Below are 72,089 nucleotides of genomic sequence, written 5' to 3' on the forward strand. Positions count from 1 at the left end.
GACTAAACCAACCAGGTGTCTGCTTTGAAGAAAAAAACTAAAACTAGAATCATATGTACATAAATTATAAGAAAATAGCAGAGAGCAAGTCTCGTGTAAAGGGAAGTGAAACTGTTAAATAATTTGAGACGCTGACTCAATGTTCGACATTCATGATTAAAAAAAAAAGAAAAAAAGTCGGTCCTGGGGTCAAGTGGCCCATGGGTCATGCAACTGACGATGCAGTTGTACCTCCTCTTTACATCGTTAAGTCACATGTCATACGTCTAGTTTATGACAGAGGACAGAGGTTGCTAATCCTTGTCAGATTCTCAAAAAACAAAAACAAAAGTAAAAACAAAACAAACAAAAAAAATTTATTATCCAGAATATTTGCTGGCCATCATCTGCAAGAATCCTTTGGAAGTTTCCTGTCTCTGTCACACTTTGTCTAAAATCTAAAAAGATCAATAAAATGAAAGCAAGGAGTAATGAAATTGGTTGCAGCAAGCACTTTTTTTAACTTCCCATTTTTTCATTACAAAAAATAACAAGAAAGGATGTGACAACACAAAAGGAAATGAGCTTTCCTTCTCTCGAGTGCATCAATCTGTAAATGCGAAAATAAAATGAGTCAAATAAGCTGATCTTGGGAAAACTATGGCAGTGGAATGATTTAACTTGAAAATGATTTAACTTGAAAATTACTCATTCACACTCATAGTGGTTGCCAGATTTTCTTTCTTTTGACTAGTCTTAAACCTGCAGCTCCTTCTACTGAAACCACTTTGAGTCAATGCTGAGGTGAAGACTCAAGCTGAAGCTAATTACTAATTATGACGAAAAGAAACATGCATGCCTTATCGTAACATTTACAGTTAGGGACATAACCTTTTGAACTCTGCATCACCAAAGTGGATACTATTACGCTGTAACTGAAGTGCAGGCTTTAGTTCTTTAATAAAAGTACTGCATCAAATGAAGATGCAGCTATTTTTTTTATATACAATCTGCCATTTTCAGAGGCCAAGTGAGGGCTGTTCCCTTTTATGTCATGGCTAATAAAGATCTGGAGTTGATTCCAAGTGTTAAAGATCCAAATGGTAGCTGAACGAAGTCCCAAGACATGACGGTGTAAATCATGGGAGCCATCAGTAAGCTAAAAAAAAAAAGAAGGAAAAAAAAGAAAAACAAATTTTACCTATCAGAGAGAAACAAAACAACAACAAAGAAACAAAAAACTTCAGGAGCGACAAAATCAATCATCTGCTTCATCCATAAAAAGAATAAATGCACTGGCCAACTCAGCAACTCTAAAGGACCTGAATAACCACTGAAGATCACTTAGTTTAGTGATCTTCAGTGGTTATTGAGTGATGGCAGAATTATTTCCTTGACAAGAAACCCCCCACAGCAAGTCAAAAACCCCCAAAAAACTAACTGTTGAGAAGGCAGCTGTATCATTGTCAAAGTCTGAAAGAAAAACAAATCACAAATGGAAATACGGAGGGTTCAGAATAACATGCAAACTTCTGGTTACACTGAAGAATACTTGAGAACAAGAAGGCCAGATTAGACAGAAAAAATCCAAATAAGCCTACACAGGTCTGGGAAAAAACCAAGATGAACATGAGCTAGAGTCATAGTAGAGGAAAATGTGCAGAACCAGGGAATGGTGAAGCAGCAGGATGATTTGTGAAGTGTACAGGGCTATACTCTGCTCAGATTCAGTCAAATGCTGCAAAACTGATCTTACAGCACTTCACAGTGAAAACTGATAATGACCTGAAACAAAAACTGAAAAAAGCAAAAACCAAGAGTTTCTCAAGGCAAAGAAATTGGATTTTCTTCAATGGCCAAGTCGCCTGATCTCAACCCAACAGAGTGTGCTTTTCAGTAACTCAAAAGAAAACTGGAAATAGAAACAAGCAGCAACTAAAGCTGTCTCCAGTAAAGGCCTGGCTGATCGTTTCGAGTGAAGGAACACAACATTTGATGATGTCTATTCGTTCTAGATTTCAAACAGTCAATGACTCCAAAAAAATATTTGTTCGAGTATTAAAAAAGATCTTTATGTTTGGAAATATGTTGCAATATGCAATATTTTTAACACTGTGAATTGAAGTTGAAACCCTTCATGTCGATCACATCATAGTTGCTCGATTACAAAAACTGCAGCATTGTGGAAATACTTGGATCTAACTATATAACATCCAGTATCTGTTCAGACAAGTCTATCCATGTTCCATAGAAATAAAATGTGTCTAAATTAGTAAGATCCCCTTTTTTTCCTTTCATTATCAATGAAACTTACATTCAGGGAAATTCAGTTCACTTTTCTTTTGCATTGGTTGTATTGGTTGTATGTGTAAAAAAGTCAAACTAGCAGTAATCTTTAAACAGAGGGGAATATCTGTTTTTGACTAATAATGTAATAGTGAGACTGCATCGACACTGAAATTCCAACATTACGGATCCTGTTCATTTTGATTGCCTCACAGTATACAGTATATGGTTGTATTGCCTTACAATAAACATAAAAGTAAGAGCTATGATTCTTTCTCTGCCTGTGAGTCGTGGCTTATTCACAGTAAATATGCCACAAATCTCATGGGTGTATTGGGACTAGTTCTAGCCCTCGAAAGTGCTCAGGAGATGAAAGAATCTAAATAAAAATATACAAAATACAGTTGTGGTCAAGTTTACGTGCACTCATCATGGGCATGAATGTTAAGGTAATTTGGAGCTGTTAACTCTTTGAACTGTGCTTTTTCCAGGGTTGAATGATTGTACACCATACATCTTTAATGACTTTCAAAAACAGGAATGGGGTGCACAAGACTGAAGTTTTATTAGGTAAAAAAGAAATTATACATGTAGGCTTAAATGTCTCTTAGGAATTTGCATCTCAAAAATATGCAATCAGCTGCCATAATTCTGCCTGGATATTTGACCAGTGTTCTTGGCATAATTGGCAGAATTTAGAGTTAATTCACATTGTTTGGTTTCATGGCATAGACCCAGGTTTTAAGGTTCACACTCCCTTGCTACCTACCAGAGTCCTCAAAGAGACAAAAGACTCTTCCTGTGGAGTTGTCTGCTTCCCCCAACTTCCTTACTACACCCCCACCATTTGTCTTACTGTATGAGTGTGAGACATGTTAAAATCCAGTGGCACCAAGGTATCATACAATAAAATAATGTGATTAAGCATAGCCCATACATTTTCAATAGGGTTGATGTCAATGCTTTTGCAAACCCAGTTTTGATGTGTGTTTTGGATCATTATCCTGTTGCAACATCTAGCTTTGTTCAAGTTTCAGTTTGCTAGCTGCTGATTTGAAGTTGAGTTATGAGATTTTGGAGTCCTCCTCCTTCATTATTCCATCCACTTTGTGCAGCGTACCAGTGCCACTGTCAGCAAAACTGCTCAAGAACATGATACTACCACCACCATGCTTGACATCTGGTACAGTGTTCTTAGGTTTGAAAGCTCCACCTTTACTCCTCTTGTCATTGTGGTCAAATATATTAGTCTTTGTCTTGTCCATTGACCATCATGTGAGCAGCTGGAAAATTCAGTCTAGTTTGAAGGTGTTGAATTTGGAGCAAAGAAGCAGGGAAGCACGAAGTAAAGGCTGAGCTATGCCAAATTGCACAAGAAATGCAAATCAGCGGCAGCAGGGCTTATGGAGTGTTGAATTCAGTTAGGAAATTGTTGGGTCAAATCATTATCAGTATTTACAACAGTCATAGATTGGCCTCCCTGGATCTCAACATTATTGAAGCATTGTGGGATTATCTATGCTGAGAACAGAGAAATGACAAGAAAGCTTGCCTCAAAGAGTTGAGACTGTTGTAGAATAAAGGTGGTCATACCAAATATTGTCCTTTAAGCTATTTAGAATTGTACAAACTATATTGATGCCTTATGTAATGATTGCACGTTTCAACAAATCACTGCACCTTTTCACCATTTTTGTTCTTTGTAGGTTGGCACTCTCTCAGACCATGGTCATGTACATCTGGCTTCCCTGTGGATAGTGATGCTAGTGTGCTTTTAACACTGTGTAGATTCCAGAAAATCCAAACAGTTTTTGTTCCTTAAAGTCACTAAAGATGCATGCTGTACAATTATTCCACGCCAACATTGTTATAAACACAGTAGGTGGGAACAGTATAAAGTAAACTCATCAAACCCTCCAAAGTTTGACCCAGGGCTCTAAGGAGATGAATTATTTATACAGACAAGTTCATTACAGCTGGCCGAATGTGGAAATTAAGATAACAGATGTAACTGACATTCAGTGGTTGTAATTACTAAGTAATTATTATCTAATGCAAATCATGAAAAGAACAAACAATTTGGTCTTGTCATGATTTATAACATAGCTATAAATGGTCATTTTTAATAAATACATTTTTTTTGTTGGTTTACATTTTCACGCTTTGACTGCAGTGTAGAAATGCAGCCTGAAGTATCCTGCTCTTAAAAGCTAGACATTATTACATGCATACCTCTCAGATAAAACATTCTGGGCACGATATGTGAGTCCTGGTCAGGGTCAGGGTTTATACAGTACAGTACATGATGGCTGAGCCTGTAAGACTGAACTCTTTACTGCAGTACACTGGGGCTGCTGCTAGATGGCAATCATGTGTAGCTCTAAGGATTCACGCTCTGATCAGCTCTCTCTTGAAAGCTGACTTTCCTGAGGCTGAAGGTATGCAACGGACTGTTTGTTTTGTTATTTGCCCACGCTAATACTGCAGCAATATATGACCAAGCTTGAAATTATGTATATGTGAATCTGTTGTACATGTGTTATGTGTACAATGCTTTCTGCTTCACTAAAATGTTCATGTAAGTGTTTCCTATGCATAAAACCATTCTAGTGTACATTACCTTTAGGAGATCTTGCTGTATTACTAAGTAGGATAATCTTGCCTCTCTAGATATTAACTACATAGTGCTTTGATATTTAAATTATAGAGATGGAGCCGACTAACTAAAAGGAGATCTGGGAATCTGTGGTCAGTTGTTGTTGTTGTTCTTTTTCTTCTTCTTCTTCTCCTTCTGCAAAGTGAAAGTCGAAGAATCTTCCATGGGGATCATACACAGTTTCAGAGCACCTGGATTGAATTCACTTTTACATTGATTAAAATTCTATTCCAAAAGAATGCATTTAATTTTAATATGATTTGTTTTATTGTAATTAATTAAGTTGGACAGTTCAAACATTGACAATTCACATAAGTGTTTCCTAGCATCAAAAAAATGCCCAATCACAATGTAGGATGAGGATGTTAGGTTGCTCAGTGACACGCCCCATTCTTGTAAAATTATATTGTTACGATATGGAGAAACATCTTTGTGTTTTCCTTTAAAATACTGCTTAAAATGACTTAAAATATTTTTTTTAATCTTTTGTTGTTAACCAAAAAAACCCTGAATTTACTCACTACTTGAAAATACCATTATTATTTGCTTCTCCTTTTCCTTATATCTTCAGCTATTATCATCTTGCTCTACTGCACATCACACTTTAAATTCAGTAAACTTATATGGTAAACTTTGGGAAATGCCACCGTAAGTTAACGGCTGTTTTATGAGGTTCTACCCAAACTTCAGGGGAAATCTGTCTCACAGTCTTTGAGCTGTTTCACTCAGTTAGGCAGCAGAGTCAGAATTCCTGTTACATCTGTCATGCTGTAAAGGTCAGTGCAGTAACCAGAATGAAAGAACCAGTCTTTCAGGGTCCAAGCTTTGCTTCTGTTCTTGTATACATGACCTTGTCTGTCATTTTGTGTTTAGCTCAATGTAACAGTTCTCCCCTCACTCTCCTTTCCTTTGTGATTCTGCTCCATCCTCCATCTTCTCCTTTCCTGTCATTTTTTTTGTAATCGCAACCTTGTTGGCTCTTCTCCCTTTTCCCACCTCTCATCCTTTCCTCTCTCCCTTCCTCTTCCCTTTGTGCCTTTTCCTCATGCCGCTCTGTTCTTCCTTTGACTTTTTCTTCTTCCCTGGACGGAGAGCTCCACGAGAGACAGCAGAAATTGTATCTCTGCTCAGTTCGCCACAGGCCCTCTTCAATATTTAATCAAGAGTGCATTTGTTTGAAGAGAGCTCTGAATATGTGTGTGAGTGAGTGATAAAGAGAGCTGTCTATCCAGTGTGTGTAGACACTGCATTTGTATGCATGGAAGGTGGAGTAGAGATAGAAGTTGTATATTTTTGTGTGGTGACAGAGTTGGAATGAAAGGTTTTCTCCGGTCTTGGAGTAATTGGTTTACTATCTCTCCCTGCTCTCTCCCCCTCTTTCTTTTCCCCATCTCCTCCTTTACTCACCTTCCCCTCCCCCTATAATCCATTCTCCCCCTACTGCATCATCACATTATCATGTGCTGTGTAGTACAGTATATACACTACTGTGTGTGTTTTTCTAACACTATATAATCATTTGTATTTGATTTTGCTGCGTGTGCATATATGACCGCGTGCATGCATCAGTGGCTGGTCCCGGTGGTGTCCCCGAGGACGACAGAGAAGCATATTTCATCAGTCTTACCACGAGAAATCCCAAAGTCCTCTTTTCTTCTTTTTGCTTCCTCAGCACATTGAGCAAGCACAGAGTGTTTTCCTTATTTCCTTTTTTGTTGTTGTTGTTGTTTTTGTTTTGTTTTTTTACTTTTAGAGGAGAGCACGCTGATTAGCATGCTGTCACTGTGAAACGTACACTGTGGGATGCCACTCTGCAGGAATTTTTTTTTGTTTTTTGTTGTGGAAGGTTTTGATTTGATTGAGCGCAGGCTATTTCTTCCTATCAACTGTAATATCATCTTCTCGGAAACTGTAGTTTCAGAGCCTCTGTTTCAGTGTCCACAAAATGTCAGAAGGCAGCTATCTGAACAATGATCTAAACATGACTGATGGCTTTTCAGTAATTCTGTTTCGCTCGGCTTCTCAGCTTTTGGCTCATTGTGGCGCTCACAAGGCCCCTGATGAGGCGTTTCTTCTTCATTTCGAATCAGCGTTCTTTGTCCACGGAGAAGGGGATTTTACTAACAGATGTCGAAGCTGCTTTCCATTTTCGAGCTGTACTGTATGTTTATCTACAGACGGCAGCCTCTCCACAGAGTTCTCATGCAGCAGCCATGTGTTTTATCAAGCCTGTGTGAAAACGTGATATAGAGACTCCATCCTGTTCCTCAGTTTTCCTCAGGTCAAAGGTAACGCTTGATGCTAAAATTATTGCAGGCACAGCAGATTGAGTCGCATTAAACTTCTGAATTAAACTTCTAATGGTGAGCTCATACATGAACATTTTCTGCCAGAACTGACTGTCCATAAAGTCTGACATTAATTCACATTAGTTTTTTTTTGCCATGTATTATTCTCATTACTTTATAGTGGAAAATTTCATTTAAAAAGACGATGTTCGTTTTCATGTATCCATTAGGATACCCTGTAAAAGAAGTGTGATGGTAAGTGTACTCTATCTGAGCATTCAAAGTGCTTTCTGCTATGAGACACATTCGCCCATTCACACACGCATTCATACAGCTCTTTATTCTATGCCCTAAAGCACTTTCTAACAGTCACAGACACACTAACAGTCTGATGGATGAATGGTGAGGGGGAAATTTAGGATTTGGTATTTTGTCCAGGACATGTGGACCAGAGGAGCCAGGGGCCGACTCAATGGGCTTTAAGTGCTACGTAGAAATAATGTGTCCTTTTCCATCCTTTGGCCCTGACATTATCACAGTAGCATGGTGGATATCATATACATGTCGTGATTATTTCTAGCAGGGTACAGGCCTATTGTCGTTATTAGTGTTCCTTGCTATTCCTACTGTTAAACACCTGCACTTGGGTCTATTGGTTTTAATTGACATGCAGTCATAAAGTAAAAGAAATTGTGACCAACATGCAAAAGTGAAAAGGTCTGTGTGGAGTTTACAGTTCATCATCTGCAAGTACGACGAGTGATGGAGACAGTTGATATACAGCATGTCATGACTGTGCGTCTGTAGGTTTGACATGTGAAGGACTGAAATGCTCCAGCGGGCTTTTGATCAAAAATAAAAATAGTTTTGATGTCTTTTTTTCTTTTTTCTCTGTGTGTGCTATTCAGCTGCCAAACATTATACACTGTCCCATTACCTCTAACAGCCATGGTGGTGGTATAATCTGAGTCCCAGAAAGGGGCCAATTATCCCAGATTACACGTTCTATCAAGAAGCAGCCTCAACATCTGAGTTGTACAACTGAAGCCGCAGCACTCGAGCTGAACTCTGCTTGGCTTTATGTCGTGTGGAGCATCGGGCTCAGATCCTCTCCTATCTGCTGTATTAATAAATTCATTCTCTTTCATGTCATGTTCAGTTGAATTTTTTAATCAGGTCATTGAACATTAAACAACTTCCCGAGAAGGCTGCACTTTTTAAATACATATAGTGAATTTACTCTTTTCCCCCATGACTCATAAACCCACAAAGAATATCCAGAAAGAAATGCATGGTGTGTAGTGCAAGTAGCAAAAACACATCCTTCTTATTATGATGCAAGTGGACAGCAAACAATATTTTACTGCTGGAATTATGAATAAGAAAAGCTTTATTGCCCCATATAATACCAATGAATTTTAAAATGTGTTGAATACATTACAGAGGGTATTACAGCCTTGTTGCTTAGGCCACTGCGCTCCTGTGCAGGCCAAGCCCCAGGCTTTGTTTCTCATGTGCATGCCACAGAGCCAAACATATTTTCTTCAGAGATTAATACGCCTTACAATTCATAGTCTATTACAGTACTAGAAGGTACTGTCACCTGCTTACTTATTTCCCAAGGGGTCACCACAGTGGATGGATCCGCATGACTGATTTGGCACAGGTTTTATGCCGGATGTCCTTCCTGATGCAACCATCCCCCAAGTTTGGGTTTGTGTCTCCTCCCAGTCGCGAACTGCCGATCTTTTCCTGATTGTAGATCATGTGTGTGTATTTATGTATGTATAAAAGAAAATAAATAAGCATAATAAAATGTTATAGAAACAAACAGAGCGAGAGATCTTTCATTCATTCCTTGGATCTGAAATCGTACTGTTCCAGCAGTTCCGGAAATGTGTCAAAATCCTGTTTAATCCAGAAGCAGGCCGGATATTTCTTTAATCTGGATTTTGGTAAGAGTCTGTGACCCTCAGAGCAGCAGCTAATGTTGCAACCTCCTGGGTTAGGTCATAGACTCAGTGTAGTGTGTAGTCTTGATTGGTGGATTGTTGAGCCCATTATTGTTACAATGGCATCCGGTTGATATAGGTCTACTGGCTCATGCTCTTTGTTTTTGGAGCCAAATGACACACAAAAAACTAACAAACAAACTGTAAAGAACAGTGATTATCATGTTCACATTTGAACGTATAACTCATTGGTGCTCTCTCCTGGTAAAACTATGTAATAACAAGCAGTAACTCATCGGGATAATATGGGGTGAGAGTCGCTACAGCTCACAATGTTTGTCTATTAAGACCTCAACAGTAAAACAGCCTCTGCACATCCATAATGTGAATTTTCCACAGTCACCAGATCTCAAGGATACTCTACTGTATTGAGATCTGGTGACTTCGGATGCCATTTGAGTACAATGAGTTCATTGTCATGTTCAAGATGATCTGAACTTTGTGGCATCACTTCAAAAGATGGGTACGCTGTGGTTATAAAGAGGTGGACATGGTCAGCAACAGTACTCAGTTAACACTGTGCCAGATGGGCGCAAGAAAATATCCCCCACACCATTACATCAGTATCACCAGCCTGAACCATTGACACAAAGCAGGACTGATCCATGCCTTCATGATGTTTACACCAAAATCTGATCCCACAATCTGAATGTTACAGCAGAAATCTGATCCGATTGACAATGTTTTTCCAGTCTTCTACTGTCCAGTTTATGTGCGCTCCTGTGAATTGTAGTCTCGGCTTCCTGTTTTTAGCTGACAGGATTGGCACCTGCTGTGCTCCTCTGGTGCTGTAGCCCATCTGCTTCAAGGTTCAACATGTTGTGCGTTCAGAGATGCTCTTTTGCATACCTTGGTTGTAACAAGAGATTATATGAGTTATTGTTGCCTTATCAGCTCAAAGCAGTCTGGCTATTCTCTGTTGACCTCTGGTATCAGAAAGACATCTTTTGCTGCTCACTGGCTATTTTTTCTTTTTCAGACTGTTCTCCGTAAACACTAGAGTTGGCTATGTGGGAAAATCCCAGCAGATCAGCAGTTTCTGAACACTCAGACCAGGCGGTCTAGCACTAACAACCATGCCACATTCAAAGTCACTTAAATCACCTTTCTTCCCCATTCTGATGTTTAGTTTGAACTTCAGCAGGTCACATTGACCAGATCTATATGACTAAATGCACTGAGTTGTTGACACGTGATTGATTTATTCATTGATTTCTTTTTTTTAAAATAGATTTTCATCAACGAGGTACTGACGGATGTACCTAATAAAGTGGCTGGTGAATGGAAGTTTTTGGGCATTTCTTTAGTGCTTTCTTCTTGAAATTTTCCATCAAACTCTTTTTTTTGTTCATTTAACAGAAATATACACACCACTTATGCAATATCACTTCAAAGCCAAATGAAAAACTAACTGCTTAGATTTAGTCCAACAGAAACACAAGCTCCGCAGCTGGAACTCAGAAGACTTTACAAATCTTTTATTCTTTTAAAAGAATAAAACTTTAGTTTACTTTTATTGTTGATGACATACTTAATTCTCCTTGGCTTGGAGGAGACCAGTTTTAAAATGTTCTACCACTATTTATTCAGCTTCTCTTTGTTTAGTGTCTCTGTATCTAACTTAAAAATGCCTTGAAGATTTTCTATTGGATGTTTCTCCTGTAATTCTATTGGTTTGTTTAAATCACTCTTATACTGCACCGTTCCTCTCCTATCAGACTTCTGGAGACTCTGGGTGCTATTATCACATGTCCATCTATAAATTGACATCTTTACCATTCATTTAGCGTCATATGATCAGACTCTATCTCTATGCTTTACAGTCAGGGCCATGCAATCGCTGTGGCACCCAGATTTGTGCCATATATGCGGGAACCTGTCTGAGCTGGATAAATTAATCCTGGGCTCAATTGGATCAAAGATTGAGTTTACAATAGCTAACTTTCCATTTGATTTAGCAATGTTTTTTGTGTGGCACTTGCTGACGAATAGTTTTTGATTGTTCACAAGATAATTTATAATGCTTGTCATGTATTATTCAAAAATAATAAGTGACATTATTAATGTGTTGCATGCTGTAATTAACGGTGATACACAAACACCATCTCGTTTTTCAGTCTAATAATTGCTATTATGGACTTCTATGGTAGGGCGAACCACATAAGAGACATCATGAGGCAAAAACTTACAACAAAGCTACATGGTGTACCCCTCTCGCACAGAGTGGTACACAGGTGCTTCTGAGAAAGGTTAAGCTGAAACGTTAGGTCAATAAAATATGGATTAAAATGAGGAAAATGCTCTCTTGAATGTCAGCTACCTCGAAAGGCACACCCACACAGGTTCGCTCTGTGGCGGCTCTTTGTTTACCTATGGAAATTTGAGCCAGGTAAAGTGGTGACGTAGCCCTACCGGGTGCCGTCTGCTTCTTCTTCTTCCCCCTCCCTTCCCCCAAACACTGCTGTCATTAGCTTTCAAGTTTTCAACTTCTAACAGAAATAAGCAGTGACACTATGGTGCCAGCTCCACCAGTCCCTGTGAATATTTCCCCCGGTGTAGACAGGCTGGTGGAGGATGAGAGGTGAAAGTGATGCAATGTTCGTTTGCACCTGTGACACCCCCTCCCGCGGACAACACAGACACACACAGACACACACACACGAACCTGGCAGCAGCCTACCGAAGAGTAGGACGCTCGAGCCATTGGGTGGAGCAGCGGCGTCGCGTGCTGCGGAATACATTGAGTAGGTCGTTAAGGCTGCGCGCGGTTCGGCTGCAGATGCAGGTCGCTGAGTGGGAGCGCGAGGCGGGGGGAAATGGCGAACAGGCGCGGGCGGCGGTGCACCTTTTGAGGATATAGTAGGCACCGGGAGCGCAGGCAGGCAGAGAGGCGGCTCGAGGACAGAGAGAAGTAGAGGAACCATGGAGGACTCGGAGCCCGCAGAGGACGGCTTACTTGCGGGCTTGCGGTGGAACAGGAGCGCAAGAGACCAAGCTCAGCTGAAACACAAAATCCGGGATCTGCCGGGACTACTGAAGCACGGGCTTCACCTGCGGAAGAAAAGCGTGAGTACTTCAAACCGACCGCTGTCTGACTGTCCGTCCTTCCGTGTTTGATGTCTGGTGAAAGGTGGACGGGTTTTATTTTTTTTAACAGTCCCGACATCTCGCCGTGAAGGCTCTGAAGCCGTTTCGTAAGCCTGTCACGACTCAGGTGTTTGTATTTTGCTGTGAACAGCGCTGTCGCAGAGGCACCCAGTGTGTGTACGTGTGTGCGCGCGCGTGCGTATGCACGCTACATCCATAATAACCAGAACTGCTGTTGGACACCATACCTTCACACTCTGGTAGTCAAGGCAACACCACCTCCACCATATTGACTAGATACACCTACTTACATACACTAAAAATTAGACACGTTTATAGATGTGTATATATATATATATATATATATATATATATATATATATATATATATATATATATATATATGTATACACATATATAAAGGAATGTGCGTAGGTTCACTGCTACATAACACAGTTATTTTGATTGCACAGTAATGTTCCGTAAGTGTAGTTTTTGTTTTTCAGTAGAGAAATAAAATAAATAATTATGACGAAATGACCATCACAAGTTCTGAGTCCACTGTGATGTATTCATATGATTTTTTCTGTTTAACTGTGTGCCTGCTCACCCAGAAATCAGAGATAACAGCATCAGACAGAGAAAGCATTCATGGGAGGACATAAAAAGAAGTCTGGACTAGCACCTACTTGCATTTTTGTTTGTGTAAATAACTTTAACGATGTATTGGTTATCAAACTAATGTCAAACGATTAAACATCTGATTGAGTCAGGTCTGTTCTTTGACGAATAAGCTATCCTAATATTTATATATCAAATCAGAATTTCCATCTGATGTATCTTTGAATTGTTTTTTTTCCATGATTGGCCAGCTAAGCAGTAACTGTGACTTGACGTGCCCAACTGTGGCACTAACACACCTGACAAGCCAAATGGCTGCTCAAAGTGTCAGTTCTGCTCATCTTCATCATCAGTGGCACCCAGGAGGGGAAAAAGGGAAAAAATATGTCTCTGAGTTCCCTCCTTAGAGATCAGAGACTTGTGTGCCACTCCTTCCAGTCCCACTGGAGAAAGACGTGTTAAAAATATGCAACATTTGTAGTTTAAAGCCACATAGGACCAAAGAGATAAACACTTTGTCATGTTCCATCTGGTCATTTTAACTGATGTTTGAATGACCCACTGATCGGGGCCACTCAGTCTCCTGTTACCTGTTTGTATGATCCCGTTTTCCAGTCAAAATAAATCAGCAGCTGTACACGACAACTAAAGTGAGTCCACTCAAGAATGTTATTATAAAACCACCAGAGAACGGCTGCATTAGAGGGTGGATTTACCTCCTTTTGTGAATTAACCATGCTTTTTGTGCAGTACCCATGAAGGCGAACATAATGGCAGGCTTGAGTAGATGAAGAATCTTTCATTCTCTTCTGATATCTTGGTGTGAGCATTCTATGTTTGTGCGGGTGAGTGTGATGAAGCATAGGTAAGTAGTGTAAAGGTATGGGTGTTTTGCACAGACTGGTCCTCACCAGGCTCTTTTCAGTCGCCTCTGCTTCACCTGGCATACCCACAATACACTTTATTTTTATGTGCACAAAAAAAAATCAAAAAGTTGTTGGATGGGAGGTTCCTGGGATTGTTTTGCATTGCACTGCACCAGCACCTGAGGCACTTGTCTAAAGATGCAACAACATATTTTGTGGCTCAGAGGTGGGTGATACATAGGAATAAGAATGATCTGACCACATACAGTAAAAAGAAAGCCCTTGCTGTCTTCGTTGATATAAATATATGCTTTTTCTTTAGTTCTGACTGTTTGCCCAACAAAAATCATGCTTAAGTAAACAATCTCCTTCCTGGGAACGCATCGGCTACTTTGCTGACTTAGTCTCTCGGAGTCACAGCCCATATATTTCAGTGCTTTGGTGTAGCCTGTGGATATATATTTTACATATAAGAGTTGTGGTTTTATCTGAGATTTTTAAAGTTAGCTTAACTGAGAGTTTTAAGATTGCTTTGCAGAGAATGCAACTGCTCATCTGGATTCAACAAAAGCTTGTTAATTGGTGATTGGTCATTAACACTGGAGAGTTTTCTGGTACCCTCCCACAAGATGCACATGTCTTGAGATATTTTACTTTTTAATACGTGTATCTGAAGGCATTCATAAGTCCTCAGTATCCTGCGTGAGTGTTTTTTTTTTTCACATTATCTGATTCTTTAATGTTTGGTGACAGCTCATAAAGTGAATTGAGCTTGTTGTCCTGTACGGAGGCATCTGTCGCCTAAAGTTGCAGCCTGCAGCAGCCTCACCTTGAAAAATCCTGTCCTGCATTGTAGTCTGTTGTGACTTGCTCTTGTATTCAATTATTACTCCTTTATTGGCTGCGATGTGACAGGTGCAGGGAGATTTGCTAACCCTTTAAGGGCAGTTGAAAAGTCAGTAACCACAGTGCATTGTAGTTTTTCAATAGAGTTTGGCGAGTGGCTAATTGCAATTTGGCAAGTCGATTGCCATTTAATTTTTGTCTTGGTCATGTTGAGTTTGTTTATCAAATGTAATAATCTGTGTTCTTTAGTAAAATATAATGAATGCTGCAATGATTTCTGCCTTTCACACAATCAAGCCTTCTGTAGTGTTTCAGGCATTCAACCCATGCTTAAAAGCAACATCGGTTCAAAAAGCATGGAACTAGACCAACAACTGCATGTGTGGTTCTGCACCCTGATCATTTAATAGCATGTATTGTCTCTGCTGACTTGTTCATGTAGAGTCTGCAGGCAGCGGCATCCGTTATCTGAAGCTACATTCACGTCCTTTGGCTTAACGTTTCTCCTGGTTTGAAACCAAAATAATCCCAATTAAGTGCTTCATATCCTTTTAACAACAGCCTCTTCCGTGATTGTATTTACTGAAAGTGGCATGTGGGGTGCTGGGACTCCCCCCGGCTCGTCCTCTGTGCGTGTTGAACATACCTAAAAGGCAATGCTGCCAACAGTAATAAGAAAAACTGTCAACTGTTAGTTTCCCTTGAGCCAGATTCTGTGTATTGATGTCAGTAATTTTGTACGGTAATATAGAATTTTCTGCCATAATTGAAGAGGTGCAGAGACTTTGCGTTACATTAGCAGGAGTGCTTTGTATTGCCTGATTCTTGCATTTCCATGTGTTTGCATTCTTAAAGACAGCCAAGGAATTATGCATGCTAACTCTTTACCCCCTTTGAAGGACTACTAGGAGTAACCCTTGAAGCTCTTTTCTGAACTGAGCGGTTTCTGTCATATTTCACGGAAACTTACAGAACAAAATGACTGAGTGTGCATGAGGAGTTAGTGAGCTTAGCCTCTGCCAATTTGAAGCTATGCTCGGAAAAACCCGTAAAATATTCTAATGGTCATCAAACCAAATTTGGGAGGTTGTTAGATGTTGTTTATGAGGAAAGAGTTAAAGATGGAGGAGGTGTTTTGAAAAAACAAATGTGGAGTGGCATATTTGGAGAAATAATCTTGTGCACTCTTGTGTTTTTTTTTTTTTTTGCTTTGTTCTGTGGTTTTGTGGTTGCAGCTTTTAGCCTCGCTGCTAATGAGTTTATGATAGACTACATGCTGGAAATTATACTGCTGCCCCCACACAATACCAAGTTTTCATATCTAAATGGTACTTATAAAGGTGTGTTTTATAATACAATTGCTATAACAACAATTTGAAAAGTTAAGCCTTTGTGTTGATTCAAACTTGAACTTAAACATTCAACATTTTCTTCTGCAAACTGAAGTCAAATATACAGCATTCTGCTTTAGGCGGTAAGATGAGATTATGAAACCTTAAGCACTCTTAATGCGAGCTATCTGACTTTATGATCACTGTCTTAGAGGAAAGCTGGTGATATTTCTCAGAGGATGATCTCATTTCTGCTTTAATATGCACAAAAATAGTGGCTTGTGTTGTGTTCTATGTCTTCCAGCCATATTTCCCTTCCATAAGGCATCCTACCTTAATGTAAGTAAGATGAAAGACAACCGAGGAGTAGAGAGGCTCTTAATGGCCACAAACTGAGAAACATACTAATGTTATATCCAACGTTTATGTTTTTTGTTACCACTTTTGGAGCATTTGACATAGAATTGTTAGGTGCAATGAACATATGTGATGTTACGCAAGGGGTATTTACCCCAAATAATGATTATGTTGACAAAACAAAGTACAAAAAATTGCAGCCCTGCAGCTCTGTTAATTTCCAAAATTATTTTGGGATTCAAATGTCACACAATACTTTCTTAATTCAGCAAAGTAATAGCTTTAATTTTTTTTAAAAAATGTTAGAAAACAGCAGTCTACATCACCAGATGGTCTGGTAATGGTTTCAGAGGGCTACATCAAATCCAGCTAGTATTCAGTTCCAGACTTTGCAGCCTCATGCTAAAAACTGAGTGAATTTAATTTTCTTCCATAAATCTATGTTCAAAACACTTTTACTGCAAGGTGAAGTAGATTTTGATATAACTGTGTATTTTAAAGAGAAAATGTCTGACAGTCCTTTAGGTATTTTTATGCAGACTCCATGCAGGTTTTTTCTACATGTTCCACTGTGGAGAGGCTGCTCTGCCATAAAGCTCAGACTGATTGATGGAGTGCAGCAGTGATTGTTGCCCTTCTGGACGTTTCTCCTCTATCCACACATGATCTCTGGAGCTCAGCCATGCTCCATCAGGGTATTGGTCATCTCTCTTACGAAAGCCCTTCTCCCCCGATTGCTCAGTTTGACCGTGAAAGGGTTCTGGTGTATCCACGTTTCTTGTATTTAAGAATTAGGGATGCCCTCGGACAGATCTGCGCTTCAACTCCTTCTTGTGTCTGAGCAGTCAGTTCTTTAAACCTCACGCCAATGTGACGCCTTTCTAAATCCATTAAAAGTGTAGAAACATCTCAGAGATTATGCACAGATACAGGGAAAACCTAAGTTATAAGAGTGTAAATACTCGCAGGAAACCTTCAAAATAAGAAGAAATTGGAGATTTTTGATCAGGCAACTAACTCAAGACTGTTTTATTTTCTGTTCTTAGATGACAGAAACAAATAAAGACTAACTGAATGCGTTTAAGCCAAAGGTCATGTGCCTGCAGAAGGGCGTGGGCTGTTGGATAGGTTTCTTAACAGATTAACTGTGCCTTTGTGTGCTTGGGTATTTATATGTGTCTATTGAGCTATAGCTTCTTTGATGTCTTTATTTTGACTTGCTTGTATGACAGATGTGTTGAGGAGTCGACAGGAGCTTAGTGTGTGTGTGTGTGTGTGTGAGAGAGAGAGAGAGGAGGGTTTGCCAAGCATACTGTGCTACAGCTCTTCACTGTGCTCAGCAATCTAATCTGAGCAATCCATTTCTTGCAGATAATGACCTCGCTCTCTCTCCTCTCTCTTGCTGTATACACACTTTGAAGTCATCACACAGATAAGCGTGTCAGCATGTGCTCTCTCTTTATAGCTTTCATTCATCTTCTCTTCTCTTCTCTGTTATAGGATACAACATGGCAACATATTGTGCTTGTTTGAAATACAAATTGAAGCACAGACAAAGAGACAAGAACATAGCAGGCAGTTTTCTTTTTGTGTGAAACAGTATGAATGAAACACCTCTGATGCTGGTATGTGTCTGAAGTATGTTTGTGAGAAGAGATGATGGTAGAAGAAACAAAGACTTCGTGAGAGATCTGTATTCACCAGATGAGGAGAAACAGAGATGGAGAGAGAAGATACAAGGACCAGGACAAAAGAAAGTCAGAACAAGATAGCTACAGAGACACAGAAACAATTTATTTTGTCTGTGCGCTTGGCTGGCTGGTGTGCTCTACTTGATCCCCAGTCCAAACAGTGCACAAATACAGGAAAGAAGCTCTGTTGCTTACTAATATAAAGGAATATATCCACAATGACCTGACATATTTCAGAGCAAACAACGTTTTACTGAAAATAATGACAGAGCAGATCAAACGAATACTCAAACCTCACATTTTATTTTGAAGGGGAAAAACTGCTTTTGGACCAGAGATCAGTATATTTGCATAAGGGGAGATAAAAAATGGACAAACCGATTAATGTGTAGACCTTTAAAGTGGTTTGCCATCTACCACTTCTAACGCGTAATGTGTGGCCTAAACTCGAAAAATATTTCATGACACAACTGAGACCTCCACAGGCAGCTAACTTGGTTAGCAAGATGAAGTAAAAACTCACTCTTAGGGTAAATGGGATGCAAATTTTGCCAAGTTTCCTTTTTAATAAAGCTTATAGTTAGGGCTGAATCAGTTGACCCTGAATCCACCCGTAGTTATGCTCCAATAGGTCTCGGCTGCTGGGGGCTTCCCATGATACATCGAATGTTTTTTTTCTACACTCACTTCTTTTCATCACTATGTGTTTATACGACACATCACCCCCAACTGGTCGCAGCAGATTGCTGCCCCTTCTTAAAGCCTGGTTCTGCTGGAGTTTTCTTCCTGTTAAAAGGATGTTTTTCCTTCCCGCTCTTGCGAAGTGCTTCCTCATAGAGTTTGTCTGATTTCTAGATACCAAAAGCATTTTTGGATCAGGGTTAAGTGTTTATGTTTCTGCTGTCAAATTGTGCAGCCGAACTGTACGAGCGGCACGCTATAGCTGACTTCCTTCATTTTTCTGTTAGTTCTTTTTCAACCCCTGAGGTTATGATTAATTTTCTGAACCCTGTCACCTTTAGAGAGATGCAAACTATGTATTTCCCCTGGTATCGTTTTTGGTCTTAGGTAATCCAACCAGCTTCTGGCTTTAGTTTTAAACTTAATGCCATGAGTAGGAGTGGTATTGATCTTCCCATCAGACTCTCATTAAATAAGCAAAGAAGCATATATCTCAGAAAGTGAATCTATTTCTATAATGAAAAGTAAGCAAGTGTTTTGTAACTTGCATTAAAAAGAAGTGCAGTCATACACTGTAGCCCTGAGTGTGTCTGTATGTGTGTGCGAGCCTGTGACATCACAGACAGTATCATCGCTCAAATGAGGATCTCACACACACACATACGCAGCTCCACATCTCACTAATCACCACTCTATTTCATTTTCTTGCAACTCAAAGCCACAGCCAAGCATTTCTCTCCCTCTCTGTCTTGCTCCCTCTACCACTCGTTCACGATTATAATTAAAACGATCTCTCCGTCTCTCACTGCCTCATCTCTTTTCCTCTCCATCTGTCATACTCTCATACTTTCAGAGACTGATGTCAATTGTTCAGCCTTCCTCTTTTCTTCCTCGTCTTGCACATCATCACATTTGTATTTCTTCATCTAGATCTGTCTGCCACAGTTAGGTGCTTTTCATTTGATCAGGTAATGTTTCTGAATCGCTCTGGTTTCATCTGGTGGTTTGGTATCGCCAGCCAGCGAGAAGCTAAGGGCAGCAACGACTGCCTGCAGTTGCTCAGTTCACTGCAGAGGTTTCTGCTGAGAGTCAAACCCACAACTCTGTCAGTGATCCTGCTTCACTGACTGAGCTCCCAGACCAGTTGCACTCATGTTTCAGAAGGTTCTTATCTGTCTCTTTTTAATGAATGATGGCAACGTGATTGTCATTCTAATACAACCCTGCAGTTTCTGTTTTATCTCGAGAGTACTACCAAAGCATTTTAAAAGCAAATACTAGTATGTGATATTTTCTTACCCCAGATCAACTGATAATGATGCTAAATTGTCCTATTTTTTTAAACCACTAGAAGAAAAATTGTTATTGTTAAATTTGAAAGAAAATCTTTATAAATTGTGTCTGGCAGCAACTATAATATTTATATGGGATGTGTCTCTATTCAGTTTTACTAACAGTGGAGATTAGGAGAGGGGTACCACAGTTGAGTGAAACTGAGGGAAGTGAATGCAGAAGAGTGCAGTCAGATTTTAATCCACCATGCAATTTCCTGATGGAAGAAATGCAATAACTAGCCAAATGAATTCTTCTCATCAAAACTGTTTAAGCTGGGTATTTTTGCATGACATGGTAATATAGTGACCACTTACAGGACCTTTGTGTACTGGAAAATAAGCTTTCAAAAATCCAACACAGACAGCAGGTTTTGCTTTAATGCTCTCCTGTATTTTTGCATTCATTTTGTCCTGTTACACAAGCACTGGATTTAACAGATGGCAACAGGTCATATAGGGTGACGAATTTGAAGTTTCTGGTTCAAATCATCTTAACTGTGTATGGAGGTGGTCAGGAGAGAGTTTGTGTCTACAGCCATCTGTAACAAGGGAGCTCTGCGATAGTTTAGAGCTGTGTTTTAGCCAGTGGTGGTGGGGATCGTGTCAAAATAGTTTGAGGTATGAAAGCAGAAAAGTGCCGTAAGGTTTTGCATACCTGGATAGAAAAGCACACAGTGCAACACAGAAATCAAAATCAGTTGTGGATTGGCCTCTCCGGAGCCTGAACAGTGCTGCTGAAGCAGTGTGGGATCATGTTGACAGAGAACAGAACAAAGGGCAGAAAAAATCCAAAGAGCAGCTTTGAATGTCTTTCTACTGAGCTATCCCTGAAGACTCAGGCTGTATTGAAGGATAAAGGTGGCCATACCAAATATTGATTTTTCAAGCTTGTTAGAACTGTAGTGTACTGTATTTCTCTGTATGCACACGTTTTGATAAATCACTGCATCTATTTCTGTCATGTATTTTTATCTAGCAAAATGTAAAGAAATGAGGGTAACTGAAGACTACACAGTACTTTACATAGTGCCCCTTCAGAGCAATAGTTACCTCGAGTTGCTTTTACACTATGACAAAGTCATGACTTAGTGGGACTTGAGTATAATGAAGGCATCATTCACATTATTAGTAACACCTTTGCTCTATATGAAGTGGCAAATACCTAATTTCTTCTGTCTGAGCTGAGTTATTTGAGATAAAAACGAATAAGACAGCCACTTCACCTGGCAGGTAGAAGCTTGTTTAAGCTAAAGTCTCTTACCACACCTTGTTTAGAGAGAGGTGATTTTTCTATAACTGAAGAGTTAACTTCGAAAAACCCCGGGCTACACCAGTGATGATTTAGGTGTGGCATTATAAAGTGGAGTTAATGTTTATGTAAATGGTCATCCTGTCCTTAGTATCTGTGCTTGAATGAGAAATATTTGTAGAGATTTTTCATTTTGACTTTATTTATTTTCTGCTGGTCACTGTTAACAAAGGTTTTTTGTTCTCTCAAGTGTTGAACAAGCTTTGTCAAAGACTGGGGGAGGTGAATAGTAACAGGTTATGGATAAAGTAACACGTTTTTTTACAATCATTGTAGCGAGGTGCTTTTGCAAAACTAATATTAAGTACTGGCTACATATCTGCAGTAAAGACTGCATTAGAGCAAATGTTTTCATAGTTGGTTTAGTCAGGTTGTACTACAAATGGGAGTTTACTGTTATACAGTAAAATGTAAAGCATATAGTAAAGCATTTTTTTGGATTAAGGTGGTAAATTACAGTTTTTTTAAATTATTATTCTACTGGTTGAATGTTATGCTTGATTAATTCCTGACTTCTCAAAGATGTCCAGTATGGGTATAAAACATTTTATCTTGGGGTTTTTTTGTAGCTTATTACAGGTGGTTTAATAAATTTATTAAATTAACCTCTGTACCTCATATACAAAGGGGTCTTTATTCTTTGAAAAGAAACATAAAAAATTACCAGTTGTTGTATTTTTAAACCATAAGGAGTCATTAACTGTTAAGACCCACTCAAATGGGGCTCTTAGGAAGCAAGACAAGGAGTTAGGAAATGACATCATACTGTACACACTAGAGTGGAACAGAAACTGTGGTCTCTATGAAGTTCGTTTGCGGTCTACTTGATCTAACAATTACTATCAATTTTAATCTATTTTAGGGCTAGTGTGTCAACACGGTCTCAACACTGTTATCTTCCTTCCCTGGCGCCATAATAATCCATAAAGATTAACAGCTTATTTTCTGATTAGGGAAGTAGAGGTGCAGTGGATACACCTAAGGGAAATGCTGTAAAATGGTGTCATGATGGTGGTAAGAAGAAAGGATTTATTGTAGTGTCATTGTTACGATGTGATAAGTGAGCTGGCAGTTGGAATTATATTGCTCAGGATTTGAACTGCTGTAGTTTTCCGGGTTTAATGTCAGAGAGAAAACGCTTCTGTTTAAATAAGCAGATTGTGATATTTTTATTAGATAAATTAATAGCCATGTTCTTGAGGTTTATTAGGTTTATTGCAGTAACAGGTGTTAGCATGAAAGCACCCAATCGACTGGAAAGTAAGCTTAAACAAAACCTAGTCGTTTGGGAATGGTAAAACTGGCCTCACTCACCTCACTCATGTTTGTTTAGTGTATTTACTCTGTGTGTGTCATTTTGTGTGTTTTGGCTCTGATGGCTTGTGTTTTGTGTTTCAACAGCAATCACCTGACACTATCCCCGGACCAAGCACTGGACCTGCTGTACATAAGGTAAGGAAACACTCGCACACATGAAAGTGATGTCATACTTTTAGTTTTGCTGTCAAGCAAAAGTGTGTTTGTTTAATCCCAACACAAATTACATCAGTGGGGATATTACCTGAGGGTTTTTCCAGGCTAATTTCACCAACTACACAGACGCGTGCACACACACATACACACACAGCGTTAATTTGAAATTCAAATATGTGTGTGTACAGCACTCTGAAGACCTCAAAGATTAAATATCACACAGGAGAAGTTTTCCTTTCAACACCGGGGAAAAAAGAGCCAAAGATAGAAAAAGTAAAGCAAAGAAATCAACATCTGAGGAGGAGCTTTGGTGTATTCAAAAGCAAATCTGTTACTTGTGCCAAAAAATGTTTGTACCTGCCAGGTTGTTTTGCCCCTCAGTACTTTGTATTTTTTATTGGCTGTATGTCATTATATACTTAATGAAGTCTCCATACACAACATCTGATGTAGTGCCTAAAGCATTACAACTCTGAAAACCTTTCCATGAACACCTATGCAAGGAGATCTTTGAAAGAAGAAGCTGCAGTCTTTGCTAGGCCATTTTAAATCTTGCTAGGAAGTTTGTCTAACAAACAGGAGGTGAAAACTAACTGAATCTGGTAACTGAAAGCTAGACTAATCAATAAACCTGGCAGGTTAGTTTAGATGATGATTATTAGTCAGACAGTTAAGACTGATCTCCACCTTACAACTTTGGGCCTCGTGAGTATGGATGAACTGAGGCTATTCGTTTCGCAGGCTTTGATGACATTACTTTGCCCGCCCCCAATAATGATCAGAAATTCTGCTTCGAGTTTAGAAATTTTAAATTCTTCCTTTATAGTTTGATGAACAACCACAAGCTAGTACCTTAAAGTTAAAGGGGTCCTGTTGTGTTTTTGCTTTTTGTTTGTTTGGTTTTTTTTTTCAAAAATCTACTATCACGGTAGTAAATGTTCATATTAAACATAACCAAAGTTTCAGTTAATTAGGAAATTAACTCAGACTTCAAACCACTTTAAATGTTCCTTTTCCAATACTTTTTACCTCGTCTGGTCAAAGGACAAATGAACTACTCCTGCAGTATTATTTAGAATGTAAGCAAACTTTCACACAGTGGTCACCTAATGGGTCCTCAGTTTCACAGTATTACTTTCATGCACACTACTTTCCATTTCATCAAATTCTTGCTCCTGATGTACTGAACAATATTCAGTTCAAACTATTGATGGCAGGTCTTGATGTTAACAAGTTTTGCATAAAATGATAATAAATAACTTACTGAAACACCAAATGATGTAATAACTTGTTGAAATGTTGCTTTTCCACGTTGTTATGGAGAGTGTTGTCCTATTGGTTGGGTCGCACATTAGTAAGGCACGGTTGTTGCCTGTAATATGGTAATATGGTCAATGCTACGGCATGCTGATGCATTTACATATTTCCATTCTTTATTTGGCGTGGTTACCATTGACCATGGACTCATAATACTCCTGAACCTTCATTTAGTGGTTAACTAAATTCAGTTGTCTTGGATATAACAGTGTGCTACACTTCACGCACAAGAATAACCTGTAACTTTGATGGAGCCTTTGTGAGCCTGATGAACTTGTCTAACACTGATGTTCTGGTTTTCTGCTCTTACCTTTGCATGATAATATGATGACAATTATTAAAGTTGCTGTTTACACCCAGGTCTGTCCAGGCACAGCATTAAACCTTGGTTATGAAACGTTAAAATGTCATTGTTCTGTCCTAGTGGATTGTCTTTGTGAAAATTGGTTACTTTTACAAAATTTGTGAGTTCTAGCCAAAAAGAGTCAAAGTGATCCTGATTTTTTAACCATCAAAACTTATAAAAATTCTCTTTGAGTCAAAGTGAAGAAATCCTCTCACGGTGTTCATGCTTCTTCTCATCTTTTTATAATGCCATTATATGCATTATATATATAGGACTCTTCAGGTACCATGTGTACTGCCTAGTGACTTATCTATTATGAAAAACCTGTGTACACAGCAGCCACAAAGCTGCACTACATAAAAAAGATGGGATAGGGACATAAAGAGAGTCTCTAATGTTGTAACATAATGTGAGTGGAGCCTCATCAGCTTCTAAGTGAGCCTCACTCTGCTGAATGTAACAGGGAATATGAATAGAACAGAACAAACAGCCCATGTAACCAGCTTAATTGAAATACGGTCTTATTTACGGTAGCATCAATAGCAGGATTATTGCTGAGCGTGTAGACGGTCAATGTTCAGTTCCTGAGGGGGAAAGAAATCGAGCTGTCCTTGTGAGCCAGTCAATGACAGCTGCATGTAGCCACATTAGCTTGTTATACTTAAAAATTCATGTTTAAACCAATACTGAGAGTTTTGGCATTTAGTCCTTTTTTAGTTTTTAAGTTCGCAGGTTTTAACATTATAACACTATTTTTATGTTATTGTTTCTATATCAGTCTTGTTCCCAGAGTTTTCCATGTGCTGGTCGGGCTGTGAGGAATGCTTTCTTGTCACATGGACCGTACCCAGCGAAGGACAAGATACACCTGGCCAGAATCATACGGTACACTTGTCTCTGTCTATTTGCGTGTCTTTGTGCAGACCTGAATCGATGAGTCCAGTGAAGCATATACACTGACTCACAGTCACTCTTGTGCTCCATCCTTATTGGTCGCTCAACTTGTTTTTGCTCTGTGACGAACTAAGCAGGATGTAGATGTTTTGCAGTGAAGCACAAGGTAGTCTGGGAATACATGTACTACAATGGGGCATGTAACGTTACACTGAAATGTATGTAAAATCAGTCCAAACATCTTGGGGAAATAATAAATAGATACTCTTAACAATCATTGCACGTACAGTCAGACAAACGCATTTAGAAGCACACATGGACGAGGAGTTTATTTGAGGGAACGCAGATGGGAATAGTTCAGTGTTTTGGAGGAAAAGGCTTACAGAGAACTAATGAATAATCAGTGGGTATTGACTAAATAAGAATGACAAACTGTGTGCCAAGGGAAGAATAGCATATGAGTGTGTGTGTGTGTATGTATTATGCATGCTAACACTGTGTAGCCATATTTGTGTGCTGAAAATCTTCATTTGTGTATTTTAACAGGCGTAGCTATGTGGGAGTGGAGCTGGTGCAGTGGCTGTGTGAGCAATGTGTGTATGTGCGCTGTCGGACTACCGCTGTGCGTGTCTGGCAGGTGCTGCTGGAGCTGGGAGTCCTGCTGTCTGGTAAAAACACATACACGCACAAACACCGACCATGCCTGCGGAGTGTACTGCATTTTAACATTCACAGTCACCTTCAACAACAATCTACACATCTTTAGAGATACCAGTTCCAAACAAAACAAAGTAATATAAAAAGCTTCATTTTCTGATTCAACCTGATTTTAAATTAAGATCTTGTCAAATGAACTATCAGAATTAGCTCTCTGAGATAAAACTTCCAACAATTAAATTACACTGAAGCCCCCAATAACCCGAATAATCTCAATAATTATTCTCCCCAAAACATCTCCCTGTTAACAACACCCTGCTAAGCACTGACACATCTACGAGTCTGTTAATCTAATATCAGACTGCTCCATTCATACCCCGCTGTGCCTGGGTGTAAGTGGACTAGTAACGGGGTAATATAAACATTTGTTTGCATTCTTCATCTTTGTAAATTCATCTTTTAAAGGCAGTAAATGTTTCTTCAGAGGATGAACAGTTGTGTTCAGGTGCAGTTCATCAGTCTGGCTAATCCACAGTTACTCATAAAAGGACTTCGACTCTGTCTGCTGTGTCTCTGCTCGTTAACTACAACTTAGAAGTGCTCATTCGTTTTTGTCAGTACTAATTCGATATGAGGAAAAATTCCCACACTGTGCACCTCTGCTAAAATTCCACCTGCACCATGTGTGCCTTGAGTCCCTGAATCCAAGATATCTGGAATTGAATGAGTTTGTGATATTGACTTGAAAATCAAAATAATGTCTCCAAATTTCTTCAAATGTTTTATGGATCTGTGGTGATATGATGTTCAGTTTTGTTTTAACTCGCAGTCGTAAATAATCCTGCCAGGAATTCTTTGATTCAGATGTGGATTGACTAAACTGCCTCGAGCCACATCTCTGGTTACATTTTCATGCAAATCTATACAAAACTTTATGAGCAATCATGCTAACAAACAAACGAACAGACAAACCAGGCCAATCACACCTCCTCCTCTTTGGCGGAGGTAACAACTCACATGAAGGCGTTGACTCACATCAGTACTTGTCTAGACTTCACTCCGTGTGGATTTCACCCACACAGAATACATTTACAGTGGGCACAGTTGTTGTTTAAATAGCTGTTAAACATAAAAATCAAATCAGCGTGGCTTAAATAATTTGCTTCCTGGTGGTTGTTTTAAGAGTGTGACAGCCTTTTTTGTTTGTTTGATGCTTTCTTCTAGAAGGCTTTACCGCTGTAGATATTATAATATATACACTTGCTGGCCACATTATTAGGGATCACTTACTATTACCAGGACACCTATTTTCCTACAGAACTGCCTTAATTCCTCATGGTACATATTCATCAAGGTGCCGGAAACATTCCCTAGAGATTTTGGTCCAAGTTGACATGACAGCATCACAGTTGCTGCACATTTGTCGGTTGCACATACACAATCCAAATTTCCCGTTCCACCACATCCCAAAGGTGCTCTATTGGACTGAGATCTGGTGGACATGATCAGAAACAAAACGTGAGTAGACTCTGGTGTTCAACGATGCTCAGTTGGAACTAAGGAACCCAAGCTTCAAATGCTCCAAAACCTCCACCAGCAGCTTGATCTGTTGACACAAGCCTGGATGGAGTCATGTTTTTCTTTTCAATGTTGTAGCACAAATTGAGACTCGTCAGACCCACATCTTCTATTGTCCAGTTTTGGCGAGTTTGTGTGACTCAGGCCTCAGTTTCTTTTCTTGGCACTCGGTGTGGTTTTCTGCTGCTGTGGCCCATGTGCAACTCAAGTTTCGATATGTTGTGTTTAGAGATTCTTTTTGCATACTTTGCGTTATTGAGTGTTTTTTTTGAGTGTTGTCTCCCTATCAACTTAAAGCACTCTTGTCTTTTTCCACTGACCTCATATTTTCACCCAGAGAACTGCCACTCACTAAATATTTTCTCTTTCATGGCCATTTTGTGTAAACTCCAAAGATGGTTGTGTGGGAGAATCCCAGTAGATCGATAGTTTCTGAAATACTCATTTCAGCCTTTCTGGCACCAACAACCGTGTCTCGTTGAAAGTCACTTAAATCAACTTTCTTCCTCAATTTGAGGCTGTTTTAAATTCAGTAGTTTAAAATGTGTATCTGATAAAGTGGCCACTGAGTGTATAATGTTTATCTCCACAAAGATTGCACTAAATAATAATCAATAAACAGAACAGCAACGTGCCACATGGCAACTTCTGTTGAGAAACGCTTGAGCGCGTACCTGACTGATTGTTAGCTTTGATTGTGATTTAGGCATAACAATCTTTGATCATATTTATACACTTGAACTATTAATTATATATTACACGCTTAATGAGACAACATGGTTCTGATACAAAAGAAGCCCCCTTTAAGCATGCTGCCAGCATATGTGCTTTAAAAGGTGCCATTGCTTCTCTTTCATCACAGTGTATGTGTTTCTATTTGTTGTCTCTCCAGTGGACCAGCGGGTGGTGTTTTCAGACTCCAACTCTTACTACCAGTTCAGCTTTGAGGAGTGTGACTCTCCCTCCTGTGAATTTCGTTACAATGAGGGGGAGTGGCCAGAGGCTGTTAAGCTCCTCCTACAACTAGCTCCATATGTCCAATTCCGCTCAGGAGGTGGAGCCAATAGTCCGTAAGTGTCCAGTAAAATCTGATCATGTATGGATTTATAGAAATGCACACTATGTATTGGAAAGATTATGTTGTAAATCTGAATCACTTATAATTCATAAATAGTATTTTAAGTATTGGCCTCAAATATTTTCTTGCAGATAAAATTTTGAATAAAAGATACAAAAATTCATGAATAAATACACTGCTCAGGAATAACATTCATTATGATACATGTTAGTGGGTGGACTATATTGGGAAACAAGGGAACATTTTGTCCTCAATGTTGATGAGGTCCAAAATTGTCGTGACGATTCTGCAGTGGTCCAAGGAACGAACAGCGGTAAACCAGCGATATGGCCATGGCTGGCCAAGGGTCACAGATGCATGTGGGGAGCGAAGACTGAGTTGTGTGGTCCAATTCAACAGACGCATTACTGTAGGTCAAATTGCAAACAGATTTAGTGTTAGTTCTGATGGAAAGGTGGATGCCTGTCCTGATCCTGTCCTCAGTTTGAAAATGCCAACAATGGGCGTGTGAACATCAGAACCAGGCAACGAAAGAAAGTGGCCTGGTTTGATGAATCATGTGGATGGCCGGGTACGTGTGCGTCCTGGCAACAGGATGCACACGGAGGCAGTGTGAAGCTTCGGGCAATGTTCTGCTCGGTAACCATATGGCACGTGTCCGATCCATGGGGACCCCCACCTCACAACTTACAGGACTTAAAGGATCTGTTGCTAGAATCTTAGTGACAGATACCACAGCTCCACTGACCTGAAGTGGAAGCTTGTTGCACTAATAAAATATCGAAGCTGAAGCGACAGGTTTCCGGTTTATATTAGAGATTGAGGCCATTTGTCTATTTGATGTACTGTGCAAAGAGACATGTGACTGTGTTTGACTTGGCGGAAATGTTGCAATCCTTGCAAGTACATATCTGACCTTGCAACTCAAATACACACGCTGTCCAAGATTTTCCTCAAATCCCAACAAGGAACTTAATCTCTATTCACTGTTTCAAATCCCCAATCTGCTTATGTGAGAGACGCATCCAGTTGCTGGCGCACACACCTCCGCAGCCCTAGAAAAAAATCAGCCTTCGCCTTTGCACACAAGCTGATGCATGATGCGATCGCTCAAATATGCGAGATGAGCTCTGATGCATGCTTACGCATACAGAAACAAACATGCAGAGCGGTGTCATCCAGAGTTCCCTGCTTTGTTGCTCCGTGTGTGGGGTTCCTGTCGAGGCTGCTACCGAACTCGATGTGTCAGTCAGACAAAAGCAGGGACCAGTGTGTGTTTGTGCGAAGGAACAAGGGAACATGGCTAGGAAATTCTGAGTAACAACATCAAAAGGTGCATTTAGAGACATTAGAGAGACAAAAAGACAGTCGGGGGGAATTGAATGTCATATTTGAATGTGACTATCATGTATTGCATTGTAGGTATGGTTATTTTCTATACATAATAATGCACGACATGTGCACTCAGACTCCTACCAGGTGCTGGAAGAGTTTATAAATTTGATTTGAGAAAGAAAAAGAAATTTATTGCATATTTAACATGCTGAATCACTCATTTATATTTAAAAGACTGTAAATATGTCTGTCCTAAGAATCAATATGGATGTAGTGCCATATTGGCTCAAATAGATTGTAGATTTTCTTTTGGAAACTGCATCTGAATAAAATGAAGCAATTTAGTTTTTATAGACCAGATAAAAATGAGATTTTCCATTCAGGATTCTCGCACTGCTACTTTGACTCTGTTGCTTTGTGTCTGTCTTTGCCTGTCGCGTCATTTCTCTGCAGGCTATTTCTCTCTGTCTTTCTCTCTTTCTTACATCCTCTGGCCCTCTTAGAGAATATTTGTAGCCGAAAATAGCTGACGTTACTCTACTAGTTGCTTCAAAGTGAGCTGATGAATTGTTAAATATATGACTCAGTTGATATTGATTCTCTTTGTAACTGTAATAAAACATCACCTAACATTACATAATGCATATTTAAAAAAAGATGCTGCAGCAAAATTTAAATTGCAGTCTGGTGTGACTGCCTCCCATGAACCGTTGCGTCATGTGTTTTACCGTTTAATCTAACAAGAGAACAATTAAAACGATACTGGCTGCACAGCCTGAGCTGACCATTGAGTGATTGCTGCTTCAGTAAAGCAAAAGAAGGACACGTCTCTAATTAAATGGGCTTGCTCTGGTGCATCATGTGTAGAAGAGGTTTACTACTTTCATTCAATATCATTCAGTTAACGCCAGCACTGTCACTCTGTCTCCAAGGACCTCTGCGTCTCAGCAACATGACACGCTCTCAGGCACATTTTCATCACTGAGATTTGTCAGTTCATTGTTAGTTTTCGCTGTTATAAATTGACAGGAATGTCATGGTTTCAGGCAGATTGCAAGTTTAAACTTGCGACATGAGCGAATCCAATATTGTCATACAAGAATCTTTCTTTGATTAAGTCAGTGACGTTTTCATTTAATGAGCTTTTTTTGACAACAGCAATTAAAAAAAATTGAGATTGGCATCATTCTTTTTCCAAACGCTTTACCTCCCATTACATAAAGAGTAAATCTTGCTTATATAGAAATGTCTTGGGTACTCTAGATGTGAACATCAATATATCTCATGCACTGAATATCAACTGCATACAGCTGCCAAATCCCATGACACAGCGACATGCATATGAGCATCTTCCCAGTGTGACATAACTCAGTATAATAAGCTCTGCTACATTTACATTTAAGGATTTAAACTAAACATTACATTTTGAATATTATGGAGTGCAGTACAACTCAATCTACACTACAGTAGTTTAACAATTTACACAATATTGTGTCAACTGCTTAAAAAGTTAATAAGTTGAGATCACAAGCAACACTAAAAGTGACAAAAGGAGGAAATGTTTCAAAAATAACAATTTATTAGACACTGGATCCCTTTCTTATCCTGCATGACACTGTGTATTTCATATACTGTAACCCATAGTCCATATACACACTTTACTGTGTGATGTATGAGGTGGTTGTCAATAACAATTATTTTGCTGGTTTCCCTGTCTGTGGAAAAACGCTGTTCTCTGCACTGTGCAGGAGAGGCAGACTTGCCAGGAGCTAAAATATGCCACCGTTCGCCTGAGAGGGGAAAACGTACTTGCTTGCTTTGCATAGTCCTCTGGTACTACACTAGACGATCTATAGCCCTCTCTATTTTAAAAGGGAGGCGAGCAAAGCCAAAAAAGCCAGTCTAGCAGAATAGCGAAGGGTTTTAGCTAGAGAGGAGGTTATTCCAGAGAACACGTCCTCCTTATGATTCACACTCAGTCTGTCGCAGTCCGTTGAAAAGCCTTTATTTTGTTGTTAGACTAGAAAAATTCAGATCATGGCTACATGCGTGTGCGCAGTGTCTACGTTATGTAGTTGTATTATTCTGACCGAAGATCTCTGTGTCAAAGATTGCTCTTTGTGCCGTGCACTCTGATACAATTTGAACAAGGAGGTGACCCATCATCATAATCTCGTATCAATTTCTGCTTTGTGTTGTTTAATGACCGGTGATACACCTCCTACTGCACCTCTTTTTCAGCTCTGGTGCATTCAGGCTCATGGTGAGTCACCAAATTACCAAATGAACAACAGCAAACAAAATTAAGGACACTGTTTGGAATAAATTTAGCATTTATCATGGCTCAGAATAGACTTTGTTTTGTAATGGGCTTCTAGATTTTATGGGTAATAAAAATGTAAAGTATGAAACAAACAAAAATGAATAATTTGCTCCTATTGTTCCACTGAGTTTGTTAACAGAAACCAGTAATTCTGACCAATTAAGCTATAAGGAAAGGTTTTCTCTCCTTCCAGGCATCTGATGTCTTGCCTGCCTCTGTCTCTCTCTGTCTATGCCAAAGCTGAAGTGTCAGGCTGAAGGCTATGCGTTATCACCATCTCTCCTGCTTCTGCATCCACCGTTCTCTTATCAGATTACAGTGTAGACACACACACAAGCACAAATGCACACACACAAAGTCACACAGGGCTTCATCTTCTTTCCTCTACAACTATTACAAGTGCCTACGGCACCTGTTGATAAAATCCAAATTGTATGCAAATTGGGGCATGTGTGTGTACGTGCGTGAGTGTGTGTTTGTGTGCTGGAGGCAGGGAGAATATATGTGTGTGTCATGTGGGGGTGAGGCAGTATGTGGGAGACCAATTCAAACAGTGGTTTTGTAAGAGAACATATTAGATGAGAGGCCCTCGGGTGCAGTGTGTCGCCACTGAAGGCAAACTCAGTGCAATCTTGTATTATTACTGAGTTATACTGCAGAGTTTACCCCCAAACAACCGCCTGTTTACCCAAAACACACGCACACACACAAATGAAGTTAAACCTAAATATATTCACAGAGCACTTTTAGAAAAAACTCAACAAGAGCTGCACATCTATATAAATTGTGAGCCGATGTACTCACTGCCAGTACCTACACACACACAAACTAGGCCACTTTAACTTCAACAGAAGGGTGTGTCTCCGAGCTGTTTTGCATAAACCACATGAAAAAGAGAAAGGGCCGATGAGAAGTTCCTAATACAAAACCATGCAGGCCCTGAGGAACTATAAACACAGGATGATAACTCAGATGGGTCGGTACAACTTTAGGGAATACGATTTTCCCCGTGAATTCACCTTAGCAGTCATGTTTTCATTTAATTTTCATTAAAAATGTTTAGCATTCATAATCAGCTTTATAGAACAATTATGTCAAAACTTCTATTTAATTGTAATTGGCAACTTTGAATACAGGTAAAACAAAGTCACGAAAAAGTCTTGTGCACTTTCACGATATTTTACAATGAGATTTCTCATCGGTTGTTGTTTGAGAACTTGTTGTGCCACCTTAATGAAGTCACTGTAAAATTATAATAAGGTTCCACCACAAAAAAAGTCAGCTTATTTAATTTATTAAATAGGAAAGTGATGATGTACCAACATCGCTGCTATTCAGACGAATAGAACCAATTTGGATCTGGCTGTAGTTCTTTCTTATTAAACCAGGGGGCAGTGTAGTGAGGACTTTAAAAAGAAACTTTTGTCATTGTGGGGTTTTTTATTTAAATTTTACGAACCAGTTAGTTACCAGTAAAGGTGTTTCTCTCTCTCCAAGGTCAGAGGAAGACTCTGAAGGTAACAGGGACATCTGCAGTGAGATTCTTCAGATGAAAGCTCTTGAGAGACTCACTTCTACGGTCAGTGTGGCAGGGTCAATACAGCATCATCATCTAATGAGATAAACATTAGATGAAAACTGGAGTGTGTTATAGTTCACCAGATGTGTTTGTGTATGTTTTTGTGGTCTAACATCTTCAGTCTTCTTTCTTATAGGTGCAAAGTGAGTTGGCGGCTGCTCTTGCGCGAAAGACACGTAAAGCTTGTAAGTACATTTAGTTGATGCGTATGTGTGTGTGTTTTCAATGTTTCCACAGTGAGAAGACAGAATGAAAAGGACAATGTCATGTTGTAAGAAGAAACGTGTTAATGTGCTGCTGTTTGATTGGTTACAGTGTCAGAGCAGGACTCTGAGACAGCAGAGACGAGCCACCAGGAGCCTCGAACGCCCAGCGAGGAGAGCAGTCCGGTAACACACGCAGTAAAAACCGTCTCTAACCCCCCTTTTTTTCTTTTAACCATAGTCTTGTCCTTCAATTAATTTTTCAAAGTTAATTTCATTTACAAAAGAAATCTGCTGCTTCGACAGTTTGCACTTGCCTGAAGTAGGCCTACAGCCGAATCAGTTTGTGTTCTTGTTGCATTACTGTTAAGAAGCTATTTCAGTGTCTAAATAGGGCACAATAAACACATTCTAGTAGCTCCTTGATGCAGCAATACAAAGTCTGATCCACAGACAGACTTTGTAGATCCCCTCCAAATGAAGAGATAAAAATGATAATTGTTTTGCTTAATCTATCTTTGTCTCTTAAAGGTTGCAGGTTGAATTTATGTAGGGGGTACACATGGGGTTGAATGTAGAAAACAGGGTCAGAGCAAAGTGCAGAGGGAGATCTGTTTGGTCCCAACTATGTAGAGCCAGAACTTTCTCTCTATGAATTATTAATTCGGTGGATACACCGGAGAAATTAGGAAAGAGCAAGAAAACAGGAGGAAGAACAGCTTTTAAACACAATTGCACACATATAGTAATGTGTACGGATGGGTGACAGATTAAAGGAAAATCCATATAGCGTCGTAGTGAGGTGCTGGGTCATCATGCAACACTAGAATAGCTTCAGTGCTTTTTAGCATCGGTGAAACACCATTCTTCTGAAGGTTATTCCCTAGTTGGTATTTTGATGATGGTGGTTTAGAGCACTGTCTAAGGCTAGGATTATACGTGCTTGAAGACATGCACATGGATCACAAAGAAGTAGTTGTTGTCAAGTCTGCCTGGAGCATGCAAGTGTAGTTTGTGGACAGTACAGTTTGATACAACTCGTTTGTGTGGGCACAACGTGTGAAAGTGCATCGTAAGCTGTTCACCCTCTAATAATGAAATTTGTGTCTCTCAAATGCTAAAAATACATTAGCCTGACACCTTGGTCCTAAGCCTCTCCTAGGTGGGATGATCTGGGGTGACTGCAAAGGCCATAGCATATTAGGCTTGTAATATTGGTAGTCAGATAATCATTTAGTGACCACTCAAGCCCCATGCATATTGAGACCTCCTGGAGGAGACTACTGCAGTCAAGACAGAAATAGTTCATCATAGGAAAAAGGCACTGTGCATTGAGCCATCCCTCCTAGATGTACATAAACCATTTCATACACAGAGCCAACGGATCACTTTACATTTTACTTCCACTCTTTGGTTTTTGGCTCATCACACTTCAGCTTGTTGTGATGCCTTGTGATGTGTTAGATGTCTCTATTATTTTCAGTGTAAATGATGATCAATTTGAAAAAAATGTGGAGGTCTAAAGCAGATAAAGTATTCTTTAGAGAGTAAAACATATATGTTTAAACATATTTATATTTTGCTTCTGACTGCAGCAATTCTATTATAACCTGTTCAGTTCACTGGATGTTGTTGGTATGTGTTTGTGTTGTGCTGTTGCTCAGTTGTTGCTCCTCTGTGGATTTTTATATTTCGCATATACTGAAAAGCTAATTGACAGTGACACGTTCCTTTTACTCTCTTGATCCCTCCTTTTAAATATCAATCCACAAAGTCTAACTGCACAGTGTTATTTTGTTTGAATATGTCGTGTTATCTGGATTTTGGCAGCTTGGAAGTGAGTTCTGGCTAACATAGTAAGCTATTTATGAGACAAGCTCAAATTTTCATATTTGTTTTGTTGGCCGAGGAAAAAGAGAAAATATCCAAATGAGCCCAAACACATTGTGAATCCAGCCGCTTCGAAGTAGAGCTGTTCTTAACGAGGAATCGTCTTCTCCACTCTCATTCCTCATTCTGCCTCTCACTGACTACAAACGCATTAAACTAGTTTTGCTTTAATTACCAGCAACAAATGAAGTGCATAATTTAAACGAATTAGAGTCATTTGCAAATGAATATAGGCACTAATGTACATTTACAAGTAAATGATGTAGGACTCCTCACTATGTTGGTACAGTCGTGAATGCTGTGGAAACTGCTATGCAACCCAGGTGGATACAGCGAATAGTGAATCTGATCCAGACATTACATTGATCCTGCAGGAGCTGTTTAGGAGCTGCTGCAGACTGTAGTGGTAACATAGGTGTTGCATGTTAATAAACAAGTACAACTGCAAAACGTATAGGATAACAATGTGAATTTCAACTTTCATTTCCTTTGTCGTACAATTTTTTTTTAACCTATGCAGATATTTTGTTAAACTCAAAAGGCTCTAAAATATAATGCTTTCTAATTTAGCTTAAACACTTGAAGATCATAGAAAAATTAAAGCAAATCAAAGAAACAGGCGGACAATTCAAGTACACACATTTGTCAGCGTTTTATCTTGGTGTGTCGTTGACAGGAAGCTGAAAGCAGGTTTGCAGGAAGTAGTAAGGGACATGGCACAGGGGTTGTGATATAATGTCTATGTGTACGTGGCTATTCTGCCAGATAAGTGGTGCCATTGGGGGAAGGGGGGGTGTTTTCCTAGTAAACAAAAATGAGCGATGTTCTGCAGGGGTGTGTGTTACCCTCTATTGGAACATGGCACCGTGGGATAGTTGAGCCCACAGGAAAGGATACCCACCCACTCCCAGCCAAATGAACCCCCCCCCTCCCCGTCCCCTTTCTATCTCTCTTCCAAGGAAAATAAACAGACCAGGCTACCAGCCACCGGTGATAACCATCATACTAGCACACAGTAATGTTTTCTATTGTCAGGTATATCTAGGGACAAAAGCACTGGTTTCTCCAGAATCCTTGAGCTATTTCAGGGAAATATGTTCCTGTTTCATTTTCCTTTTTTAAGGTCACGATGTTATACATTCCTTTTTATCCACTTTCTTATTTCATCTGCCTCAGCTAGACTACCAGGACAGTAGCAGATTTCTGTACTGACTATAGAGGGGAGGAGACAGACACCACACTTGCACCCTAGCACACTATTCTCACACAGACACCCACTCCCGCCCACTTATACTACTAATCACACACTCTCATTCCTTCTCCACCAGATCCTCTGACACAGAGCAGTCAGACTGAGACAAAGAGAAGTTCAGTAGATAAAAAGGAATTAGTGACTGTAATAGATAGAAAAGAATAAAGAGACAAGTAATAATAACAGGGAGAACAAGATTAGATAGAGAGAGCTAGGATTACCACATTTTCTTATCCTACTCACATGGATATATAGGGGCAACAGAAAACTTCTCCTTGTGTGTTTCTGGATTATGACCAAACTTTGTTGACCTCCATTCCTCAAACATACTCTGAGTGTTTCTACAATGTCTTGGGACTGCGGGCTGAGATATGTCTTCATGCCTCCTGCGTTGCAGCTGGGAGGTGTGTGTGCTTTGCGGGACAGCAGCAGCAGCGGCGGCGGAGGGATGGGCACCGTGTGCGGCCGCGAGGAGCTAACCAGCCGGCTGGGGCTGGAGGCCGTGCAGCGGCTGGCCAAAGACGGCTGTCGGCTGCTGCAGAACCACAACTACCGTCTACCCGACAGGAACCAGGCGGTGAGTAGAGAGTGCTATAGTTTGATATTATAGTACATCTTATAGTATCGGCAGGACTGCTGACGTTGTCTTGTGAACTCTTACCATGTAATCTGCAGACAGAGTTGTGGCTGCACGCTTAATGTGAGTGGAGAGTAATGGACGTCATGCGGTTAATGTTGTCATTACTGTCATCATTTTTAAGCAGGGACACACACACCTCAGGTCAGAGTTACTCATGGATTCAGGCCAGGGATCATGCGAGTAAATCCTCCTCAGCACCATCATTATTGGTGGTTCTGTCCAGCTAAGGGATAGGCACGCATGCATGCATGTATTTTCCAGCACGCCTGGCCTGTTTAGACCTTTTCTCAGTACATGAGGGCACAATTCTGCACTGACATGCACACGCCAACTAAAGTTATCACTGAAGACGCCCAGAGCTCGGGTTCATTCAGATCACTTTACTTTAAACATACACCAGTTCTGTAGCTCATCTAATGTGGGTGTTAATAATGGCTTAGCGCATCGTGATCTCATACTCTTTTTACACGCTGTCAAGTACTGTGTGTGTGCGTGTAGATGTGTGTGTGTGTCAGTTTACTGGCTAGAGCTTATAATCATTCGTGGGCGCTTGCATGTGTATGTTCATGTGCTGCTTGCCCTGTGGCAGGCTGAGTCAGAGTGGGCTGATAATGAGTGGGGTGTTAGTGAAGCGTTGTACTGTATGATCCTGCTCTACAGTACACCTGAGGGCCGGAAACGAAGGAAATGCAGTCACATTTCACCCTGCATCACCGTGGTTGTGTGTCTGTGTGAGTCTGACTGAAGCCCAGCCTTAGGGATTTTCTAAAGTGTGCATAAATCTAGTTTCATTTCTTGAAAATGTACACAATAAAAATATACTGTATTTTATCATCTTATATATTAGAGGAGGGATGCAAGAGAGAGATCAACTAGACTCCAATCTAATCATTATGCTCTAAACATTTAGGTATCAATATCATTATATCTGTATTTAGACTCTTGAAGGATTTATCTCATGTAACATAAATCTGAGCAAGTATAGCTTTAAGTTAATGTAGTTTATTGATCCTGCAGTCATGCCCATTTTTTACTTTGTCAGAGTAAACAGAACACTGTTTGGTTATTCCAGGATGTCAAACAGAAATTCAAAGCAGCCTGGCTGTGTGTAGATTTCTTTACATAAATGACACATCAGCACTGAAAGCATTTTTTCTCTACAAAGTATAATTTACATTTAAGGTGCCTTATCGACAAAATCTTGTTGAAAAGAAAAAGTGCACTTGTTCATATACCAGAACACAAGTAGTGTAAGGTGCATTACTGGCCACATTTCTTATTTGATTTATCCATGCCTTTAATATTATAGCATAAAAGTGTGGTGTGACATCCCCAGGTGTTGCTGTATAGCACTACAGTGTAAGCAGTTTAAACTGCATGTGACCAATACGTGTGTCAGTTTTGAGCCAAACAACATCATAAATTATTAAAAACATCTTTTGAAACAAAGATGCTTTGCAGCCCTGATTAAACTCAGTTGACCTTTTATTCGTAGGTGTTATTGTTTCAGCTCATCGTTCAGCTCAGGCTGCAGAATTTAGCAGAAACCAAAGCTAGACGACCAGCTCGATACACAACAGAAACCATTCTCCTTTTACTGGGTTGTCATGGTGATTTTCTTTTTTTTTTGGGACAGATAAGCTCTGACAAACCAGTGTGGGCTGTTTCCATAGTGATTTAACTCATGTGTCATTGCATTGCTTTGGGTTTTTCCATTTCTCAATAGTCATTTCTGACTTGCATTTTTGTTACTCTTCCACATTTAATCAGCATTAGAAGTTTCGAGAGGTCCACCTACACAAAGGGTTCTTCAGTGTTACACCATGCACTACACACTGGGCAGGTTTTGGGATTAATGCTTTATGTGTGTCCCACTATGTGTGGTTGCACATACTATCTGTGTGCTGCTGACTTAAAAGCATTGTGTGTTATACTCTTATCCATTATTTCCAGGAATCAGGCACAGAGCTATCATAACAAAGATATGGCTTGGTCAGTGTTGACACACACACATACATTAGCAGGAACAGGAAAGGAACAGAGAGTGCTTCCTTTAGGCTTTGCATGGGCATCCACCTTTCCTGACAATGTTACGTCATGCTGTGTGTCTGTGTGTGACTAACTGATAGAAACAGTGAGGGTAAAAGAGACTTTCAAATCCTGTACAAAGCTGAATATATATATAATAAATATATCCTTCGTTTTTCACACTCAAATTGAACTCTCTCTTTGACCCTGTGACGAGTGCAGCGTGTCCCCAGGTTTCTGAGCTTTCTTTTTTCTGTTTCGACTTCTCAAACCTTTCGAGCATGAAGTCTGCACAATTTGGAGACAGACAGGGGGCGAGGGAGCGGGGGGACAGGAAAAATTGGGTGAACGCAGGAGAGCTTGAGGAAGGAGCAACGAGAACAGGAAGAAACGGACCGATACACCTGTTAGCAGAGAACAAGTGACTGTCTAAAGAAATGTCAGAAGCTCTTTTTTTTATGCCTTTGAGACATTTCAGAAATGTCATACCCACAGTTTTTACCTACAGTTTTTTTAGTCTATACATTAGAGGTTGATATGTTGGTGTTATTGGGAGACAGTAAAGTAAGGAGGCATTGAAACAGGTCCATTATTTATTTGGAAAGCTCTCTCTTTGTCATTGATGTGTAACTGCCTGAAATCCCCTGTTTTTCCTTTCATATCAGATGTTTTGCTAAAACGCATGGCAGCTTGAGTAAAATGTTTCTGTTTTTTGTCTTTTGTAAATGCTGCTTTCTCCCACACTCCTCTGTCTCCCTCACTTTACTTCCCAGGCTCTTGCCTTTCATCTATCATTTCTTTTTTGTTCTCACTGTCTTTTTCTATTGCATAACTTTCTGACCCCTCCTCTCCACAAGTGCCCTTTTGGATAGTTTTACTTTTTCATGCCTCTGCGTCTTTTCCATGGCTACATTAAACGCTTTTTCTCTCATTTTGCTGTTTGCACTTACGACGTAGAAGCGTATGTGAGATGTTGCGTGCATGTTACTAATTGTCATAGTGTTACTGCTGCAAGTTTTACTTTGCTGCATTTTCTGAAAGATTTTTGATCTTGCGTGTGTTTGTGTTGTCTCACTGCCTTCCTCCATTCTTGGCTCAGAGTTGTTTTTCTTGGCATCTGTGTAAAGAATGTAAGTGTTGTCGGAAAGATCAACAGCTTGCTACTGAATCAGGAAGGCAGAACATTTTCTTCTCCTTTGTTTTTACAGTAGTTGTAATTGGTTACATAATGGGTGTGTTTTTTTAAGTGTATTTCTAGAGCACTTTATTATATATCTGATGGTGTAGAGTGACAGGAAGCGTCAACAGAGATAGAGAAGGGAGACTCGTGATAAAGCCGATCCCAGTCTCTGTTCAGTGCCGTGTCCCCTTTAGACCCTTAGGCCACCAAACTTGTTATCTCGGCACCAGATCAGGGTCGCTGGGCGCGGTGTCTGTGCCAGGCCATAATGTGATTAATAATGGTTTGTCAGATGAGCTGTCACTGCTTTGCTAATATCCTGTTTGCATTTCTGTGTTGTTAACCCTTCCGTATGATTATTTTTAGCATGTTATAGAGGAAATTAAACATCATGTAATTAGGACTATGTCCTTTTATGAAAGTCCCTGTTCTCTACAGGTGGATGGTGTTTTTGTCTGCTTTTCAGGTCTGTGAATTCAGCTTAGTTTAGTGTTTGTGTTTATCTCGAAATTTAGATAAAGTTTAGCCCTAGGGGATTTCACAGTTGCATTCCTTGCTATTTTGGTATGAATGTTTTGGGCCTGACAAGAGTTAGGGGGTGGTGCTCAGGTTTCTTCTGTATAGAATAATTATATCAAAGTTATTACTTTGCTGTGTTTTGGAAGGTCTTAAGGTAACACTTAATGTTATATAAAGTAGAAGAACTAAGCAAAAAACAAACAAACCCCAGTGCAATGACATATTTATTTTCTTGTTGGCTTATCACAGTACGAGCTCTAAACATGGAAGTGTGATGGTTGAATAACTGTTCAGGTGATCAGCCTGATAGTCTACTATTCTAACAAGTTGGAGGGGGTGTAAAGGTACCATCAACCAGCAATTATCATTCCTTTAGAAAAGGAATTAGACACGCTACAGCACACTGGATGTGATGGCTGCTGCTGCACATCTGTGTCACACTCCCATAGAATATGAATCACTGAAACATGTCTGCACACACACACCACTTTGGGCATATTGTTTTGTCTGACACAAGTCAGATCCCACCTGCTGTCTCTTGGGATCAGACTGATCCTTTCATCGTACAATACCAGAGATGTGTGTGTGTTTGTGTGTGTGTGTGTGTGTGTTGCTCTCTGCTCTCTGCAAACTTGTCTCAGTTTTTTTTCTAAATGTTATACAGGTATGTTTGTGATTAAAAAAAAAACTCAACAAAAAACAAATATATACCCATTTCAATTATTTATTTTTACCAGTGAAACCAATATAACATCTCCACATTCACAAATATACATTTCTGACATTCAAAAACAAAACAAAAACAAATCAGCGACCAATATAGCCACCTTTCTTTGCAAGGACACTCAAAAGCCTGCCATCCATGGATTCTGTCAGTGTTTTGATCTGTTCACCATCAACATTGCGTGCAGCAGCAACCACAGCCTCCCAGACACTGTTCAGAGAGGTGTACTGTTTTCCCTCCTTGTAAATCTCACATTTGATGATGGACCACAGGTTCTCAATGGGGTTCAGATCAGGTGAACAAGGTGGCCATGTCATTAGTTTTTCTTCTTTTATACCCTTTCTTGCCAGCCACGCTGTGGAGTACTTGGACGCGTGTGATGGAGCATTGTCCTGCATGAAAATCATGTTTTTCTTGAAGGATGCAGACTTCTTCCTGTACCACTGCTTGAAGAAGGTGTCTTCCAGAAACTGGCAGTAGGACTGGGAGTTGAGCTTGACTCCATCCTCAACCCGAAAAGGCCCCACAAGCTCATCTTTGATGATACCAGCCCAAACCAGTACTCCACCTCCACCTTGCTGGCGTCTGAGTCAGACTGGAGCTCTCTGCCCTTTACCAATCCAGCCACGGGCCCATCCATCTGGCCCATCAAGACTCACTCTCATTTCATCAGTCCATAAAACCTTAGAAAAATCAGTCTTGAGATATTTCTTGGCCCAGTCTTGACGTTTCAGCTTGTGTGTCTTGTTCAGTGGTGGTCGTCTTTCAGCCTTTCTTACCTTGGCCATGTGAGTATTGCACACCTTGTGCTTTTGGGCACTCCAGTGATGTTGCAGCTCTGAAATATGGCCAAACTGGTGGCAAGTGGCATCTTGGCAGCTGCACGCTTGACTTTTCTCAGTTCATGGGCAGTTATTTTGCGCCTTAGTTTTTCCACACGCTTCTTGCGACCCTGTTGACTATTTTGAATGAAACGCTTGATTGTTCGATGATCACGCTTCAGAAGCTTTGCAATTTTGAGACTGCTGCATCCCTCTTCAAGATATCTCACTATTTTTGACTTTTCTGAGCCTGTCAAGTCCTTCTTTTGACCCATTTTGCCAAAGGAAAGGACGTTGCCTAATAATTATGCACACCTGATATAGGGTGTTGATGTCATTAGACCACACCCCTTCTCATTACAGAGATGCACATCACCTAATATGCTTAATTGGTGGTAGGCTTTCGAGCCTATACAGCTTGGAGTAAGACAACATGCATGAAGAGGATGATGTGGACAAAATACTCATTTGCCTAATAATTCTGCACTCCCTGTATTTTCACTTTAGACACAGATCGTTGCAAAAGCAGTTACTATCTAGTGCGTTGTTCACACTTTTATGAAGCGTAGCACATTTTTTTAAGATCTAGTTAGTGTTGTTTTCAGAGGTTTGGTTTCTTTTTATCAGTCAGTGGAAATGTTACATCTAAATTGTTAATTTTATGGCCAGCTAAAGAGAAAAAACAGCCTTGCACTGACTCTCTGTGTCAGTTGTGACTGCTGCTCAGTCCTTCTGGCTGGGACAGAGACTGCAGCGAGCATCTGGAGGAGAGACGTCGCTTCTTTATCCATCTCTGCTCTCCTGCTCCTTTGATCTCTCTCTCTCTCCTCTGCTTTTCTCTCTTCTCCTCCGGCTCTTTCTTATTGTGCTCCTTCGTTCACCTGGAGCTCTGTTACTGTTACACTGCACCATCATAGCAGGAGCGTGTGTCTGTGTGTTTGTGTGCGTGTATCAGAGTCATGGATCAAGTTGCTGCACATTTATGGAGCCGGAGATCATTTAAAGCTGACATTCATAGATGTCCTCATTGTAATATAATTCTTGAAATCTTTCCAAAGGCAGAGGAAATGCAATCCTTCCCTTTGAAGCTGCCAACACAGGCAGTGTCTAAAAGTGTGGATTAAAACTGAGGTGTGAGTTTGCTTATGTGTTGGAAAAACACATAATAAGGGCAATATCTGAGAGGTTTACAAAAACTAGAATTGCATGCTAGCTGCTTTCTTTAATAGAATCACACAAACCATATTTTATATAATTACTGTTTTAAATGCATCCTTCGCTTTAATTTTATATTATTTATTGAACACCACGTAGAGACCACAGTTATAAGCTAAAGGAGGCAGTTGATTTGCTTAAATGTTTGGTAAAAGCAGATGGGAAATAAACAAAGTTGGCAAAAACCACAAAGAGTGTTCAAATCCACTACAGAGTACGTAAGAAAGTCACATGGGATGCGTCGTATTGTTCTGTACTGTTTGAAATCTTGCGTCTACTCCTTTAATCGCCTTCCAGCGGTTTTGTCCTTGCCTGACTATGTTATATTTTTCTCACATTTTCTCTTTTAGGAGGCGGTAGGAAGGGTTTGTCTAAAGGAGAGAGGTCGGGACGTATTGGTGTTGCGGAGAGTGACATCATCAGTGACATCGCCATCGGACAGGCCCTCACCAACATCGTCCGGGGGCGGGTCCAGAGAGGAGGATTGCGACAAGAGGTTGGTCCCTCCTCCTGCATAATGAGGGCCCTCCACACTAACAATGGCAATGAAAACATAATCATAGTCCTCCTGTCTCTTTTGGGTTTTTAGTTTTTTTTCTTTGGGATATCAAGTTGCAGACACACACTTTTGCATATGCAAGCAGAATATCAGTAGGGCTGTCAAAATTGTGTGGGCGTGTATGTGTTTGTCTAGGATAATGTATGCTTTGGCTTCTGGCAGAGTGCAGGAAGGAGAGAATGGCTTTTTGTTTTCAGCTGGAAGAGGAAAATAGATCACATAAGACTGGTTTACTTCCTTCCATATATCAGTGTGTTTTAGGATCTTATGCTGTACGTATAATTACACATCTGTGTTCCTTTCCAAGTGCAGTTCTTCGAAGTTGATTTCTTTGAATTGAATACACATAGCACAGCATACCACAGTCTTTGACCTAAGGCACAATGCAGGGAGTGTCAGTGACAGGCAGGTTAAGTGGGTGTATGTGTATGTGTGTGTAAGCAGTTTTCAGTGTTTTCCGTAGACGTTGGTTCTCTGTCAGAGTTACTGTAGGAGCTGTCAGAGAGAGGGTTTCAATCTCTGGAGCTCTCGGCTGACAGGAGCAGACAGCAGAGCAGTTTGCATCCAGAATGAGCGACCCTTACAGGGCTGAACTGGGAACAGTTTAGATATGAAGATGACCTCTGAGCTAGTCACGCTTGCAGAGGCAGAGGAGGATTTAGATGAAGATAGTGATGAAGACGATGACGATGAAGAGGAGGATAGCAGTCATGATGGTGATGGAAGCAAGTCAGAGATGTTTGCATTTAATGTTCCCCATTTTCGCTACATTGATGACGACGACGCGGAGGAGTATATGGACGAAGGCAGGGTGGCAGGGTGGAGGAACACAAGTGGTACTTGGTCCTCTTGCTATATTGAGGAAGATTACTGCAACTCTTCATCTTACAGGTATGTGGTGGTGTCCGGTACGCCGCTTAAGATTTTGGAGCATCTGCTAAGTGACCTACGATTGGATGACCAAAGAGGGGCACCAGAGAACAAGGAGAGCGGTGAGTTTGGAGACATGTAAACACACAAACACACATTTGATTGTCCTTGAAGCTGTAGTCAGAGGCATGTCTTTGTGAAGAACCATCTACATCATGGCATAAATGTGTAGAGTTTAATTGTAAGTCTTAGTATCTTGTGTTAAATGAGGCCCCACACCTCTTGCCAAGGACTTTGTTTCCCAGCTGCGCAAGTTACAACACAACCCAGCCCCGATCTCTCTGTCTCTTTTAATTTCCCCGAAGTTGGGTCAGACCTGTGAGGTATGAGCATTTCCCTGCTGTGTTTGAGCCTGTGTGTGGCTGCATGAGTCAGCCCTCAAACCATATCCAGGTGTGCGTGTATGTGCATTCATTCAGCCATGTCAGTGGCCACAAATATGAGGAGCATTCAGGAGGTTAAATGCTCTAATGGGTTTGTGAAATGATTGCCACGGGGTGCTTTAGGCAGTTGTGCCGCAAACGATTTCAGTGTTAACTGTCATGTCACATTTACACAAACCTTAAGTCTAGCTTATTACATTATGGATTGTTTTATAGTGCAGTAATCTTTTACTCAGGAAATATTAGCAATCCTTGATGTAATTAGTTAATCTTTTATCATATTTGAATTTAGAAAGCACTAAAATCGTGGTGAAAAATTGGCATTCTTAAATATCAATGGGTCTTGACTTCTTTCCTTCTAATTACATTTCAGAGCCATCACAGATCCCAGGTCCACTATAATAATGCTTTAATCACAGAGGGAGGTCTGGGTCCCGGCATTCATTTTATAAAACCCTGCACTTGTCTGTTAGCATCTATTCTAGACAAGGCTCCTTTATGCATCAGCCCCCTCAGCACCACCAGTTCCCAACAGTCCACAGGGAGCCATCTCACTGAATTGCAGGAAGCAAACGAAGAAAGACGGAGAGATAAATGTGGGAGAGAGAGAAGGAGAGCAAGAGAGGACTGAGATGGTCTTTGTGGAGGAGCTCTGTCTGATATTTATTTAGTGAAAATGAGAAAACACTTGCTTTTTTTATGACAGCACAGGGAAGGGAGGAAGTGGGAATGCAAAATTTATCTTCATCTTCTCCCCATCTGTGTGTGTGTCTATGTCTACCTTTGCATTATGGTTGGTGTTTCTTGAATAAGCACATATGTGTATGTGTGTGTATGCGTGTGTGTGTGAGTGAATGCATCAGTATGCCGTTTTAGGTGGCTTAACGGTGCAGCATGTTGAACAGGCTCAAACACGCTTCCGCAGCGATTACCCCAAACACCCCTCACCGTGCACCGTGCACGCACAAAGAGAACACAGACGCAACAAAAACACAGCAGCAGATTAGTGCGATTAGTTCAGCACACACACAGTTTCTCTCTCTTCTTGTTTCCACCCCTTTCTCTCTCACAAGAGATAAAATGCCCAAGGTCAGAACTCAGTGAGTTATTCATCAGGGTGTTATGTGTGTGTCTGAGCGCATGTGTTTGACTTTGTGTGTGCCAGCGGGTAAACGCAGAGGGCATATGTTGAAGATGAAAATGGATATTTATCATCACAGAGAGCTGGGAGAGGGTGAATGTAGGAGGAGAGAAGTAGCAGGGGGAAATGTAATCGCTAAGAAGGAGAAAATGAAAAATGGGGGTGTGTGGAGTGGAGGAGGGGGTAGATGGGGATACTTTAGGATGGAGAGACAGAGGGTGGGAAACAGGAAAAGAACTGATAAATGGTCAAGAAAGGGCTCCACTTCCTCAGATTGAATAGGAAGTGTGAGGAAAGTGAGTGAACGGGGTTCTGAAAAAGTGATAAGTACTGTCAGACCTGCTTAAAATATTTCTCAAGAGTTGTGTTTTTATTTTTAAAGCAAAGGCCGTTGATAAAATATTAATGCTTCAGCCTATGCTCGGTCTTCTATAATTGATTTCTTTGCTCTCTGCCTGACAGAGTCATATGTGGGTCACACATTTTCCCAGGGAAAGAGTTGACACCACACACACACACACACACACACACACACACACACACACACACACACACACACACACACACACACACACACACACAGAGCAACTTCTTCACAGCACCAACAATGGCTCATTACCCATCTGCCACGAGGGCTGTTTATATTTGGTTCTTACCCATTGATCACCTGCTGAGTCTCACACACACTCTTGGCTTCTATCTTGCACATTAGCTCGCTCCACTCTGATAAATTTGAGTAGGTTTTTTTTTGTTTTTGAAGTTGTTTGGAAAATGAGCCAAGAGGAAGAAAAGCCTGACTTGCTCATTGTCATAGGTTTGTTTAAATTTTCCCCCGGGGACCCAAAAAAAAGCAGCTTTGGGTAAAATTATAAAGAAAGTATAATCTGCTTCGTCAGGACTGTGTGGGAGTGATTGGTGACATAAGAAAGTAACTTTAAACTCCAGAATATTTAAATTAATGTCAATCCAAGTTTAATTATGCAGCAAATGGTTGTCTCAAGGCAGTTTATACTGTAAGATAAAGACACTGCAGTATTCTCGAGAAAACTCTAAGCAGTCAAACAGCTGGCTATGATCGAGCACTTTGTGTAGGTGGGAAAGAAAAACTTCCTTTTAAGAGGAAGAAACCTCTGGCAGAACCAGGCTCAGGAAGGGGGAGATCTCCATGTAAAGGGAAAGAGAAGAGTGTGAATGTTTGGAGTTGTAGTTTGCTATGTATCCATCTGTATCATTATCATTATTATTATCATTATTATTATTATTATTATTAATAAATGTGTACTATTAAAAATGCTTTGCTGGGAACTGTGAAAATGGGTTATAATTATCTTTGGATTCCTCACTATAAAGAGACACTGTTCATGTAACATGTGATTATTGCTGCTTTAAGTCTAGTCGAAGGGCAAGTAAAAGAAGAAAATAGGGCATTGAGCTCAAGCTTGAAGATTTATTGCTCGACCTCTCTTTTGTATCTTAAAAAGCTGTAATTGATTTTTAAAGTGAAACTAACTTCTGCTGCTCATCTGGGGAAATCAGAAGTTAATTGAAAGATAGAAGACTATAAGATACTTTGTTTTGGCTTTCCACATCTTAATCCCACAGATAAGGAGAAAACATATCTTGGATTTTAGATTTTTAACAATGTTTTTTTTCTGTTTTTCAGAAATGCTGCTGGATGATTTCCTGTTAACGTATCTGGTGTTCATGTCCACTCATGACCTCTGTCAGGCCCTGCTGGGACAATATCCTTACAAGGAAAACCATGCATTGATTCAAACACAGTCATATTAACACACATATTTCAGACTCCATATTCCCCTTTGTTGTTCCTTGACCACAGTCACCTATAGCAGCGCACGCTGCAGGGGCCAGGAGGAGGGCAAAGATGCCCTCTTCAGGAAACGTAAAGTACTGCAGCTTGTTTCCCACTGGAGCAGACTCTATAAGGATTTCCTAAAGGAAGAGGAGCACGTCAGGAGCTTCATGAAGGTATGGCCTTCTTCACTATTTCTGATTATATAGTTTTAAAGACATGTTGAGTTTGATCCAGTCTTGTCTTCTCTTAAATGTATTGCTGAAGAACATCAAAAGGCTCATTCATCTTCATTTGTCTCCCTGTCTTCTAAATTAAGTTGTCCTTCCTTAAGTTTTGCATGACTGGACATCAAGTGCTTTTTAGAAAGGATAAGGAGCTTTGTGTATGTGTGTTTGTGCACATGTGTGCGCTTGCTGCATGTGATGATAAACTGATCGGCGTTCCTGCCTTCTCCCACAAGCAAATCCTTCATTACTAGATTCATCTCATCCTTCTGGCAAATAATAAAATGCAGGAGTTTCTGAATGTATCGTGAGATGTGTTTTGTATGACTTCACAGAAGAATCCAAAATAACAGTGACAATTATTATACAATTATGATGCTTTATTCCACATTATAATCTGGTAGCTTCTTCAATTTGTATCACGTATGGGCATGGTAGTGATTGAAAGCACACACAGAATCCTAAGTGTCACATAACCTCCCATAACTCACATTTTTCTTCACAAACGCTGCTTGCGTCTGTCTGCGTTCTTGTTATTTTCACATGGTTCGCTGCATCGACTCGGGATGTCTCTGACACCGAAGGGGAAACAAACAAACACTCACAACACAATCAAACGTGTACACCCACACGCACACACATATACTCGCACATCACTTGTCCCTCCGTAACCTGACGGCTCCGTTGCTCGGTGCCGGGTTGCCATGGAAACCAAAGTGGTAGGGTTGGCATTGGTATAATCTCAAATGGAGTGTGTAACCCAGGTGATAGTTGCCTAGTAACAGAGGAACGAGAGGGGAATAGGGACCGGAGGCTACAGTGGGTCAATGACAACGATAAGGAGGCGTCTGGAGATGCGTGTGCGTTTGTGTGGATCCGTGCAAGTTCTGAGAGCTAATTCAGTTGCGTCACTTATTCTGTGACATGTCCAGGCATAGGTTTAAGTACTGCACTTGGTGATGGAGGAACTATCACACTGGAACTAAAGGAGTTAAACAGAATGTATGTGTTTAGGAATGTAGCAGTCTATTCCCAGCATTGGTGTCTGTGCTGCTCCACCTACACATTACACCTACAGTTCAACTATGGAAACCCATGCCATGAAGCTCCCGGTGCACAATTTTTTTGTTGATGTTAACACCAGAGGAGATTTAGAGCTCTGCAGTTACTGAGTCAGCAGAGCGTTGGCAATTTTTACACACTATGCGCTTCAGAACTCGGTGACCCCGTTCTGTAATTGAGTTGCTGCCGTTCCCAATCACCTCCAGTTTGTTATAATACCACTTAGAGCTGATTGTGGAGTATCTAGGAGAGAGGGAATTTCATGAGCTGACCTGTTATGACAGTGACATCCTATCACAGTACTCTGCTCAAATTCATTGAGCTCTTTAGAGCGAAACATTTTTTTTAAACAAATATTTGTAAAGGCAGGTTGCCTGGTTAGGGTTTTGATTTTTATACACATGTGGCAATGAGACCTAAAACACCAGTATTCAAAGATTTTGGTGTGGCAACGTAGTCAAAGTAAAATTGATATTTATACAATTGATATTTTTAGCTCTGATGTGCATCCAGACAAATGTGTTATAAAGAGCTAAGTTATTTAGAAGAGGTGAAAAAACATATGTAATGGATATTAATATTAGCAGATAATGCAGGCTGAGGTATCAGACACAGAATGCGTTATAGATTTTCTTTTTCTTTTAGTATCTGGGTTTAAAAGTACAACATTAAGTAACAGATAAATGTAAAATGTTGAACTGATGCTTCCATATTTATTAGACAGCATGTATTTTGATAAAACAATTACAAATAAAGCAGTTTGGGGTTTGGCTAAATGAATCAAGACAATCTGATTAAGTTAACTTTGGTTATGGGGATTCTGTCACGGTTTGCCAGGGCAAACTGTAGGGATGTGGGGAAAGGAGGACCCAGAACGCAGGACTCTTCACTGCAAGCGGTGCGTTTATTTACAGTGCAAAAAAGCAATAAATCCCCGTGCTCTCCCTTTACTCCCGTGTCGTGTCTTCTTCCCGAAAAGTCCCAGTTTAGTGCTCTCTGCTCCTGTGTCTCTGCACTCCCCGTGCTCACTGCTGTCTCTCGTCCCACACTCCTCCTGAGGAAAACAATAGAGGCAGCCGTTAAAACACTTAATCCAAGCAGGAATACACTCACTGACTTTCCAACTAAACTACAAGACTGACGTGAAGTCTAACGCAATAAGTTCAGATAACTATGGCACATACACAGCTGTTTATTACACAGTCAGCGCAGAGTGATCCTGGTTGTTATGTTGCATTGAGGTCAGTCTTTGTATACATGTGTTTATAAAATGTTCCTCACACTAAAAGCTGTGATTGGCTCTTATGCCTGCTGTGCAATAGAGTGAGGACACATTCTTTTTTTTTTCTGGCTCAGACAACCTTTACCATTAGTCAAGAAGTATTTAGCATGAATCATGTGATCATGGATTTTAATAACATTTCCTTTCTCTGTCTGTCAGACTCTGTACAGGTGTGTTTTAGAAGATCTGTACGAGTTCCCCACATTGGAGAAAGACCTGAAGGAGTTTCAGAAACTTCTGCGTCGCAGGCAGTAAGAGACATTAAAGAAGCATGTGATGATGTGTAAACTCATCTGTCTGCCTTATTTTGACTACCCGTAACCTCCTTCACTCGTTTCTTTGTTTCTTGTAGCACGGTGGATGACTGCCCTCCAAACCAAAAGGTATAACACACAAATGGATATGAGAGAGAATCTGTCACATATTTAGAAAAAGATTGACTCACATTGGCCACTGTACTTACTGACTTATCCACAACAAGCTAAAACAGATGGAGGATCTGTATTTTTGCATTGTTAAATAACACAGAAACAACATTTTTAGATTTTCTTTAAGCAGTGTAGGTGCTGATGGAGATAATATAGGTGCTATCAGTGCCTAATAACATCCAGCACAGACTAGATAAAGCATTTCAAATCTCCATTTGTCCTCCGCTCTTCTCGCAGAGCAAACAAACGTATCAGCATATGAGTCTGAAGGAAAACTGTTTGCAGCTCCGCAGTCCACAGACCGATACCAGAGAGGGTGAGTAACAGACACAGACATACACAATCACTGCCCCAAACTCTACACAGTTATGCATAATTACAGTTGTGGAGTGTAATTTTAGTTTGCACATGCAAATTGCTTAAATTGTGTTTTCAACTATATTTTTGGCAAAAACTAACTGAAGTTTTCTTTCTCCAGCATTTCAGCATTCATTTATTTTAGACATTTACTCTCGCCATGTTTGCGTGTTTTTCAGTTATTTGCTGCGTGTACGTGAGTGCCGACTCCTACCTGAGTGTCCACACGCATCCCTCGCTGGAGGCCCGTGAGCTTCTGCGGATTGTGGCTCTGAAGATGGACAGAGCAGAAGAGGACATGGTGCTCGCCGTGGTGTCGCACACTGGAGGTAAATGCGATTCAAGCACAATTCAAGTAGAACATATAGTCAAGATAGTTTTCTAATATAAGCAATATGTGGGATTTACTCCTGCTGCCTGACCTGCTCCTCAAAAATAGCTGTACAAGTCCTCCTAGCTGGGAATCACTGATCCATTTTCTTGGCTCTCGTTCATCTCTCTCCTTCTGTCTGTGTTTGTCTCTGAAGAGCGGAGGGTGTTACAGCCCAGTGACTGTGTGTACTCTGAGTCTCTGACCCCACAAGGAAAGCTTGTGGCCTGTCGCAGGGATCTTACTGAGATCTTGGTATGTAAATGGCTGCATTTTTTTTTGTCTTTCTGTAACATTCAGTCTTTAAAAGAAGCTGAAGTTGCAGCTTGCAGGTCCAAAGCAAAACACAGCAAACAAAGTTAGTTATTTAGCCTCTGTATCACTTTCTTGACAAATCAGGCATGAAAATGAGTATTTCACTTCCCCAGCAGACATATTTTCAGTGTTGCAATGAGTCATGCAGCAGCAAACTGGAGAGGCTCAGGCCTGGTGATTGTTATTAACTCTGACTCAGTAGGAGAGGAAAACGTGTGAGCCACAATTATTGTGTGGTTGCCCGACAGTGACATCTGGACTGGAAAGTGCCGTTTCAGGGCACCTTTGTAAAGGGGCATCATCATCACAGAGTGAGATCTATGTCTGAATGTCTTAGCGGCTAGAGCCTGGCTGATTTGTTGGTGGGGCAATATTAGCTATCTGCAGCACTATCGTTATCGGCGTTTATAACAGCTGATAAATGAAAAGGTCACAGAACAGATGTGGCCATAATGCCACATACACACTGATGCAGATGCAAATTGACTAATGCTCCTGATAGGATTTTATTTGAGCATGCCTTGTCTTTTTGTGCAATAATTTAAATTTCTCTACGGGTTTGTATGTGCAGCCTCCTTTAACAGACAGTGCTGAGCTAAGCAGGAGGCCAGTTCGACTCCTGGGCATCAACACCTGGGATGTGGCAGCTGCCCTCACACACCTGGATTGGAGTCTCTTCAAATCCATTCACGAGGTATCCACTCATACAGATGAATGTATGTGGTGTATGCACAGAGTTTTAAATAAATTCATATTGACGACAGATGCTGCTGAAGTTTACGCATCAGAGTATAAGCAAATGCTCAGCGAGACTTCCTGGATCATGAGCACAGCTCAGCCAGCAGCTGAGTGGCTTTTTAGATGTGTTGTTCTTGTAAAAACTCTTGTAAACATAGCACAGATGAAGAGACACAGGCTCCATCTTGGCGTGCTTTCCCATTTGGTACTAGAGTACATTTGAGCACTTTCTTTTTCTTTCCTGGTTTTATATCGTATACGAGAATTGTTTTTGTTTCAGTTTTTGATTTTAAATTCAAAAAAATTAAGCAATAGCAAGATTAGAGTGAAACAAGCAATGGCGAGGTAGCCTCGTTTATAGAGGGAGAACACACCCAAGGATGTGTGATTCTTGATGTGTTTCACTCACACTCTTTCTTTCCGTCAACATGCAGCAGGAGCTGGTGTACTACACTCTCAGCCGCGCTCCTGGCACTGGCCACACGGCGGCGCTCTCAGTCCTGCTGCAGCGCTGTAACGAGGTCCAGCAGTGGGTCATGTCCGAGGTGCTCATGTGTGTGTCGCTCAACAAGCGAGTACAGCTTCTCAAGAAGTTTATCAAGATTGCAGCTCAGTAAGAACAGAACACACACGTGGTCATGTAAACAAAATGAAGAGTATGTTTTAAGCACATCATGTTTTATCTCCTTTTTTTAATAACATTTTTCTGCTTCTGCCTGTGTTGCACACAGCTGTAAAGCCCAGAGAAATCTGAACTCTGCATTTGCCATCATCATGGGTCTCAACACAGCTGCTGTCAGTCGACTCAACCAAACGTGGGAGGTAAGTCTTAACAGAACTGAGTCTGTTCATTACGATGCCTATTTTCAAGTCCAGCTCTGAGCAAACGCTTTCCCTTTCAGAAATGTCCGGGGAAGTTCAAGAAGCTCTTCTCAGAGCTGGAACTCATCACGGTGAGACCTGGTGGACAGAGATAGAGAAACACGCAGAGATGAAAATGTGCTATTCCTTTAAATGCTTCCTCCTTTTCTTTACTCTGCTTTCTGTTTTCCTCCATCTCTTTTTCCAGGATCCATCTCTAAACCACAAAGCCTACAGAGAAGCCTTCAAGAGGATGAAACCTCCTAAGATCCCTTTCATGCCTCTTCTCTTAAAAGGTATCTACTCTAAATCCTACACACACGTACGCACACACACACAGAAACACTGAATGAATCCCTAATAAGCCCGTCTCCTGCTTTTAGATATCACTTTTATCCACGAGGGAAATAAGACCTTCCATGACAACTTGGTCAACTTTGAGAAGTTGGTGAGTTTGAGTCATTTCTTTAATGTCTTTCAGTGCCTCAAACCATTTCCATGTGACATTTAAGTATTTTTTCCTTTCAGCTTCTCTAGATTTATTCTGCAGACTTAAGCTTTGCAGTGTAGGTGATAATAAGGTCACGATACTTGGATATTTGTATTGTGACAATGAAAGAGTGCAACAGTGAGATTTTGGAAGTAAAAATCACATTTATATTTTTCATGGGTGTTTTGATTATGAGCTATAATGTTGTAATCATCCAAAGCAGACTTACTAAGAGCTTTTTCTGAAATGTCAGTGGAGAAAACAAATGGGAAATTCATGTTTGTGCTCAGGGTCCTTAAAAAAGCAGGGACTGTTGTGCTCTGTAGTTTTTGTTTTGTCAGTATTCTGCAATATATTATAACAATACCAAGTTGCATCTGTGGTGAATACATCATACATCTGATGAAGGCACCATCTACTATTTGTTGTCAAGTTGACTGATGAAAGTAGATGCTTTGTATTTCCAGAGTACATGCTGAGTGGTGAATCCACCATCACCAATAGTAAAACGCTGGCCTGTTGAAATGTGTTTGGTTTGTAAAAAGATGGATGTTTTGGACAAAAGAAAAGCTCTTGATGTTTACCAGAACAAATGTGATCTTTCCAGTTTAATGTCACCCTAATGCAACATGTGTTCTCTTAAACCAACAGCATATGATTGCAGACACGGTGAGAATGATTCGCCACTGCCAAAGTGACCAGTCAGGTGGGTTATGTCATTTTTTTACTGAACTGAATCTTTAGGTTCAAAGTCGCGCTTCTGATCACTCTATAGTGTAGTTAGGAAGGACATCCAATGTAAAACATATCAAACATGCAGGTTGCTGAAGTTTAGGTACTTATTAAGTATATGGTATATATTTTTCACAGTGTAAACAAATCATATACTTCCAGTAGTTTATAATCCATAAAGGAGCTGTCACATATATGTATGTACTACACATTAGAAGTTTGTGTCTATCTATAATGCCATGACATCAAAAAGTAAATATAAATATTAAAAGATAGTTGTTTTTTCTTCTGGAAGCTGTTGTTTATGCTGTTTTCAAATCCTTGAGAAGAATCTGTCGCCATCTGCAGCTCAGTTAGTGTACTGCATTTTTACCTGAGTCAGTTTCTTCCAGTTTCCAAGCAACCATTTCCAGACAGTCTTTTATTTCTTTCCAAGGCTGTAATACAGTGTGTTTGTAGTAACTGTGTGTGTATGTTGTGTTGAATCCACTGATGTGTGTGCGTTTGTCTTTTAGGCAACGAGGTAATTGGGGTCGACAGTGCGGAGGTGAGGGCGAGCGTTCACTACCTGCACATTATCGACAATCAGCAGACGCTCTTTGAACTTTCACACAAACTGGAGCCCCGCGCTTAAACAGAGACGCATGCACACACACACACACACACACACACACACACACACACACACACACACACACACACACACACACACACACACACACACACACACTCACTCACTCACAGAGACACAATGGTGGAAATGCTGCTGTGTGACGTAGAGGACGCTCTGTACACGACAATGTCACATGCCGACAGCAAATTATGCTACCAGCTGTGGTGCCAAATGGACAACAAGGTGTGCTCTGGTAAAAGCCAAACACATGCCAAGAAAGGATTCATAAACTGCGCACGACCTGTGAACTTTCTACAAGAACCGAATCTGCGCAGCGAAGTGGAGATTTGCCAAACGCAGACACAGAGCAGAGGAGGCTGTAATTAGTTTGTACAGTATCTATTGGACTGAGTATGTCATCGTTTTGTTCTTGTGATCGATCTTTTGTTATTTATTAGCCTGTTCAGCAGGTGGAATTTTTAAACTTTATTTTTTTTGCCGTCACGTCGTCGTGCCCCCTGAGGGGTCAGTAAGGAGTCGATAGCCTCCTCGTTACATTTCAGTTCAGCTACAAACACAAAAGCACCTGTAGAGGAGTGAAGGACCTGTGGCCACAATCGCTACTGTGGGTGCTCTAATCTGATTTTATCTACATGGAACATCTTTGACTTGTGATACATTAACTCCGCACATGCTGTAGTTATTTAGTTGATGGGGTGCAGCTTTTTTCTTGTTACTGTGATGAGGCAGCACACTTTCCACAGCGATACTCACTCAGACTTTCTCTGTGATCTATAGAGTCTGTGAGTTAAGGTGCACCGTTAACAGTGAAGGAAACACTGGACAAGCTGAAGTTTTTTTTTGTCCAACTCCTGTTTGACTTTTAAGGCCGACGCCCTTCGCACACTCTTCTCTATGGTGTTTTTGTGTGAACAGTTACTGATAACACTGCATTGTGTATATGGACCTACACATTTTTCAGTGCCAAAACTCACGTGGAGTCTTGCAGCACAGATTGTTCTATGAGGCTCTTGGTTTGTTTGGGTTTTTGTCACAGAGTTTTATTTCCTGGAATAAGGAAAATCTGACGTCTTAGTTCTCACTGAGATGCTGTTTGACTTCATCGTGACTGAGTTCAGGTTGTGTGTGTGAGATTGTATCGGGCTTCTGTTGAAACAAGGCCCCAGCACAGAGCTATGTTCTTTTTTTTATGTTTGTTGTTGTGTTTTATTGTGTTAGACAGATAAAGTATTCCAACTCAAGACATAAATAATAGCTTTGTGCCACAGAATTGTGGTTTAATTCTGTACCCCTTGAAGCGCTTTTTCTAACCTGAGTGGTTTCTGTCGTATTTCAGGTCCACTTATAGAACAAAATGACTGAGTGTGCCTCAGAAGTTAGTGAGGGCGGTCTCTGCCTACCTTTAGAAAAACCCAGAAACTAGTCTAATGGCCATAAAACCACATCTTTCTTGATATATGCTGAGGTGTCAGAGGTCATCATTAAGGGTTCAATAAGAGTTAAGAGGAGATTTCGATTAATTCCTACTGACTGAAAATATCACTTCATGCAGAAGTGGTCTCATGTAAACTCTTTGAAAGATAACAAAGGGAGAGACTGAATAATGGAAGCACAATTACAGAGAATTCCTGTATAATAACACGTGCATGGATGGGATATTTAATTTTGGTTCTTCTATAGATTGTTGAACCTTTTAATTGTGGTTCTCCTAAAGAAATCTACTTTTAATCCAATTAGTTCCCAAGTTATGTTGTTGTCTTGTTGATAAAGCCATAAGACGTGAAAAACCCTTATTTAATATTTCCATTAGTAGAATCTGCCGTCTTGTTACACAAACTATCACTCTGCGAAAGAAATTGACTACTGGATGAATCACAGAGGAGTAATGACAGATGATGAGAAATAGAGATTAAGGGAAAAACATACTAGTATTTTCATTGTTTTGTGCCCGATATCTGTTCATGTCTTGCCTGTTTTTTCAGCAATACATTTCTGCTGAGTGGGAGGAAACATCTGTAGGCTTTCTTCCACATTGCCACATGTGTGTTGCATTGTTTTTGATTCTTCTAAGGCAAGACATTAGGATGAAGTGCAATACAGTAGAAATGTTGCCACAAGTGTCCACCATCATCATTTAAACACTTTCACAGCAAAGAGCTGTTTTTTCCACCTCTAGATCAGAACCTTCTTAAAGTTCTTGACACTGTTTTAGTGCCAAAGGCATCGTTGGTTCTTTACAAGAAAGAACTCAAGGATGTGAAGGTGAAGAGTCACGTTAAACATAGTTCTTGTGTTATAAGCTGCTTCTCACTGTGCATTAAAGATTCTTTGAAATATACACTCTAACCCTTTTGTTGTCACTGAGTGTTTTGCAGACACAGCTTTAGTCTGCATTTCATTGCTTTGTATTTATCTCAAGAGTATTGGAGTCGTGTAAAATCCTCGAGTCCAGTCGTGCTTTAGAGAAAGAAAACTGACACGTTCAGAATTAGTTAAAAGTCGGATTGAGCATTCATCTGTATACATCTGATGTTTGCCATCATTTGCTGCACGTTGCTGCACTAAACAAATTTAACCTTCTTATTACTTTAATTTGTTTGGCTTTATTTTTTCTCTTCAAATTTTTAAAGATTCCTTTTTTGGTTGTGGGGAAAGCAAGCTGGTGATTCTTTGCCTGGCTAGAGGTGATAAATGAGAGCCATGATCTGTTTGAATTCAGTGTCACATGAAGGCCTCGTGGTAGTCATTTTTACTATTAACCTGTAAACAAAGCGCACATGCACACACACCTCTGCTCGTTGTGTTGAGAGAGCAGAAGTTATTTATTGTAATATATTGTTTATTTATGTATTTCATAGGTGGAAAAAAATGTCTCTGTTTTTTGTGCCATGTCAGGAACTTTAACAGTGCAGAAGAAGATGTTTGTGGTTTGAAACTGCAAAAGAGGGAAAGTAAAAGGACTTGCTGTCACGTTCTGTGGCCACATGAGGGCAGCAGAGGACCAGATCAGAGATCAGATTTCTTTTGTTGTTGTTGCTTTTTTTTGTTAGCAGTAAAAACTGTAATAGGGAGGAGACCAACAGAGACTCTATGTAGTGTTACTCGGCCACTGTTATGAGTGTCTAAAGTTACTTTTTTTTTTTAGAACAGTGTTGTTTAAAACCTGTTTGCATGACGAAAAAAACAAAACAAAACCACAATGTTCACAATGCAAGAGAGGACATGTTGAAGGCTTTGTACTATTGTAATATTGTTGATGTGTAAATATATGCCTATGTTTGGTATGTTATTTATCTGTTGTAAATGGGGAAAAAAAAAGAAAGTCAACCACAAAGCAATACGTCTCCCTTTGTCTCCCCTCGACCTTCAGACGGCTGAAGTCACGTCTTTTCTAAAGCTGCGTTTTACTATGTGAAGATTTTACTGAAAAGGAATAAATTATAGGTTTTATGTGACATATCTCCAGGTGTTTGTCTTTTTGTTGGCCGATGTTCGGATACTATGTAGATGTTGACGAGTGAATGTGGTGGCTGATGCGACGACAGTCGTATTAGACTCGGTTCAGTGTAATCTCTGAAGTATGTTTGATTATGTCAAAATCTGACTGACAGTGGAGAAGGGAAGGTCTTTTCTGGCTTATATTCAAATCCTGTGCAGTTACGCCCAAATGAAGTTTAGTTTTTTATTTGGAGAAAGTGCTTTTGGCCAGTGATATTTGACTAACTTTGCACTCACCCTCTCTGGGGTCCATAAAAGAAAGCATCCAGTCACATTTCTCTATAGGATTCTTGGTGACATCCACCTTTTAAATTCCAGCAACACACTTTATCAAAAGTGACGGATTAAAGCCCTAACACGATGACCTTGTCTTCTTGCTGGTTCTGGGTGCTCTATCGACTTCAGATGAACAAGAAGTACATTTATTGTGTGGTAACTGTCCCCAACCCCTGGTACAGCTACAGCTGCTACATGCACAATGCTGTAACTATGACCTGGGCTGATGCAGAGCTGCACTGTGTGTCAGAGGGAACCAACCTTGTGTCCATCCAGTCAGAAGGAACATAATTTTATCCAAACCTTGTGTAAGACCTTAAGTGGTGAAAATGTCTTCACTTGGATCGGACTTGGTGACATTCACAAAGAAGGCAGATGGATGTGGTCTGATGGATCTCAAGTCAGCTTTGAATTATGGGGTCAAGGAAAGGAGACCTGTGCACACATAAACTTTGGCCCAGATGTTATATGGAATGACCTTGAGTGTCCAAAAAACCCCTTTCTTTTGTATGTGCAACTCGCACTACTGGTCGTTAGGAATTTAAAAGAAAAGATATGTCTGATACAACTTACTAATTATGACTGTATAAACTGGTTAAAACACTTTAAGACTGCACAGTAAAGATTCATGTTGTTATGATGTCATGATCAGATGTTTACTTTTGTTTATTTGTTTATTTTTGTTTACACGTGTGGCTCCTTCCATTAGATCATGTGCAGGTGTGTGCAGCTCTCCTCTCTGCTCCAGCTGAAAGCCACCTCGGCCCACTCGCTGCCTCCTCTCACTGTTCTTATTGTTAGGAATAAATATCAGATGCACAATTTGCATTACATTTATTTACATTTATATTGTGATTTACATTGCATGTTAAATATTGTTCAATATTGTGAGTCCTCCTGAACCCATTAAGACATTTCATATTAAACATCCTGACATTCTGATGTTATCTAACTCCTGGGCTTATGTTTTGTTGATTTTATATCCTTGTGATTTGTATCTTGAAAGACAACATAAATTTACTTTACTTGCATATTTGCTTAACATTGCTGTGCTGAGGAGAGACTGAGAACGGTGCCTTCATGGTGAAATGCTGTCTGCTATTTCCACAACTTAAAGCAGCATAGTTTAGTCTTTGATTCCAAGCCTCCCCGCCCCCATCAAATGGTTTTGTTTTTGTCTCTGCTTTGAAACGCCAACAGCCCCCAGAATGGAGCACAAGTTATGCAGAACCTCTGTGGATTAAGTGAATGCAAACTCTAAAAGCAAGATGTCTGACGTTCAACAGACAGTACTGCTGTAGTATTTCCAAAGATGTTGTGTATTTTTCTATCCAGGTATGTATTTTACTATATTAGCAGTAGGAATGTTTCTGGCGATTAATTTCTTAGGGCGTTTTCACACCTGTTTACTCTGGTCTCAATTGGTTGATGAATTTGTAAACTTGTACTTCCCCCCTGGTTAGGTTTGTTTTCAGATACAGAACAATCCAGGTCAACTCCAAGTGGATTTGGGAGGAGTTTTTTGAGGCCATGGAAGAAGACTTTCGGACTGCCTTGAAGCGATTCTGGCAAACACTCAGGCGACCCAGGAGAGGGTAAGCAGCAACCACAGTGAATAGTACAGCTGTCATGCCATGGCAGTTATCCCCGACAGAATTTGTGTCCATGCGTTTAGGCTGAATCTGCCACAATTTGTTCCCCAGTGTTCAAATCATGGAAAAACGTGGTTTGAGAACGTGGTATACTGAGTTTAAATGAATCGAGTTTACACAGACGTGATTATTCTGTTATCAGGCAACAACACTTATCACTTATCTTGGTTGGAATGGAGGCGGAGTCAACTGGATCCCCTCACCTTGTCCAGCAACAAGGAGCGAGCTCCAGACGCAGGGGAAACAGATACCTTTGCACGCCGCCTGCCTGAGTCCTGTGTTTTTGTCCTGCTCCAGACGTCGGGTCTGGTGCACAAGAAAAAAAGTCGTGAATATGCAATCATAGAATGATGCACAAGACCAGACACCAGACAGACAAAATTATTAGCCTTAATATTACACCTTTCTTACAAAACAAGAGTCAAGTTGTTACCTTTTATAACTATACTACTTAAAACTACTAAACTACTTAAAGTTTTGTTAAAGTTCCTTAATGTGGCATTTACATCCTGTGCTTTCACTTTCTGTATGTTTGATTATATAAGCGGGGTCACTTGCAGGTCACCAAATACTGTTCATTATCTGCTGTAAATATCTGGACTCTGTTGTTAGTTCAGGATAGAATAGTTTTATTATAAAAGTCATTCTTGGCAAAATGATATAAAAGTAAACACACATGTACTGTATTGTCACAAGCATTTACTCACCCATCCAAATCATTGAATTCAGGTGTTCCAATCACTTCCATGGCCACAGGTGTATAAAATCAAGCACCTCGGCATGCAGACTGCTTCTACAAACATTTGTGGAAAAAAATATCTCACTCTCAGAAGCTCAGTGAATTCCAGTGTGATACCGTAACAGGATGCAACCCGTGCAACAAGTCCAGTCATCAAGTTATCTTGCTGCCAAATGTTCCACAGTCAGCTATTAGTGGTATTAAAAAAAAGTGGACGTGATTGGGAATGACAGCAACTCAGCCACAAAGTGGTAACAGTCCCGGTCTCCCTTCAGGGTTTCCACAGATTCCAAATAATTACCAAACGTTCATGTGAAATAAAGGCTGCTCACCACTCCATATCCACAGGTCCTCCAAGCAAAACCTGAGCACAGGGAGAAGCAGGTTAGACAATGGATTATGGCGCGAAACAAAAACTGCAAATCTCATAATTCAAAAGAGGACATATTGAAGGATTTGTAATGATGTAGTATTATTGATGCCTATACTGTCAGCAGCCAAGATCTATTGCAAACTATCAAAAGATGGATTCAGGGTTACCTGATCCAGCGCTAACTATAAACTTTATCAAAAATGAAAATTTAAGCCTAATTTTAAAAGTAGAGTGGGTGTCTGTCTCCCAAATCCAAACCGGAAGCTGGTTTCACAGAAGAGGGGCCTGCCTCCCTTTCTATTTTATACATCCTAGAAACCACAAGTAAACCAGCAGCCTGACTGCAACATGCTCTCTTGGGGTGATACTACAGTACTATGGTAATAAGCATACAACAATAAAAATGTAAAAAAAAAAAAAACTTCACAGTTCAATTTGCTGTGAACTTAATGAGTTTAAAAAAATAAACTGTGGCATGTGTGAAAGCTTGTGCAAATGTTTAGATAAAATCTCAGAATTCTGTAAGTTCCTTAATGTGGTATTTGACAACTATTTAAGACTTGTAGCTAATAAATCTCATGGCTTTTGCCAGCTAGAATGACATCTTTTGCTTTTGCTTTCTGTGGAGTTATGTGTGCAGGTCCAAATACTATTCATCCTTATCTGATGAAATAAGATAATTTCATCAGATAAGTCGAGGTGGTTATCTGTAAATACCAGGACTTTGTTCTTAGTCTATTTTTATGTTTTGTTTTTTAGTTTATGATAGACTGCTTTTATTGTATCATGAAAGTTCTAGTAACTTTAGCATGTATTTTTGATGGTCAGTGTGAGCAGCTAGGGAAATGGCCTGACTGAGATATGAAAATGTGTGTGTGTGTGTGTGTGTGTGTGTGTGTGTGTGTGTGTGTGTGTGTGTGTGTGTGTGTGTGTGTGTGTGTTGCCCTCACCGTTGTCAGTGTCTGCATTTGGGTCCTCATGTTGTAATTCTTCATAGAAACTAAAAAGCATAATGACATAATAGTGCTGACATTTAAACCAAAGTGAGAAAACAACACATTTATTAATAAATATGTCTTAATAGTTTGTTATTTTCTTATTTACTTTAAATTGTCCTGCCAAAATGAAAGAGATGATCCTTCTGTGTGGAAGGACTTTGTTCTCTTTATGTTAGATTAACTCATCTGTTTTACTTTACTGTTTCCTTTCGTAGCTCTGACCTGTCCTGTTTAATTGTTCATGACCTTGATAAGGCTTTTTACCATGCAATAAATATATAACTACATAAAATAAAGAGTCACGTTCTCCTGAATGTGCCAAGAGGAAACTGTTCAACAGTTAAACAATTATGAATTTCTTTGGAATTTGATTTTTTCAGGCTTATATTTAATGTTATTGTTTATGGTGGAGAGTTTTGGTCTATTTGACCAATGATATCACACCAGCAGTAAAAACACCCACTCAGGCAGCTATAAAAGAAACCATCCTGTACAAAGAAGCTGCAGCAGCTCCTCATCATACTGTGAGACTTAAAGCTTCAACATGATCTTGCTCCTCTTCTTGTTTGGTCTGGCTCTGGGTGCTCCTTCTGAGTCTCCCTCTGATGACAATGAAGTGAAGCAACAACCTGGTAACCGTCTCATTTTCTAGCTCTTATTTTCCCTTATTTACTTTTACCTTTATTTGTGGTTATTATGTTAGCAAAAGATCATTTTATGTGGATATTTGTTACCTTATGCTCCTCTTCTTTGGAACTGTGAATGAGGGAAAAGCTTTTGCTGAATGCATTTGACCAGTGGCATTATTTCAACTGTGCAGCCATGATTCTCTGCAGCGCTTAAATTAAAGCAGTTACTTGTTTCAATACCAGCAGAGCATTTTCACCTCTGTTTCTGTGACTCTGAGAAAAAAAATCTCTTTTTCTCAACTTTTTAACAGTTTCATCCAGCCCTGAATTCTGTTTTCCTTTCAGGTGAACGGAAATTTAAACTGCAACGTGGAGCCTGTCCCATGTTCTGGTGGAGCTTCAATGACCGCTGCTACAAATATGTCGCCACCCGCATGACCTGGGCTGATGCAGAGGTCTACTGTTTGTCACAGGGAGCCAACCTGGTGTCCATCCGCAATACAGAGGAACAGAGTTTTGTGAAAAACCTGATCCAGAACTTTGACCACGCAGAGGGACTCACCTGGATTGGACTCAGTGACAAACATAAAGAAGGCACCTGGATGTGGTCCGATGGTTGTCCACTGCGTTTTGTCTACTGGAGTCCAGCACAACCAGATAATGAGGGAGGAAATGAACACTGTGTTCACACCAATGTAGTATCAGATAAGAAATGGAATGACTACACGTGTGCTACCAATTTACCTTATGTTTGTGCAACACGCATTACCTGTCCTTAGAAGCACCGAACCTTCTGTTCCTGCTAGTACAATGCTACAATAAAGATGTGAATGCACACTGTAACCTGTCTTTTGTGTGTCTGTGCAAAAGTCATTAAATTTCACTCACCTTGATTTTCATGAATACAGAATCATCCACTGGTAGCTCTGATGGTGGATCACAGGGAATATTTACTCATTGTTTTAATCTCACAGCCAGTGTTGGGGACTAACGGAATACATGTACCGCCGTTACACATTTAAAATACAAAATATGAGTAACTGTATTCCGCTACAGTTACCGTTTATATGGGTTGGTACTTTACTTTGTTGAAATAAATGGATTACATAGCGGTCTTTTCCTGTTTCATATGTTAGGCTATGCCCTCTCTATTTTTGGTAATTCCACGCTGGTGTAAAACCAGACAAAACACACATTAAGAGGTAGTAATACCTGTGTCTCAATCTAACGGTCCACGTCACCCCTATTTGCAGCCCATATAATGACGCGAAGAAGTGTTTTAAAAAATTATTCAAAAAATTATTTAATAAGAAGGCAACAGGCAGAGTGTTACAGGCATCGCCCTAAAGAATGTAGCCTCACGGGCAGTGTAGTTCGTGCTGCAGGGAGAATGGACTGCCATACCTGTTATGTGTCTGTGAGCGCCAGGAGGGAGAAAAAGGAGAGTTGAAAAGTATGAGTTGTCACCGACCAGAAACGGGAGCTGGAAGCATGTAAATATAATAATAACCACTGCAGCCAAAAACAGTGCCTGATGAGCCCAGTTGTAAGTAAGCTATTAAGACTGTACACTGTGTTCGTGTTTTTCTCCCAAACAATAAGTTCTGTTGGAGCAGCCTTTCAACGGCTCTCTCTGTCTCTCGCTAGAAAAGTTGACCCAGACAACAAAGTAAAGCTAGTTTTCAGCTACCAGTGTTGGGACTAGAGATGGCACGATACCACTTTTTTATGTCCGATACCGATACCGATATCATAAATTTGGATATCTGCCGATACCGATATGAATCCGATATAGTGTGTTTTAATCAACAAAACTGTTTTTTAAATATTTTGCTGCATTTTGTATAAGTTCATACTCAAGTTTAAAACAACAACTACACTAAAGCTATTCTGTTATACCTGTATGCAAAGAAAAATATTTCATAGTACAGCAATACTGATCAATCTAATAAACTTAGACCTACACCATCCTCCCTATTCTGGTATTTTAAAGAGTACTTAGCGTAAATATTAAGCAACCTAACTAATAGGGTTCCAACTCCCAGCAACAACAAAAATAAATAAATAAAAAATAGGGAACCACCCCTCACGCTCCACCTCATGATGCTTAATCGACGTAATCAACCTTAATTTGATGCAGTGTGAAAAAAAATGCACAGAAATCAATTATTTTTCAAGAAATATTAAATAGATTCAACATCTTTCTTCAACAAAATTGCAGACTGCACAGATGGTACCTTCCCAAAGGAAAAAGTACTATAGCTTACTAGGGTATATATATTAGACTTAATAGTTACTATATACAGTAATGGACTTCTATACATTTTGCATCAAATTAAAACTTTGGGTGTCAGATAATTATTTATTAAAAGCTAGACATTTTAAATGAGAATAAGAAAGAAAAGTATGTCTTTGTGCCCCCTTTTCCCTGTTCAAGCCTTATTGGCCCCCCTGGCTAAACTTTGCTAGATCCGCCCCTGCACAGTTACCAGCGTCAGCTACGTAGAAAAAGATCCTCGAGTAGAAAGTAATAATAAATAAATTCTAACAACAGCTGATCAAGCTTAAACGTGCTGGTGTTGTTTAGCCGCTGGTTTCCTCTTTCTGGTGCAACGTGGGCCAAAAGCAAACTAGAGACACGGACTCACGACAGAAAAGCCGATCAGCTGATCGTTAAGCAGTTTCATGATTGAAGTAGCAGCAAGAAGAGGCAGTCGCTTGTTAAGCTTAACGCAGGAATGCTTTACAAACATTCAGAGATGGACTTACACACTTGCTTTACTTCTCTCGGGATAACTTTGTCGGAGATGAAATGCCGGGTTGCTAGCGAAGCTCCACATGCTATCCAGACCACCGACAGGTCCCGCATGCCACAGCCGCTCTATCACGTGATGCATACTGCTCCGACGTGCTAACGTTCTGAGGTGAGTTACGGCGTGTTGCAAGTTTTGTGAGGTGCTTTCGTGATATTTAATGGATCGGATTACATTTTTTATTTTTCTCCGATATCCGATCCAGTAATTTAGGTCAGTATCGGACCGATACCGATACGTAATATCGGATCGGTCCATCTCTAGTTGGGACTAACGCGTTATTAAGTAACGCGTTACAGTAACTACGTTATTATTGTGGTAACGAGCACGGTAACTAGTTATTATGCCAAAACCAGGAACGCGTTACTCGTTACTGGGATTTAGATAGGCTCGTTATTCGTTACTTCGTGTGGTGGCTATCGCGGAGCTTCCACAGATTCAATAACATTAGCAAGTGGTGGAAGCCAGCAGGTGGAGGATGGAAAAGGGAGGCAAGAGGAGAGACCCGAAGCAGCCGCCGGTCTGAGTATCAGGTGAACTGAACTTCAGGTAAGAAGTTATGACCTGCAGTGTATCTGAGTCACATATAAACCAAGTTTAGGTGGAGTTTATTTTCGTTATGCTGACTTTTTCGTACTGAATACTAGCTAGCATGACGGGGTTTCTATACAGCTGGGTGGGTGCTATGTTACTGATGTTGAACTTTATATTGTTCATAGGTTAATTATTAGAGTTTCCAACCGTCCCGTAAAAAACAGAATCGTCTCGTATTCAGAGAAAATATTACGGGTTTCGTATTGAGGTGAAAAGGAACATTTTGTCCCGGACTTCAGCTACAATGAAAAAGGCACAAAGCTGGAGTTATTCTGTGTTTACGCTGCACAGCTGCCTCTTCTTCTCTCATTCTCTCCCCCTCCCTCTCCTGTTTCTACTTCAATCATGAAACTGATCAATGATCAGCTGATCGGCTCTCTTGTTTGTTTATCGTCCACTTTGCGCCAGAAAGAGGAAACCAGCGGATGTCGCGCTAAACAACAGCAGCACTTTTAAGCTTAATCAGCTGTTGTTAGAATTTATTTAATATTACTTTCTACTATCAGCTGATGTTTGCTGGAGCCACAGCTGTAAAGCTGCTGGTCATGATATGGTTTGGTTATCTGGTGAGAGGGAAACATGAAGATGAAACCAGGAGATGTCCTTACTGGATCATCAGAGCTGAACAGGTGATGGAGAAACAGGTTGACCTTTTAGGTGACATGAACGAGTTGAAGGGAAGTTATGAACTGTTTCTGAGAGACAAATAACACCAGGATCCTTTTTTTTACTTAGCTGACAGCTGGTAACTGTGCAGGGGCGGGTCTAGCAAAGTGTTGCCACGGGGCCAGGTAGGACATTAACAGGGAAAGGGGGGAACAAAGAAATACTTTTCTTTCTTATTCTCATTTAAAATGTCTCGCTTTTAAAAAAATAATTATCTGAGTCTTACAACAAACGATTGATAGATTGATGCATATATACCATCAGAACAGTGTACATCACTGTCACAACAGCGTTTGTTTTCATTCAAAGGCTTTATGATTTTTCCTATAATGGTGGGCCAGTTTCTAGTCAAAATGCCCGGGACGATTTTTTTTTTTTGTCCCAGTCCAGCCCTGTAAGCAGCTCATCTGCAGTCTGGTGTTACCTACATCTTCCTATTCGGAAGGCAGAATTTCCGAGTTCTGAGTACAATCGAAAGCACCACGACTGCAGTTTTTGTGTTGGATGTAAAAAGCAGGCTAGAATCATGTGGCGGTCAACGACGGTCCAGGCGTGGGATTTGTCTTGTGGAAATGTGCACATTATTTTTTTCCTTTCTATTGGTAGGTGGCACAGTGCACTTGTGGCAAGTAAGCAAGCTAGAAGACTGGCAAACTTGCTGGGTATCCAGTTACGGAAGCAACACATTAACAAGAGAATTCTGAGTAAAACCAAAGTTACTTTCCCTAGTAACTAGTTACTCTGAAAGTAATGAGTAACTTGAAGTAACTGAGTTACTTTTGATAGAAGTAACTAGTAATGTAACTAAGTTACTAATTTAAAGTAACTTACCCAACACTGTCAGCTACGAGCGCGACACAGAACCCGACTATTAGCCAGAGGTCCCTTTACTACGGTTCAGTGCCGCAGACATGTTTTATATACGTGCAGAATAGTTTTTTTTACAAGATCGCTGCAAAAAGTGCAGCCTTACCTAATGTCCACCCTACTGTTACTCATTTTATATTAAGATTTAAAAATCTAGTTGGTGTTGGTATGGCGAGTAGCCTTTAGTAATAGTAATAAATCACACAGCAATAGTACATTCATGTAGTTGTAAAAAGCATCCAAAGTATTCAGAATATGTTACTCTCGTTGAGTAACGTGACAAAATACGTTACAAACTACATTTTGGGGCATGTATTCTGTAATCTGTAGTGGAATACATTTTAAAAGTAACCCAACACTGCTCACAACTAACGTTAATATATTTTTAAATGACCTACAGCAGACCAGACGAAGTTTGCATGAACATGCTTTTCAGCATCACCTTTATTAACTGCTTTTCTTCCACACGTGGCTGCAGCTCTGCAGCTGCCAGCCACTCACATCATCATCAACAACAACAGCAGACAGAGCACAGATTTTAAGCCGGCGAAGTGTGATTGCAGATGCCGTGCAGGTGCTTCCATCATCCCTGCAGCGCCACCACAGACCACACCCTGCCACAATATTGAAGCAGGAGTAAAAAACACCCAACATCTATACTGAACTTTTTTTGTTTAATTGTTTTGCTGAAAAAGCCTTTTTAAAATAAAATACAATCAAATAAATTACCAAAGAAACCAGCTCCTGGTACAGCTACAGCGACCGCTGCTATATGCACAATGCCATAGCTATGACCTGGGCTGATGCAGAGCCACACCGTGTGTCAGAGGGAACCAACCTTGTGTCAACCCACAGTCTTGGAGAGGCATAATTTTATCAAAACCTTGAGTAAGACCTGAAAGTGGTTAAAATGTCTTCACCAGGATCGGACTCAGTGACATCATCATCATCATCATTGTTTATTTATATAGCACTTTAGAAACACACAAGGCTGACCAAAGTGCTGAACAATAGAAACATAATAGATACCATAAGAATAATAAATACGATAAAATAATAAACATAGCGAAAACAATAAAATACAAGTCAGTCAACCACTGAGTCAAAAGCCAGTGAATAAAAATGCGTTTTCAATCTGGATTTAAAAACCAGAACTGATGTCGATTGCCTAATGTGAAGAGGAAGATTATTCCAAAGCTTAGGACATTCACAAAGAAGGCAGATGGATGTGGTCTGATGTGGGTCTCAAATCAGCTCTGAATTTTGGGGTTAAGGAGAGCCAAACAACGCTGAAGGAAAGGAGAACTGTGCACGTGGAATGAGCTTGAGTGTTCAAAAACAATTTCCTTTTTATGTGCAACTCGCACTGTTTGTCGTTAGGAATTTAGAAGAAAAGATGTCTGATATAACTTACTAACTATGAACTATATACTATATATAAACTGGTTAAAGCACATTAAGACTGCACAGTAAAGATTCATGTTGTTATGATATCATGATCCATGATCAGATGTCATTTTTGTTTACATGTGTGGCTCCTTCCTCTAAGGAGAGAGCTGCAGGTGTGTGCAGCTCTCTCCTCTCTGCTCCAGCTGAAAGCCACCTCGGCCCTCGCGCTGCCTCCTCTCAAAGTTCTTATTATTAGGAATGTAAGAAATTTCAATTTTTATAGGTAACTGGAAAAATACCTTTGACTTTCCTCTGTGAAGCACAGAAAAAATTTAGATTCGATAGACTTGGAGGAAAGGTCATTTGAAGATTGAAGTGCTAATATTTAACACCCACGAATACTGAGTCTGTTTGATGATATTGTTGTCGTGTCTTGACTTGCAACACCCTTTTGAATATCAGATGCACGATTTACATTGCGTAATATGTTAGATATTGTTCAATATTGTAAATCTTCCTTGACCCATTAAGACATTTCATTCTGATGTCATCTAACTCCTGGGCTTATGTTGTGTTGATTTTATATCAGGTGAAGCACTTTGTGATTTGTATCTTGAAAAACAATAAATAAATTTATTTTACTTGCATATTTGCTTAACATTGCTGTGCTGAGGACTGAGAACAGTGCCTTTATGGTGAAATGCTGTCCGCTATTTCCACAACTTAAAGCTGCATAGTTTAGTCTTTGATTCCAAGCCTCCCCCACCCCATCAAATAGTAAACTGCACTTTGTTCACTGCTGTGATGCAATACAACATATTTACGCAGTAAAACAAACACAGCTTTCTGGAACATGTTGAAATTTAACAAATGTCAA

The 72,089-nt window shown here is 40.2% G+C and overlaps 2 protein-coding genes and 1 long non-coding RNA gene across 5 annotated transcripts; 2 read left to right on the plus strand and 1 right to left on the minus strand.

Annotated features, from left to right (window-relative positions):
- Positions 1-11,928: 11,928 nt before the first annotated feature.
- rapgef5a (Rap guanine nucleotide exchange factor (GEF) 5a) lies at positions 11,929-60,177 on the plus strand. 3 transcript variants are annotated; one of them, XM_012918308.5, is made up of 26 exons: positions 11,929-12,287; positions 22,746-22,796; positions 25,259-25,365; positions 25,921-26,042; positions 28,502-28,679; positions 33,843-33,924; positions 34,061-34,109; positions 34,240-34,325; positions 37,667-37,846; positions 44,747-44,892; positions 45,847-45,947; positions 49,073-49,151; positions 49,254-49,398; positions 51,953-52,044; positions 52,146-52,176; positions 52,459-52,537; positions 52,758-52,907; positions 53,106-53,203; positions 53,835-53,957; positions 54,436-54,614; positions 54,733-54,823; positions 54,904-54,954; positions 55,071-55,158; positions 55,246-55,310; positions 56,004-56,058; positions 56,600-60,177. In XM_012918308.5, exons 1-26 carry the CDS (start codon positions 12,144-12,146, stop codon positions 56,716-56,718), a joined length of 2,691 nt encoding a protein of 896 aa, XP_012773762.1. In that variant the 5' UTR covers positions 11,929-12,143; the 3' UTR covers positions 56,719-60,177. The 3 variants fall into 3 exon arrangements, with proteins under 3 accessions (XP_012773762.1, XP_004548008.1, XP_076735004.1); XM_004547951.6 differs by having other exon boundaries at positions 34,240-34,313; XM_076878889.1 differs by lacking the exons at positions 11,929-12,287; positions 22,746-22,796; positions 25,259-25,365; ... (5 more) ...; positions 37,667-37,846; positions 44,747-44,892 and adding an exon at positions 45,377-45,671.
- Positions 51,397-53,187, minus strand: LOC143414472 (uncharacterized). The gene is made up of 3 exons (XR_013095088.1): positions 53,001-53,187; positions 52,793-52,901; positions 51,397-51,565 (listed from the first exon to the last, which is right to left on the minus strand). It is a non-coding gene; the product is annotated as an uncharacterized LOC143414472 (long non-coding RNA).
- A 2,940-nt stretch (positions 60,178-63,117) lies between the features above and the next one.
- LOC112430139 (lactose-binding lectin l-2-like) lies at positions 63,118-65,699 on the plus strand. The gene is made up of 2 exons (XM_024798264.2): positions 63,118-64,886; positions 65,229-65,699. Exons 1-2 carry the CDS (start codon positions 64,799-64,801, stop codon positions 65,660-65,662), a joined length of 522 nt encoding a protein of 173 aa, XP_024654032.1. The 5' UTR covers positions 63,118-64,798; the 3' UTR covers positions 65,663-65,699.
- Positions 65,700-72,089: the final 6,390 nt, after the last annotated feature.

The sequence above is a fragment of the Maylandia zebra genome, linkage group LG22 (genome assembly GCF_041146795.1).
Source record: "Maylandia zebra isolate NMK-2024a linkage group LG22, Mzebra_GT3a, whole genome shotgun sequence".
In the NCBI taxonomy this organism is placed as follows: domain Eukaryota; kingdom Metazoa; phylum Chordata; class Actinopteri; order Cichliformes; family Cichlidae; genus Maylandia; species Maylandia zebra.

What these genes read in the sequence shown, in the direction of transcription:
- LOC112430139 (XM_024798264.2), top strand. Translation starts at nt 64,799, where the DNA reads ATGATCTTGCTCCTCTTCTTGTTTGGTCTGGCTCTGGGTGCTCCTTCT. An exon ending in TGAAGTGAAGCAACAACCTG is followed by an intron (nt 64,887 to 65,228) that starts GTAACCGTCTCA and finishes TTTTCCTTTCAG; the next exon opens with GTGAACGGAAATTTAAACTG.
- rapgef5a (XM_012918308.5), top strand. Translation starts at nt 12,144, where the DNA reads ATGGAGGACTCGGAGCCCGCAGAGGACGGCTTACTTGCGGGCTTGCGG. An exon ending in AAACTTCTGCGTCGCAGGCA is followed by an intron (nt 52,045 to 52,145) that starts GTAAGAGACATT and finishes TGTTTCTTGTAG; the next exon opens with CACGGTGGATGACTGCCCTC. An exon ending in TTTATCAAGATTGCAGCTCA is followed by an intron (nt 54,615 to 54,732) that starts GTAAGAACAGAA and finishes TGTTGCACACAG; the next exon opens with CTGTAAAGCCCAGAGAAATC.